Raw genomic sequence first — 71,916 nt, 5'->3', positions numbered from 1 at the left:
CTGCTCAGGGCTCTGGGGAACCAAAACAACCATGGCAATGAGCTCAGAGGCTGTAAATCAGCCCTGAGCAAAGGCACTGCCCACTGCTTTGATCTCCAGGGCTTTCATTTCATTCCCTCTGCAGAGATAGACACAAGGTCACACTAATGGCTGGGACATGAAAAACTTATGTGGCCTTTATTGATTCTGGAGTGATTAATGAGTCCAAGGGAAGGACAGTGATTCATGCACGTGAACGGTGCCTGGGAATGAGCAATGCTGGTCAGGGTGGCCTTTAATTCCATAATGGAGCCTGTGGCCAGCTGCTGTGGGGTGGCAGCATGGCTCTCCCAGACACTTTGCACTGGGCAAACACCTCTTTGCAGGCAGGGAACTCTTGTGCCTGTACCTCAGTTCTGTTTGCCTGTCTTTGCTCTGCCCCTTTTGAGAGGGGATCAAAACCAGCCAGACCTGAGCTCCCACTGTAGCTTTGTTGACAAAGCCTCTTGAGGCTTTCCTGCTGCTATCCCAGGTGGCCTGGGAGGAGAGGCCTGGGAAAGGTAAAGCACAGTGCCCTGCCCAGCCTGGCAGCAGGGCACCCACAGCAGGCATCCTCCAGCCTGTGAGCTCAGGGAAGGGGCTCCAGAGCTGCCTGCTGTGCTGAGCCCTGCACACAATGGGTTTGAGCTGCTTTTCCACCTCCTCAAGCATGTGCTGAGCTGTGCCAGGGTGGGTACCTGGCTCCTTCCACAGCCTCCACCCCACTGCACCCTGGGCATGGGCTCCACAGCCCCCCAGTTCACTCTGTGCCACACATTCAGCTGGAAACTCATGCAAGGGGAAGTCATCCTAATTTTGGAGAGGGACATCAGGCCCAGCTTGAAGGATCTGGGCAGTGGTTATGCAACTTTCCTTTTATTTGAAGAAACTTCCCCCTCCTGGTTGTCCCAGCTCTGTGGCCATGACTTCAGCCGTCACCCTGCTGCCAGAGCTCATTCTGCTGGGCTCACTGCCCTCACAGGGGCTGGCTTCCTGAGGGGTCAGAGACCTGCTGCACCTCTCAGGGACTTGCCACAGTGGGATTCATTTGTTGCTGGCACTGCTGACCATGGCACTGCAGGAGAGGGTGGGAGCACCACAGGAGGAGGCACAGAAAAACACTGTGTGCTCCCAAGTTAGCCACCAGGCCAGGTTGGTTTTCCTGTTTATTCCCTAAGTGGAAAATAGGAAGGGAGTAAAAAAACCTCATCCCCTTGGCTATATAAAGGTCCTGTTGTGTGGGCACAGAAATGTTACCTTCTTTTCATTTTTGCCTTGGTGTTTCCAGGTGTGTGGCGTGGGCTGTGGTGTCAGTAAAGCAAATAAAGGGGGATGCTGGGAATAGCAGCTCCTCTGCAGGAGATGTTTCCTCTCAGACTGAGGATTTGGTGGTCAGAGCACTTTGGTGAGCGGCTGTGTTGGGGTTCTGCAGAGCATGAGGGTCACAGAGGGTCAGGCAGGCCTTGTGCTGGTTGTGCTGGGCACACACAGAGCCCCAGGTACACCTGGCACTCCCAGCTCAAAAAAAGGGCAAAAGGTGAAGAAATCCCCCTGTCCCTACAGAAATTCATGGGTAGGCTGCCAGGGAAAGGTTGGCTGGCAGGCTTGGCCAGCAGGAGTGAGAGGTGGGAGCAGATAAGACATTGTCATACCAGGAAACTGAGTTTCCAGCATCAGGATGTGTTATGGGGATTGTAAACCCTGTGATCCCAGAGATGTTGCTAAACCTTGTTTGCCTTGGACTGTTTGTCCAAAAAGATACCGAGAGATGAACTCTTTCTTCCCTTGTAATTGCCCATAACCTTATCTGAAGCCTCCAGAGTGTCCTAGAGACTTCTCAAGGCGATAACATGGAGATAACTACCAGACAAAAAAGAAGTCAGGAGCAGCTATTTCTCGGGTCTGCTGGTAAATAGCACAGGTTTGTTGCCCAGCTTTTGTCACCCTTATTTGTCACAGAGAAGGAAAGGACACCCAGAGGTGTCCAAGTCTCTCTCAGGCAGTGATTGACCTTTCTTGCCTTCTTGCCCCTCTGGGATAGCTGAAGCTGTTTTGAGGAGTAAAGTCCCAACGCTGCCTTAGCTGATTACAGGGAAATATTGCTGCATGAGAATGCAGCCATAGCTCCGTGTGCAGCTGCCCAGGCCAGGGGGGTTTCACCAAAGGTGTTTTTGGTGTGTGTGTTGTGGGCCTGTGGATCCCCTCCAGGCAAGGGGCTTGCTGATAGCTCTGGTGGTGGTTTCCAGGCACCTTCTACTGCACAGGGTTTGTGGCTTCTCACTTGAGAGAGGAGCATCTCACCATAAACTTACAAAAGTATGTGCAATAGTAAAAAGGATCTTCCAAACATAGGACTTTTTTTTTTTTTTAATTCAGTTCTGTGTCTGTATCTGAACAGTTCAGTGTCTGTAGTCTTCCCATAGCATTTACTGCCTGTCCAGGTCTGGAGCCAGGACCTGGATTCTATGTTAATTATGGTTCCTTCATCCAGTTCATTGATTAAAAACGTGACATTTCAAAGAGAGAAGACAAAATTCTTGTCTGACAAAGTGTCTCACTGATGCTGGTTCATGGCTGAGATATGGTTTGCAGAGCTATGAGCTGGCCAGGTTTTGCCTCTGTTTTTATGTGCTGTGTGACCTTTGTGTCATTCTGGTTCTCAGTCAAAGTGCAATACCAAGTAAGAGCTGCACCAAATGTGAGCATCCTGTGTCAGCACCATAGCAAGTGACTGTGACCAGATCTGTTTTCTGCAAATCCTCCTTGATTAGCAAAATAAACTGTTTAAGGGAGTAGAGCTAAATCAATCAAGCCATGCCTTGGCTCTGGGTCATGGTGATTTGCCTCTAGCATTGTCCTGCTTACTCCTTCAAATACTGGCTTAGTTTTCCTTTGGGTGATTCCCTCAGCACTGGAGCTGGGCAGGACAGACATCCACTCTCCATGCCATTGGGGTGTCCTCAGTTAGTCCAGGTGCAAACATGTATTTTGGAAGTTATAAAAGGGAGGTGAAGGATATTTCAATGTCAGTTCTCCCAGGCAAAGCAAACTAATGGGGCAAATGAGCACTTCACTACCCCACTGCAGAGATTTCATTAACACAAACCAGTGCACAGTCACTGAGGACGTGCTGTCAAAGCAAATTGATTTTTTCTGCTGTTTTGCTCACTCACTGCAGGGCTTTTGGCACTGCCAGCAGGGCTGTCCCTGGCTCATGGCTGTGCCCTTTGCCTGCCAGCCCTCATCCCCATACACTCTGGGGTTCCCTGCTGGCCTGGCTGTGCCACAGCCACGCTCTGAGGGACTGGGGCACTCATGGTACAGCTCACCCCATGGCAGCACTGCTGATCCCAGCAACAGCTCCCAGGGGAGCCCAGCAGCTGCAGGAGTGGCCAGGGGCTGGTGTGGGTGGCTGGGGGCTGGTGTGGGTGGCAGGGTTCACCGTGGGCCCTGGGAGCACAGGGACAGGTGTGGGGCACTCACAGCCTGACTCTGCCCAGCTTCCCATTGCAGCTCTGTGTGCACAGGCTGCCCCAGCTCGCCCCGGGGTTATCACACATTTCTGTCATGCTTGCAAAATGCTGTTACCACAAATTGCAAAAACCAACCTCATCCTCATCTGATCAGAGTGAAACCAGCAGAGCTGTGCACGGCGTCTCCGGCATGTCTGGTGCTCCTGCAGGCACACAGCTCTGGTTCAGACACACAGCTCTGGCTCAGACACACAGCTCTGGTTCAGACACACAGCTCTGGTTCAGACACACAGCTCTGGCTCAGACACACAGCTCTGGTTCAGACACACAGCTCTGGTTCAGACACACAGCTCTGGCTCAGACACACAGCTCTGGCTCAGACACACAGCTCTGGTTCAGACACACAGCTCTGGCTCAGACACACAGCTCTGGTTCAGACACACAGCTCTGGCTCAGACACACAGCTCTGGTTCAGACACACAGCTCTGGCTCAGACACACAGCTCTGGTTCAGACACACAGCTCTGGCTCAGACACACAGCTCTGGTTCAGACACACAGCTCTGGTTCAGACACACAGCTCTGGCTCAGACACACAGCTCTGGTTCAGACACACAGCTCTGGCTCAGACACACAGCTCTGGCTCAGACACACAGCTCTGGTTCAGACACAGCTCTGGTTCAGACACACAGCTCTCCTTTGCTGCTTTTGGAGTTTTCTCCCACTGCAGACCCCATGGCCTGTGCAAATGGCTGTGATCACTGCAGCCAGGCTGCTTGCTGCCACAGTCACTGCCTTTTGCTGGGGGCTGAGGTGGCCTTTCCACGCACAGATGGCTGCAGTAAAGCTGGAGGTGTTGGGGAGTCTCTGCTGGGCTGCTCCTGAGCAGAACATGGGGGCTGCCACAGCATCCTGCAGACACAGGCCTGGCTGGGGCTGGCTGAGGAGCCCACCCCAGGCTCTTCACTCCCTGTCCCACAGGGTGGGCAGCACCCTGTCCTGGCAGGGCAAAGGGAGCAGGACACTGCCTGTGTCCCCACTGCCACCTGACAGCTCCTCTTGACCTCACCCTGGTCTCTGCAGTGGCACAGCCACGTGGATGGATGAGTGGCTGCAGCACGGCAGCACTCTGGGACACTCTGGGCATTCCCAGGAGCAGGTAAAAGTAGTATATTGAATAGTTGCCACAGGTCCTGGAGGCTCTTCATCCTGTTGGAGAGCAGCTCAGCAGCACCAGCTCCCATGACAGACCTGTCTGTGCTGCTGGGCTGTGCTGTGCCTGGTGCACATGCCACACGTTGGGGAGCACTCCCGATTTCTTTCCCTGGAGCTCACCAGGTGGGTCTGGCTGTGAGCCAGGCTGGAGCTCAGCCCCTCCAGAGCTGATGGCAATGCTGGGGGTGGCTGGGCAGTCTGGGGGGCTGGAAGGACTCAGGCAACAGGCACTAAAACTGGGGGCTGTGACAGGATGCTGCAATGAAGTTAGAGCTGTGCTCTGCCTTCACCCATGAACTGCAGCAGGGCCAGAATTGCCCCATCAGTGCCACTGACCCACAGTGACAGGGTGTCAGTGCAGGGCCATCAGCTGGGGACACTCAGCTCTGCCTTAGAGTGACATGTCATGTGCTGGGATCATAGGGTTCCTCTTGTGTCACTAATCAAGTGACTCAAAAACATCAGGGCATGGAAGTTCTTTGGCAATGCTAAAAACAAAACTTAAGGAAAAAATTCTCCTTCCCTTACTCCATAAAAGTTTAGCATTGTGCAGATGATCTAAAATTATTTTGAAGTGCTAAAGGCTGTCTGAATTTTAAGTGTTTTATACTGGGTGCAGGGATGTCCTGTGTCTAAAATAGATGAGACACTTCAGAGGGGAGCCTTTGGTCTTTCCAGACAAGAGACACAAGACACACAGCAGAACCCTGCTATTGTTGGAGGCTGGCTGTAGGAAAAGCAACTGCAAAAGGCCAGGTTTGGTCTTCTGCTGTGCTTTGTACTTAAAAGTATGTGTTTTATCATGACAGGCGAGAGAAGCTGGACTTTAAAGGCTTACCTTGCTCTAGCAGGAGGCCTGCAGGAGGTTGTCCAACCTGACTGCAGCCCAGGTCATTATGGTGGTCCCACCCCCTCCCAAATTCTTAGTTTCACACATTTTCCTGTTCTGCAGGCTTGAAGATATTAGCCACTCTCAGGAAGATAATTTCCCAAAGGCCCTTAGAGCCTTGCCTGTGTGTCTTTGGCCCTCTCCGGCAGGCATGGCAGGAGGATGTTCTTGCTTTGAGCCCACACAGGTTTGTAGGATGCAGCAGAAGCTTTCTGGGGTGCTGGGCTTGTCAGAGCCTGGCTTCACCCCCCTGCCTGAGCCGGGCTTTGCAGCAGCTTGGGTGATGCAGCCCCTGGGCTGGGGGTGAAGGGACACATCACACAGGGCAGGGACAAACCAGCCCTGCCCTGACACAATCAGCATTTCTAAATGAGCTCTGGGCTAATCATCACGGCTCGTATTTCCATCCCCACCTGTCACCTATGTCAGGTCATGGGGACACCAGAGGGCAGCTAAACGAGGAGAGCACTTTGGTATTACCGGGCAGCTGGAGCAGCAGCTGAGTGAGGGCATTGCAGGGCTCCAAACACCTCCACTCTTGGCAGAGCTGCCCTGCAGGGGTGGGACACATCCCCTGGCATCGGGGTCTCCAGCAGCACGGCTTCCATGGGCTCAGCACCGCCTGGCCATCCATCCATCCATCCATCCATCCATCCATCCATCCATCCATCCATCCATCCCTGATCCATCCATCCATCCATCCATCCATCCATCCATCCCTGATCCATCCATCCATCCATCCATCCATCCATCCATCCATCCATCCCTGATCCATCCATCCATCCATCCATCCATCCATCCATCCATCCATCCATCCCTGATCCATCCATCCATCCATCCATCCATCCATCCATCCATCCATCCCTGATCCATCCATCCATCCATCCATCCATCCATCCATCCATCCCTGATCCATCCCTGATCCATCCCTGATCCATCCATCCATCCATCCATCCATCCCTGATCCATCCATCCATCCATCCATCCATCCATCCATCCATCCATCCATCCATCTATCCATCCATCCCTGATCCATCCACCATCCATCCATCCATCCATCCATCCATCCATCCACCATCCATCCATCCATCCATCCATCCATCCATCCATCCATCCACCATCCATCCATCCATCCATCCATCCATCCATCCATCCATCCATCCATCCATCCATCCCTGATCCATCCACCATCCATCCATCCATCCATCCATCCATCCATCCATCCATCCATCCATCCATCCATCCATCCATCCATCCATCCACCATCCATCCATCCATCCATCCATCCATCCATCCATCCATCCATCCATCCATCCATCCATCCATCCATCCATCCATCCATCCATCCATCCATCCATCCATCCATCCAGCCTCCCGGGGCTGCTGCGGGGCTCCGGCTCCCCGCGGTGGCCGCGTCTGGCAGGTGCAGCTGCTGGGGCGGGCTGGCCGCTGCCTTTCCGGGGAGCCGGGGTAAATACACAGCGCCAGCTGCCAGGGAAGCGCTTTATGTGCACACACACCCGGAATGTATACAGAGAAACGCGGATCTCGGTGCGTGTATGTGCACACGTAACGATGCGTGTGTCTCTGTAAATTCGTGTAAGTGTGTATAAACGTGATGGGTGTATAAACGTGTACTGAGTTCCGACAAAAACGTCTACGGCTATAAAACATATAGATTCTATAGGTGTACGTATATGAGTATAGATATGTTCATACATGTGCAAATACACACACAGTACATGAAATATCCATGCTCCAGCATGTGCACCTGGACACATACACACACACACTCGTTATTCGTGTGCCTGTACACAGCGGCACCTCTCGGTGTCCCTGAGGCCCTCGGTGTCTCTGAGGCCCCCGAGTGTCCTCGAGCCCCTTGGTGTCCCGGTGTCCCTCGGATGTCCCCGCCGGTGTCCCGGTGTCCATCCCGCCTCTGGCCGGCGGGTGGCGCCGTTGCCCGCGCGATCCCCGCGCTGCCGGGCCCGTGCGGGCTCAGCGCGCCTCTGGAAAGTTTCAGCAATTAAAAATATCGCTCCATTAACCTGTGAGCACGTAACGGAGAGATGGGGGAAAATGCCTTCGGGAGAGCGGCACAGTTTCCAATGTATTTCGCTTAGGAATGAGTTTTCACGCCTCTCTGCTTGTGTTTTCACTGCAGGTAATGTCCAACTAGCTTGTACAGCTGAAGTCACTTGGGGAATGGGTGCTGTGCCTGGCAAAGTAACCCGAGGGACAGCAGGGTTGTCCTGGCTGGGCCTGGGACCCTCAGGCTGGCAGCAGGAGGTGGCCCTGGGCATGGACCTGCAGAGCCACCCCTGGCTCTGGGCTCACTGGGGCAGGGCAGCTCCAGCCGCACAAGGTTAACTTGGCTTGGGTCAGTGCCTGCAGGGTCACACAAGTAATGCTTTGGAGGAAAATTGTAATGAATGACTGCGTTTCATCTCGTTTGAACTGAAATTCAAACCCTCCAGCCCCACAGAGCAGAATGCAGCAGCCATGGGTTTATGCAGGCTGCAGATTCTGAACGTGGAGAGAGCAAAGGGGGAGAAGCTGCTGCAGGGGCTGCCTGGAGCAGGGAGGCTGTTGGGGTGAGCAGGGCCATGGCATCGCCCCTGTCAGCACAATCCCACCCAACACGAGCCCTCCCAGTGCCCCAGCTAACTCTCTCCTGAGAAAGGGCTAATCTTTACATGCCCCAGCCTTTCCCAACACATCCTGGTTCACAAGTTCAGCAGCTTCAAAGTTGGGTCTGATCATTAACCCTGAGTGACTGGAGATCACTGAAGCGTTTAAACTGCGTGTTTGAGAGGGCTGAAAGCACAAAGCTCAGGCACAAATCTGTACCCAAATTCCGAGACAATCTCCGTGAGGCAGATGGAGGGGTTTGATTCAGCTGTGTGATGCCAGCGCATTGTGTAGGTTTGTGCCTTCGTTTCTTTTTAAAGCTGCTTTTGAGCAGCTGATGTTTCAAAAATGGTCATGGGTTTAGGATGTGTCTGCCCATGTGGTCTGTGGTGAGTATGGCTAGGCTTACTGTTCCCATGGACTTCTGTAAGAGAGATGAGAGGGTCAGAGTTCTTCGCTTTTGACAAAGACTTAATGAAAATTTCTCTTTTCTTCTGCATTTTCTCTATCACTTTTTTGTTTAATATGACAGGTACAGAAGAAAAAGCTGTTTGTGACCATGTTACACACAAAACCAGCAGCAGCAGGCAGAAGCTCCATCTATGGTGGAGCTGGTTTTCAGTTTGTTATTTTCATGGGATGGTTTTGATGTCAGAAATGTAGGTTGGAAGGGGCCTCTTCAGGCCACCTGGCCCTCGCTGTTGCTCAGTGTGAGTCCAGCTCCATTGGGCCTCTCAGCAGCAGTGAGCCCTCAGCAGTGTGATCTGCAGCACCCTGATAGCAATTTTGGAAGGATCTGAATGAACACTGAGGAGCAAAATCATTGGTATTCTCCTTGATGGGATTTAATCTTAATGCAGCTCATTAGTCTTCAAGGGTTGAAGTCTTGAACCTGATGGTGCCAAAGGATTTATTTAAATTCCGGAGGTATAGCCTCAAAACGAGGGAGGTGAAGGTCACAGAGTGAGGGAAGCACATGAATACAGCCCTGTCTGTGACTCTGGGGCTCCTGTGAGCAGAGGTCGAGCCCCAGGTGCCCCCAGGGCAAGGCTGGCAAAGGGCTGAGCCTTGAGCCCTGCTGGTGCTGCTGTTCCTGAGGGTCAGCCAGGGATCTGCTCCAGGAAAAGCAGAGCCTCGTCTCATCCTTGAGGGGAAACTGCCAAAGCAGCCAGAATGGAGCACATGCTGAGGCTGGTGCTGGTTTTATTTTCACCTGTTTGTATTGCTGCTATTGGGATCAGAGGGTAAGGCTGGATCCTGCAGCGCAGACACCTGCTGGGGCAGGCTGGCACTGCTCAGGGAGGGCGAGCTGATGGCAGTGGGGCTGTTCGGGGGTGAGAGACCGTGTCCCCTGCACATCCACGCACATCCCACCTGCACATGGAGGTAAATCCCACCTGCACATCCAGGCACCTCCCACCTGCACATCGGGGCCCCATCCCCTGCAGTTTCTGCTCCCAGCCTGGGTGCCAGGGCTCGTCCCCAGCCTGGCCCATGCCTGGGTGCTGGCACTGGGCTGCCTGCCAGCCTGCAGGGCACAGCAGCGTGGTGGCCATGCCAGCTCCCACCCACCAGGCACAGAACCCCAGGGCGTGGCTCTGTTTCATCTTCTGCCTTTCATCTCCTGAAATTGTCCCACAGTGCCCAAGCAGGCTGGCACGTTTTCAGCACTGAAAACCAGATGTTGCCAACTTTCCAGTGGTTGTGCTTGGTGCTTTGTGCTGTTAGTTTAGCAGAAGTGTGCACGTCATGCCTCTTGCAAAAACAGATAGGATTTATTCCCTGAACAAGGGTCAGCTCTGTTTTCAGTGCCTTTGTCTCCCTAGCAATGTCTGTGTAGGTCAGAAATGTTGCTGCCAGCTTCCATGAGCACGGGTTCAGTAGCACCCTCCACTGCAAGACAGTCCTGCTCCCCCTTGCTTACCTGGGCACTAAGCAGCTGCTTGGTTCATGCCTGCAAAAGCACTTGCCTGAATATTTTTGCCAGTAAAATGAGTTATTTTTTTCCATCTGTATTTTTAGACATTAAACCCAGAGTTTAGTCATCACCTCTATGCTTCCTATCTGTGTGCAAGCACTGCAGAGGAGATAAATATAGATATAGATACATAAATATACATATGTATAGCTGTATGTATATATAATATACACATATAAGTGTATATATATGTGTATATATATATATATATATAACACACATATGTATGTATAGATATAATATGCACACACACATTCATGCTCTGTGAAAAACCTGTCCTAAAATAGGAAATCTGGTGCCTGGGGATATGGGCTTTCCCAAAAATGAACTTCAGAGGAGGAAGGAGGCCCCTGCCTTTGTGTGCATGCAGGGCTGTGATCCTGAGGGAGCAGCAGGGAGGAGGGCAGGCTCACACAGTGCCCAACAGGCTTCTGGCAGAGCCTCTGAGCTGTCCAGAGAAATGGTGCCAAGCCACATGGGCCAAGGCTTGCCAGTGGCTGCAGGAGCTGCTGTGTGAGCTGCCTCAAGTTTTGTTGAGGGAGGTTCATGGTCTTGCACCCATCTTCATGACAAATTCCCAATTCAAACCAGGAAAAATAAGGAAGGTTATTCCAGAAGTTTCATTAGCATTTTCTTTCATAGTTACTGGAAAAATAAAGTGGCACATTAGTCATCTCAGAAATACAGCAGAGCAGTGTGAGGGCAGGGGGTGGGATTTTAGTGACGCTGGTTTTTGTGGTTTTTGTGGACCAATTGCTGCAACTGAAATATGGCATCCTTAAAGAAATGGAGGCACAAATCTGAGCAGGGACAGAGCTTGCTACGTCACTTCAGGCTGCCTTCTGACCTTATTTTCAAATTCCCACAGGAAGGAGCACTGGCAACATGAGACCCTGGGGACACTGACAGGCCCACCTGCTCACAGACTGGCCCTGCCCTGCCCAAGGTGAGCCTCCCTTGGTGTCTCTGTGGGTGTGGAGAAGCTTGTGCACACGTATGTGCGTGAACACACGTGTAGACATAGGCATGGATGTCTGTATGCTCATACATACAATACATGTGCATACACACATCCCATGATACATGTGATACACTCATCCATACCATATGTGTGTATACATGTATTCTACACACATAAAAATACTCACACATACACAGACATGTTGTATATGTAAATATATGGACATGGATGCACATTATACATGTATATGTACATATATAGCATATCTATACTTCTGTTATACTTATATATTGTATATATACACATATATTCAATATATGTGTATATATACAGTATGTTTTAATATAAAAAACAATATATATATATGTTTTATATATTATATATATAAAACATAACTTCTGTTGTTGAGACCAAACTGTCCCTAAGGAGGCTCAGAGGCTGGGACTGGTTTGCAGCCCTCTCTACAGGGTTTTTATCCTGTCCTTCAGCTCCACCATGTTTGCAGAAGGGCTGCAGTGCCTCCCTGTGTGCCACACTGGGTGGGAGCTGGCAGAGCCCTTGGTCCAAGCACTGAACATTTAGACCAAGGCACAGCTGTTTGTTTTGGTTTGGTTTGGTGGTTGAATTTTTATCTGTAGATGACATAAGGGGCCATAAGCACTTGTACTCCATGCAAGTATTGATTTCCAAAGGGAAGTGGCTGATGAATCACTGCAGGTCCAGCTCTGAAAGATGCCCAAGTGCTGCTTGACCCAGCATTCTCCTTGGGCCTGCAGGGAGTGACTCTGCAGCAGTCGAGAGGGCAATGGAGACAAAGATGAATGGCTCATTTCCCCTGTAATGCAGCACAGAAACAGGCTTTCATGAAAAACAGAGCACAGGCAAGATGGAAAGGGCGGCAGCCGCTCGCGAAGGTCGCACATATCATTTCTTTTGGCAAGTTTGCCTCTGTGGCTGACAAAAGCAGGACAGATCAAGTGTCTTCCATCAGACCTGGATTAAAAATGAAGTCATGTTGCTTGGAGAACTGACAGTCCCACCAAAAATAATAGAGGCTGCTGACAGTTCTGGCTTTGCAATAAAAAGCCTCTTCCCACGTTGTCAAAAGAGCGTCTCTGGTATGGGCATAAATAAGGCATTATTTGAATGGAAATGTTAATGGCAAGGAGCTATAAATCATATTGGTTTGTTGCACTAACAGACTGTGGCTGAAAAATATGTTCTTGTTTGTCATGTATATGGAAATACATGTGTGTGTATATAAACAAAACTTGCACATCTATTCCTACCTCTATATACATTTATGTATCGTTCTGTGTATGTTCCATACACATAATGGTAGCTAAAATTACTTAGCAAACAGTCCTTCCCCTAAGAGCAAATGCTTGGTGTGATACACTGAGGGCTGTTGTGTAAGGTTTGACTGAGTATCTTTCCTGTACATAAAGGTTGTAACGTAGCAACCATTTTTTTTCTGCTCAGAAAACACTGCTTCCAAGCTAATTATTACTGCCCTTATCAGTGGCACTGTCAGGGCTCCTGATGCACTGCTGGGCTGGGCAAGAGGCTCAGCAGCTTCCAGCAGCCACAATCTGCATGAAGGTGCTCATGGAGAAGAGGAAGAGGCATGGTAAGTGAGGGCTCACTCATGGTGAGGGAGATGTTTGGAGCCTCAGGTGCTCTGATGGCCTTGCTGGGACAGGGAGATGCCCCTGGCTGCTCAGTGGGGCTGTGGCCACTGCTTGGGAAGAGCCCAGAGCCCAGGCCATGCTGCCAGCCCTGCCCTGTGCTGGGGGCAGCCAGGTCTTCCACTATGTCACATGTGTATATATAAATACATGCATATCCATATATCCATGTATATATATCCATATATATATATATATATATGGATATATGTATATATATATATCAATATATATATATATACACACACACGTACATATCTATATTTATATCTATATCTATATCTATATCTATATCTATATCTATATCTATATCTATATCTATATCTATATATATCTCCATATAAATATATATATGTTACATATATATACACACATATATCCATATATATACACACATATACACACACACATATATATACACATACGCATGTATATATATATATATATATATATATATATGTACATTTGAAAACTGTGCCACTCTCCTGAAGGCATTTTCCTCCATTTCTCTGTTACATACTTACAGATTAATATATATATACACAAATATATGTATGTTATATAAATACACACACACAGACACACAGACACACAGACACATTTCCCTGCATGGACATTGGGATATTGGGGTGAAGCAGAATTCCATCTCTCGACATCCACACCAGCTCTTTGCCTAGAGGACCGCAGCAGCTGGCCCTCAGTGTCTGCAGTGCCCAGATCATCCAGCTGCCCAGGCTGGAGGGTCAGTGCTGCCATGGCACTGCTGCTGCAACCAGGGCTGTCCCCACTGTCCCCACACCCCAGGACCAGTGGGAGCCCCACAGCAATGTCCTGGAATTGCTGCTGGGAGCAAACCCGGGCAGGGAGAAGGGAGGAGATTACACACAAGAAATTGCAAGCCAAGCGCATCTCCCCCAGCAGGCACTGTCCCTGCAGGGGCACTGCCTGGCGGGCTGGGGACAGCACAGGGCTCAGTCTGTGCTGCAGTCCTGGCCCTGGCCCAGCATGCTGGCACCAACTGGGCACTGCCAGCACCCTGCACTGTCCCCAGCACCGGGCTCTCAGTGATGGAGGTGTTGGGTGCAATGCCAACATGGGGTTATATAAATGTGAAAGCATTTTATATAAGCCTATTTTATCTGCAAATCATTTATATTTAGAACACCTATTTCTACTGGAAACACTAAAACCATGTTACATAAGAGCTTGTTTAAATCCTTTGGCTTAAGGCTCGGGCAGGGGGAGGGGTTGGTTCAGGCATGGTGCATTCAGGCTGCAGGTTATAATCACAGCCTCCACTGGCAGCCAAAACCCAGCCTTAAAACCCTTTTTGCTTTCATTCCACGCTGCCCTGACAATAGCAGAATACTTCCCTGAAGGGTAATTTTCCTCTTTCTCAGCGCTGCCTTTGTGTTTGGAAACTTTCATTTTTGATGCTGTGGGTGTGCTGCCAGCACAGGAGGGATGGCAGCAGGGCAGTGCCCGGGCAGTGTCCCTGTGCCCGGGCTGTGACAGGGGTGGGACACTGCTGACACCACCTGAGAGGCCGCCGAGCCATTCTCAGAAATTGAAAAAGGCACTAACTGGAAATGACCATTTAGCACTATAAAATGACTCTGTCATTCATGCAATGATGTTTTCTGATGAATGAGTTATTCCCCAGCCCTCCCACGAGGGGGAGGCAGGAATGGCCGTGAGGATGGCCATCAAATCCTGTCTAATGCAGCTGTGAGCACCCTTTGGATGCTCTCACTGCCCTGCTGCAGCCCTGAAAACATCTGTTCCCACCACGAGCCAGGACAGGCTGCTCCCCACAAGGCTGGGGTAAGCTGCACCATGCTGTTGGGCCATGTAGGGGGCTGTGCTACAGGCTGCCCACAGCAGCACAGCACAGCTCTGGGGACTGCAGCCCCTCCTCATGCAGCCAGAGGTGCTGTGGTGGCCACCACAACACTGCTGAGCCAAACAAGTCCTTGCACAGCATTTAGATGCTGCTCCCACCTTGCTTTCCTGGTGTGAGGGACTCCAAAGACGGAGAAGATCCCCCTCCCAGTGATGATGCTGTCTGTGAGACTCTCCATTGCCCCACATCATCAATGCTGTCATGGTGAACAGCTCACCTTCAGCAACAGCAGGTACCACTGACCTTCCCTCCTTTACAGCCAGTCCAGCCCAAACCTTCTGGTTTTTCCTGTCCCTCTTTGAAGGCAAGGTCAGGAATCACTCCCCTCACTTGCTTTCCAAGGCAGCATGGCCAGGGCACTGTCCCCAGGCTGGATGTGCCCTGTCCCTCTGCAAACACACTGGGCTGGGCTCTCCCACTGCTTTCTCATCTGGATGCTCCTTTAATCCCCATCACTGCTCCAGTTCTCCCTGTGAGTGCTCCACATTCAGGTGACACCGTTCATTGGTTTCTATAAATGCCCAGGACACTGCAGAGATTTCAGGGACAAAGAGCTAAAGCTGTAAATGACTTTCCTCCTTACCTTAATCTCCCAACTCCCTTAAGGTGACTCCAGCACTGGGAGTCACCTGGTTTGTCCCCCCCAGTCAGCACCTGCTCTTGCAGGATGAGCTTTAACCACTCCATCTTTCATTTTCCTGCTGTATAGTGGAGAAGACAACACACAGATTTCTTAGTGCTGTGGGAGGAAGGCAATTAACATCTGTGCATGCTGCAAAGCCCCTTGAGATTTGCTTCCCCTCTGCAGGAAGTGAAGGTGTCTTAAACTGTTTGAAAGCCACATCATTCCTGAATTTCTGAGCTTTGTGGGCAATGGGCTGGGGTGCTGTGTGGCAGAGAGATGGAACTGGAGTGCCCTGGTGCCCAGAGGCAGCATTCCCTGCTGGGAATTACCCCAGGACAGGAGCAGCACCATCTCCACCTTGGTTTCTGCAGCACTTCCTGAGTGTTTTAAGAAGGGGGAGGGACCAGGCTGGCAGGTTCCGGACCTGGTGGAGAGCAGGGTGTCTGTGCCGGGCATGGAGTTTTGCTGAGCCCTTTGCTCAGCCCCACCACCCCAGAGCTGGTGCAGGCTGCCCTCCCTGCTTCCCCAGCTCCCCACACATCCCATCCCCACCCAAATCACTTCAGCAAATTCTTCTCATACCTCACTCCAGCCAGACACTGTAAATTGGATTAAAGTCGTGCCTGGAGAGATTTCTCATGTCAAATATGTAAATCTAACTGAATCTGAACTGTTTCTGCTTTGCCACAGGGGTGCTGCTCCCCACACTCCCCTCCTGGCATGCAGGGAGCTCCCAGATCCAGCTCCTGGAGTTTGGAGCTGGCTCTCCTGTGCCACTGCCCACAGGAACCAAAGCTGATGTCAAAACCTGCCACAGTGAAGAGGTTCATCTTGAAAATGCATCTCCTTATTTAGTCTTGGACACAAATTGTGCATGGGCTGATTGTTAAAGGAGCTGGGCATCCCACTGCTCCAGAAAATGGCCTGAGCTCCAGGGGCAGCTGGGCCACTGACTCCTGTCAGTTCACTCTGGGCACTCCATCTCCTCCTGGTTTTTATCACTTATCATAAAAGCCAAGTGATGTAGTGACTATTTCATGGAGAACAAACCTGTCTCATTTTTTGAGCATGGAAGAAGAGAAACTGAAGTGATAGGAAACATTGGGATCCTCAGGACCCAAATAATCTGGGAACACTCGTGAGAAAAGCAAGCTGCAGACAGCCCAGCCCAATTCCCCTGCTGCAGGGGCTGTGTGTGCTGGGCACAGCACCCAAACCCCTTCACTCCCAAGCCCCTGCCAGCTGGGATGCCCAACTGGGGAATGTCAGGGAAGAACTGCTCCGTGTCACCTGGCTGATTGAAACTGGGGACAAGGTCCTCACCCAAGGGCTGCTCTGCATCCATCTGCACTGCACTGACAAACACTGGCAATGGCAATGTACACAGCAGATCCAATTTAGCCATGGAAAGTAAATAAGTGGAGAGCATGGACTCACGGACAATAGCAATTTTCATTTCACCTAAAGAACAACCCAATCAGAGATTTTAGTATGGATTTGCTAATGGCTCCGTGACCTCATAAATTCTGGGCACTGAGTTCATGCTTGCTTCTGAGCATGGTGCACACCTCATGGACCCTGGGAGCTGCAATGCAGAGCCCTCTCATGGCCCACCACGCTCTCCAGGCTGACAGCAGCGCCTGGCCCTGCAGCTGCCCTGCTCCCTAAATCTTTCTGAGGAGCAGCAACACCTCAGTGCTGGGTGTGCAAGGCACTGGAGAGGGTGGCTGGGCCCTGGCCACAGCCCCTGCCCAGCCTCTGACAGGTCACAAACTGGCTCTGGGGACGGCAGCAGCTCCCTCAGGCACCCCTGCCATAAATCCACAGCTCTGAGTGCTGCTGTCAGCCCCTGGGAGGAAGAGGCACTTTAGTGAGAGACAAACACTGCTGGGGGTTGATTTTGTCGTGGCTGGAAGGACGCCACGGATGGCAGCTCGGGGAGCAGGCTGTGCTCAGCTGGGACATCTCCAGCTCCCTGCTGGCAGCCAGGCCCTGGAACAGCTCCATCCCTCTGCCTGGCAGGTCCTAGCTGTTAAATAAATGTGCTGCCAGGCTGAGGTGGTGCAGGGAATGGCTTATGACCTTCATCCAACAAAAAAGAATTCAGGCAGGTGTGGAGAGAAGGTGAAGAGTTGGTGTAAATGGCCATAATCAGTCGTGTTTTGGGGACACACAAGATACCAGTTTGCTCCCTATGCCTTAAGGCTTTGGTGTTGGCCTGCAGCTGTGAGAAGTGGGTGTTTTGCCCCAAACAGCCTGTGTGAGAGCCTCCCTGCTCCCAGCAGCTTCTGCAGCCCCACTCTGTTACCAGCTTCCCAACATCCTGTTTTCACTGGGATTATTTTAATCTTCCTGTTTCCCATCATATTTTTCCTCCTGCCCATGCCAACAAAGACTGCAATTCCTGGCAGACAGGGTGGAAACCTCCTCCCTCCACCAGCCTTTTGGAGGATGAGCCGGGCTCTGCCCTGGTCACTCCTGGCTCCTCTCCACTGCTGTGCTGGTACCACTGTGACCCACCAGGGCACCCAGCTGCTCACAGCACGTCCTTTGGAGCCCACTGGCACAGGGAATTGCTCAAGCAGCTCTGTGCTCTTGTATTTTGCTCTGTGCTGTCATATTTTGCTCTGTGTTGGCTGAAGAACAAAAACCCCTGCCCCACTGCTGACATCACTGTGGTTTTATGAGGGCAGCAGCAAAGCTGCAAGGTGCTGATTAACTGAGCCCCACAGGTGTGGGCTGCCAAGTTCCAGCTGCACACCGTGAGCCAGAGCTCCACTCAGCTTCCAGGGTTTGCTTTGCTCCTGGATGATGAATCTCCTTGCCCTGTGCAGGTCCCTAAGCCAGTCCCAGGTTTTTCACCTTGCCCTGCTGGAAGTGGGTGCTGTACCTGAGTGATGCAGTTCCAAGGCCAATAGAAATACAGATCCAAATATTAGCAATCCCAAAGGACATTCCTGTCCTCTCTCCACTCCAACAGGCTGGCACCTTGCTGCTCCACAGGGCTAGGCATGCTGCAAAACTGACAGACCCAAACACCTGAGTGTCTCTCTGTATAAAAGCAAGTAAAAAGAGAATAAGGAATCATGGGAAACCAGTGAAATATCATGTGTAAGGGTCCAAAAGATAATTTAGTATCTAGAATTAATTTAATCTTTCAATATGTGTCAACATCAAATCTGCTAAGGCTCTAACAATAGCAGAAAATATCTGAGACAAATATGACACAAAACAAACCCCAAACCCATCTGCTTTATTAATCACAGGCTTTAAGAATGTTTCTGCTAGTTACCCAGCTATTTCAAGAGCTGTACTGTCTGAATCTATATCCAAACAAACACAGAAGTCACAGTAAATGTCATTCACTTATTGAGGTCCTTTAAATCCTCTAAATGATAAAATTCAAGACAGGTATCAAAAGGAAACATTGTTTCTCTACAGCCTCTAGCACTGAAGATTTAAACTCTAATCCAGTCTGAATGGCATCACCAAGAACAAGAATTAGAAAATGTCCTTTCATTGCCTGAGCCTGGCTTTGGAGCATCCACTGCTGCAGCCTGAGCTGCAAACTAAAAGATCAACCATTTGTAAAGTAGAAATTCTACCCTGGCTACACTTGCTTTTTGGGAAGATGCTGTGGAGATGGTGACAGAAAAATGATGAGGTTTATACTTACCTTGCACCAGCCTCAGTGGGATTAGTGTGGCAGTGAAGCTTCCACTCTACACAGCCCCAGAGCCCTGGGATACAGCTTGAGGACCATGGCAAAATTCAGATATAAAGGAAAGCCTGTATTTTATTGGGCCTCCCACCTATTCTGAGAATGGCCAGTGATCTTTAACCAAGCAGGCAGGGGATCACGACTTGCCTTGGACTGTATTCAACCATGAATGATTACTAGAAGAATATAATAAGCCTAACCCAAAAGTTACAAGAAATCTGGAGAAATGAAAAGGGTAAGCTAAGACACAAGTAATGCAGAACATTACCAAATTAGGACAAAATAAATCAGCCTTCTACCAATGTTAAAACTGAAGAAAACCCATCAAACCATCAGGCAGCAATTCAGTAATGACTCTGTGCTCCAGAAACACAGATTGGATGTAAGCATAGATTAACCCAAGTCCCCAGGGACAGATGGAAAAGCCTTTCCCCACTCCCCCTCCAGCCATGCTCTTTTCTCAGTGTGTGAGCTGCAGGAATCATCCCCCAGCACCTTTGTGCTGGGAGCAGGGGAGCCAAAGCTGGGACATGAAGGGCAATGGAGCTGCTGGCTCTGCTGCTGAGAGTCACAAGCTCCCTGTCCCAGCCCAGCTGCCAAACTCACACTTTGGTATTTCATACCATGCACAGCTACCCAGGCTGGGTGACATTCAGGTTAAAAGTAATTTTGGCAGCAGTAGCCCAGCACAGAGATTACAAAAGGTATTTTATTCTCAGAGCTCTCTATAGAAGGGCTGCTCAGCAGTCAGGGTGCAGCAGACAGATTCCTGAGGAAGGCAGATGACACGTGTGGCTGCTGCCAGCTATTTGCAGAGCGTGGCCATACCTGGCCATGGCCACGTCCCCAGGGGCTGCTGGGCACAGCTCCCCCTGCACATGGCCTGCTGCACACAGATCACCATTCCAGCCACGCTGCTCCCCGGCCAAAAGCAGCCACTGAACTTTTCAGCAGTCAGTATTTTAAGGAGCTCTCCAATAGCACTCAGAGTAAGCAGATAACCATTTTAAATATAGACAGAGGAATGGCACTGGGTGCCAGCAGTGATCTGGATTATTTGCTTGTTACTAAATACCCCTGGCAGGGCTGCCCAGGCCCTGCAGCTCGGGTCTGACGCAAACAGTGGCAGAACAGTAAACAAGAATTTACAGGGTTTTGTAAGAACTGAAATAATTCAAGGAGTAAGGAACAGATTGGTTCAGGGCTGCTGTTGCTCAGGGCTGTGTCTGTGGAAGAACAAAGACAGGTTACTGTTTAATTACCTGTAAAACCCAGCTGAAGGCTTGATAAGCACTTCCAGATCTCAGCAGCAGGAAAGCAACATGAGTATAAATAAAGAAAAGAAGACTTGTGGGAGCAGATTTAGCTCAAGGATGGTTTTCCTCTTGATATTCAGCAATAATTGCACCACAATGTGCCACTGAATTCCTTGGGGCCCTGCCTACACTTCTCTGGAGTTTGCAGTATGCATGTGTAGAATAGGGGATGAAAGTCCACATGTGGAAAACCTCCTACATCCCTGACTAACAGAGGTTAGAAGGGGGCACAAAAAACCAGCAACATTAGTTCCATATGGAAAAAAACCTCTCTGGTGGACTCCTGTATAAAAGGCATTAAAAACCTGTTCATAAACCAGTGCCTCTAGGCAATCAGCTGGACCAAAGTGTGAACTTTGGCTTTAAAAGTATGCAGCAGCATTGCTCCAAGAGCTTCTGCAACACAGAAAAGCAACAGCAAGGTGACAGGAAAACAAAGTACATCAAGGCACAGATTTTGCTGTAGGCAGCGAGCCCTTTGCTGCATGTACAGGTGCCCTGTGAGCACAGCAGGGCCTGCCCCAGAGCCCAGCTGATTCACAGAAGCCCACACCCAGCCCAGAGCCCCAGCTGACAGCTCTGCCCACAGCAGAGACCAGCCAAGCTGTGCTAGACTCACACGGCCATCACACCACTACCAGCACCACGGGCAAAGGCTTATAAAAATAGCAATTCTGATTTAATTAAAATTAAATACAACTCTGAGAAAGCTAACTGACCATGGCTGAGAACTCTTGATCAGAACAAACTGTTCAGCAATTATTAGACCTCATGTGATGACAGGATGTGCAAAAGGCTTTGTCCTGGTCTGTTGTAAACATCACCTCTTCTAGCTGAAGCTCTTGTTAAACATACTTTAAAATGCTGCCTTTTAACAAAAGGCCACTTGGAGAAGAAAGAGCACTTCTAAAAGCTGGTTAATTTTCTCATTCCTTATTTCCTTTTTTGTTAAATAAGGGTGTTCCATTGTACTTGGCAAGCACCTTGGCTGAAACAGTGGTCCCTTTATCTGGTTCATTATTGAAGCCTCTTCCATATTTTGTTTTTAAAGACAATGCTGTTGCTAGGTCACAGCCAAAGGGCTACACGTGTAGCTCACCTATTTTATCCTGCAGGGATGGGCAGGGCTGATGAGCACAGGGCAGGAACCGTCCTCCATCCAATGGGAACAACCTGTGACACGCTGCACTTTCTGCAGGCTGCTCTGCCCACACTCCTGCAGCTTGCCAAGGGAGAACCCAGCACCACACCCACAGTACCTTCACTTCTTAGCATTGTTTCACTTTGCAGGGTCCTTACAAAACACTTTTGTCTCCACAAAGGGAATTCCTTCTGCTTAATAAACCCGAGTGCCCAGCTGCACCCTGCAGTGGCCCATGGACACAGCCTGTTGTGAGAGCAGGGTTTGCACCAAAGCAGTCAGCACAGCCTGCACAGTGCTGCCTGTACTCAGCACAGGTAAAAGACAAAGGTAATAAAGCACCATGCTGGGTTTAGGCTCAACACTTGATTCTCTCCTTCCTTTTAGTGTAGAACATTCCCTTTGTACCCTTACAGGCTTCTTAAGTACTGTTAAGTTTCACATGTGCAAAAAAAAAAAAAAAAAGCAAAGAAGATACTTAATTTGTAGATGTGTTTCTATCGCACTCCCCACCCACTGCTCTCCTCCAATCTCAACAAAAGCTGTACAGCCCTTGGGAGGGCAGCTGGTCACCCCCTCCCTGCAGCCCACAGCCCACTGCTGAGGCTGCATGAACGCCCAGGGACCCTGCCAAGGACACAGTCCCTGTCCCCTGCCCAGGTGCCCACCCTGTGCCACACTGGAGGGCCAGAGATCCTTGCTTTAGGCCAGTTGCAAACGTGCTTCCTGCCACAGAGTAGCAGGGATGGAAGAATCTGGAGGAACTAAAGCACTGTGATAGGAAAAGCTGTAGGAGTTTGCCAGCAGCTTTTTGTACAGTTAATTAGCTCCCTCTGGAACAGCTCTGATGGCAGGAAGAGAAATACATTCTGTTCTAGGGCTTGCTGCAACAGAGACCTGACCTGCACATTTTGTAACATCCCACAGGAGTTACCTGGTCATGCTCCCAAAATCTGCTGGTGGAAGTGCTCCAGCTCCTCTTGGCTGAGGAAGCTGCAGGCTCACCTTCACTCCAGGCTGCTGGCAGTGCAAAGGGGCTCACACACACACTGCAGCTTTTCCTGGCTGAAACTTGGATAAAACACTAACTTGGGTCATTTATACTCCCAAAGTCGATTGTTTTTTTGAACAGAAAAGGTTATGGACAGTGCTGTATATTTGTTCAGTTTCATAGCCACCCCCCTACATGTGATTTTCCTGGGTGCAGGCTGCAGGACAGAAGGGAACTCTTGGGAGTCTCCTTGCAGGATGCTGCACCCCTTCCAGGAGAGCCTCTCATGCTTCCATGAGCACCCTGTGTTAGGCAGTGACCCTCACAACTGCCCCAGCTGCAGCACAGCAGCTGCTCCTCATCGGGCAGGGTGTGTACAAAGCATCACAAACAGCCATTTTTGCCGGCCATGTTTTTATTTGTTTTTAGTTTTAAACAGGGGAGCCAATGATACATCCAGTATTTCAAAAAATCAGAAGGTAAAACAAATTTTAAAAAGACCGAGATGCTACATGCTATATTTAACCTAATTTTATTCATGCTTGCTTTGGAGGGGGGCTGGGAGTGGGACAGGAATCATTCGTAAAAACATACAGTAAAAACAAAATGTCTCACCATATAGAACTTTAACCTACAGTAATGTTGTACCTTAATTATTTCCATGCACACAACTAACATTACAAAATTTTTAAAAAATGAACACAATTAAGACTTCTAGGAGCATTTGATAATAAAGCAATTCCTAATTTCTTTTGTAGAGATCAAGCACCTCCAATTACAAATTCCTATACACAGTGAGTGCTTTACTTGAAATGAAAACTAAAAAATAAAAATAAAAATGTATTGGATAGCCTCAGAATAAGCCGATGTTAATATATATCCAGCTATGTAGGCAATAAAACCATAGTGCTAAACAAAAACTTTTATCTGAAAAGTAACTCAAAAATTGACTTTCTATAATTACAGAAATATACTTATTTGCTAAAATAAATAAAAGTGCTGCATATTAACACTTCACTATAAAGAATGCATACCAGAACATTTATAAATATTGAATGATTTTCAATAGGAATAGCTACTACAATAATGCTGGCTAAATAGAAGTGCATAATGAGAAGCACTATGGGTGGTTAATGTTTTGCCACATACTGCTGTTACCTTGAGGTAGATAACACATGCGTACCAAATTCTGCATTCATTTCAGTTGCTGCTGGTATCATGTGTCTAAGAAATGTGTAGAGTATGAAAAAACTCTAAAATACGCATGAATGAAAAAAATGTTTTGGGAAAAATAGATATTCTCATGCAATTATGTACAGTCTCACTGTGTAAATTTCAAGGCAAGGTTCTTTTTCTGCAAAACATGGACACTGTTTTACTGAGAGAATGGTTTTTTTTACTTGGTTTAGTGCATTTTTTTGTTACCTCCTGCATTTTGCATTATTTTGCTCTATTCTTTAATTTTGTGTGCAAACGACATGCCAGTTTAAAAACAAAACTAACTCATGTATAGAAAGTAATTCTGGATTGTAAAAACAATGGTAAACAGAAAACTAACGAAATCCATACTAAAATTACACCATCTGATTCAAGTAAAAAAATTACTTACACTAGTAATAAAAAAAGACAAACACATCTCATGAATATAAAAGAAATGTCTGCTGAGTGTTTTAGTTTAGATGTTTCAGAATGCTGCTGTAGGTTTTGTGGGGAATCTGGGGAGATGATTTCATAGCAGAAGGCGTTAGCGTGGCCTGGATGGACTTGAGAGGCGAGCCAACAGGGCTGTGAAACTGAGGAATACCTATAGCCTCCAGCTGCTTGTTGAAGAGGAGCTCCCCACTGTTACTGAGAAAGCCCTCTTCTCTTTCCTTCTCCCCAAGCTTCCCCTCTTCTACTGGCTCAGGTTCTAGCATTTCAGCATCTTCTTTCTTACTAAAAAATTTGTCCAAATAACTGGTGTAAGTATTTTCTTTTTCAACTTGTTCATCTTTCCTTACCTCGCAACAGAACTGGTCTATGAGGAAGCACCCCTCCCCACCACTGACAAACTGACTGTCCCAAGAAGTTTGGTACAGAGCTTCTAACTGGGCCAAATTGGCCATTCCTTTCTCCTGCTTCTCTCTGCTCACCGACTTCGATATTATTCCTTTCAACTCTATCTGAGACACTGAACTATTCAAGTCATTTAATTTATCAACATCAGTAGACTCATGTTGTAAACTAAGCTGGATGGTTTCTGCTATAAAAGAATCAAAGTCAAACCCCTGATTCTTCTCCCTTTCTTTTTCAACAAGTTGCTGTGATGCTTCCTCAAGTGCTATCTGAGCTTTCACCAACCCATTCTTTTCACATTTAGACTTGCCTTTCTTGTCAGACTTATCTTTGCTTTGTTCCTTCCAGTTTGAAAGATCTATAATAAGCTTGGGCTCATAGTAATGGTTAACTTCACTGTCTCGCCAAACTAAATTATCTAGGTATGAAGAGGACCTCATTTTGTAATTACAAGTGTGACTACATTCCAGATCACAATACTTGTTTTCATGGTGATCTGAGTACTGCCAGCAAGGCTCAGTAGAGAAGTGGGTGTCAAAGGCAGGATCCTCCAGGTACTTTTCACGATCTCCATCCAAATATTTGCGAGGATCCACTTGCACTTCTTCTTCATCAGTAACGTCAGAAAGAGCCCTTGGATCACGCTGAACTTCATCAGCTTCATAGTTATTATGAATAGGCCAGTCATGGTCTGAAAACTGACTGTCATGGTATCTGTAAAACAATTTCCTGTGTTAGCAGCTAAAAACAGTCCTCTGGCTCCCAAACAGAGACAGTCAAGTTTAGAAATGCCCTTACAAAATAATGACAACTCAACACAAAGCTCTTTCTTAATCCAACTGGGTACCTCTTCCAAGTTTTTAATTTAATCTAGCAAAAAGAAACAGAATTATGTACAACAGCTCGCTCCATGTACAGAACTTTTTCTAAAGTGTGTTTAATTGACTTAAAATGACTACTGTGAAATCTCTTTACTACAATGTGCATTAAGCATTAGACAAAACAATCATAATTAAAACTCTCTCTCCTTAAACAAAATTTATTTTTAGAGAAGTATTTTGGGGAAGAAAAAAATAATGGAAATATTAACTTTAGATTCTAGACTCCTGAGTGCAACTCAAGAATCCATCAGCATATCCAAGTCACATCTAATGGATTATAAATCCAATGATATTGCTGTAAGAAAATAAGAAAATTTTATTCTCAGGTCAACTCAAAAGGAAGAAACATAGAAAAAGAAATAATGCCCATGAAGCAATGTCACTTCAAGCACAAACCCATCCAGTTACATTACCACAGTAAGTGATAAATTTACCTTTCCCAATTATAAATATGGCTGTGACTTTCATCCATTAGCAGAATATCATCAACCTCATCTTCAATGTGAAAAGGATGACTTGAAATAGGCTCATCCGTTGGAAAGGAATAAATGCTCATATAAGGATGGGACAAAGCTTCTTCTGCTGTCAATCGATCCATGGGACTAAATGTCAAAATTTGCTCCAGAAAGTCCAGTGCTGTAGAATATAAGCTATCATTAAATGGGAAATTTCTGACATTTAGAACCTAATATTAAGGTGCAGTGCTTTGCTCTAGAGCCCTCTAGTTGTTTCTAAGTAGCTGCCTGTGAAGTATCAGCTACTGACAGTACAGTGCCAAATACGCATCCTGCAGCCATCAGAAAGAGAAAGAAGTCAAATCTAAGATCAGCCATAATTTAATGCATAAAAAACCAGCAAGAGACAGAAAGCTTCAAGCTGAATCAGTATCCACCAATGGCTACCAGGAAACACTGCTGCTACTTTGGCTGGGAGACTCTTTTTTAAAAATCTGAAAGACAGTCCTTCTATAGTGACTCCATTCCAATGTTCCCTTGTATTTAAAAGGCCAGCGTCTCAAAAGAGCAATTCCAATGCAAATAGGTTCATCAAAGATTGACAATTCTACTCTAAAGATAACCAAGCAGCCATCATGGAGGTAAATTTTTGTTATTAGGGCAGAAGACAATCCTTCTTCTGAGAACACAGATTCTTCTAACTGAAACTTGCTTTTTACAATCACACGGCCTGCACCTCAAAGCTGCACACTTCTTGATGATTTTTGAAACATCAAAACATTGAATCAATGAGTTTTTATTACTTACCTTCAGGACTGATGCCTGGAAGCAACTGAGTTAAAGGTTTGTGTGGCTCAGTCATATCATTTCTAATGTAAACTGGAATTACATTGAGAAGCTCCTGACGGTCCTCCTCATGTACGACAGGAATTGATTCTAGAATCAACTGCATCTGTTCAAGTTCATGTGCACCTGAGCACCAAAACAAAACACAAGCTGCCATTTCAACTTTAAACATTTCTAATCCCTGTATATGAAAGGCATGTCAAAATTTTGTGCTCTGAGTAACTATTTCCAGTAAAAGATTATAATCTCCTGCAACAGAGGAAAGGCTGAAGTTCTGAATTTAAATGATAATAAATCTGAAGAGCTCTCAGGAAATGCTGTGGCATATGAAGAATTACAGAGCTGCTACTCACAGATAAAGAGATCTAACATTAAGCTTTTGTAAGGGTGTTTTCACCATGGATGAGGTTCTCTACAGCAATACCCTTTTTATTATACACTCTATACTGCTATCCTCCCCTTTCAACTGATCTACCTCATTAATACAGTATGTGACCTCACTTGGAATTGTATGTCCCTCACTAATAAAAACAGCAGTAGTTTAGCTGAAAGACATTTTGCAGGCCACAACCATTTGTATTAATATTCTACTCTGAAATCCTGCATTAACTGTCAAGTACAAGACAAAAATCACCTGTTGGTTACATAGAGTGATGCTCTTTTTGAAAATAGTACTCTATTATGATTGAAATTACAGTACTCTTTCAGCACTGCCTGAAGTTTCCCTGGGTAAGAACAATAAGGGCCTACACAGCAGGTCAGTTTTGAATAATGAATAGCATCTATTTTCAGTACTGGAGTACCCAGAAATACAACCTGCCAACTTCAGCTCGTTGTTCAGCTCCAAGGAGGATGTAGGATCCTAGAGACTCAACTAGCAGATAAAATTATATAGGATTATTTGCATGCCGACGTTTCCTTCCTTCACCAAGCTGCTCTGGGCAATCACAAACAATACTGATGTATGTGACAACACATATAAAAATACATGGGGCCAAACAAGAGACTCTACCATCTCCAAACTTCTCAGTTCACTTCAGCGCCTGCACAGCACAGCAGTCTGCACTGCACATCCTATCACACACCTGACAGGCAAAGTCACTGCAGAAAATCTGACAAAGCTCCCCAAATGAATCAGTACTGCTTTGTGTTAATGTCTTTACTGGACTGAAAGAGCTGTTTTGTTCTACTTCAGAATACAACAAATTACTTAATATGATCTATCAGATGTTATATTGCTTGTAATTTGCTGGAAAATAGATTCTATTGGGTAATGAGTACCATCCTAAAATTTAATCAGCTTTCTGTCCACCATCAGGGAAATAACCATTGTAAAATATTCATTTAGAACAAAGAGGTAGAGAAGTTGTTTGGAAAAGCTACTGAATTCCACTGTCTCAACTTCCTTTCCCTCACTTGTTCCAGGTACTCTGCAATATTAATCTGTATTCTTCCTTCCCATTCTCATCAGCTTTCTGAACAGCAGGATTCCTAAGGGATGGTTCAGAAGGAGACAGGATGTTGCAATTAACCAAATCAAATCCTCCAAACAACTCTGCAGAAGAACTATTCAGAGTCTCAGGGCAGAATAACTATCATATCTCCAACCATCTTCCCTTTCCAAATGATGTCAAGAAATCCATGTTTCTTTAGATTAGAAAACCATGGCAATGCTAAATTTTCAGAGGGACACATCTACGTCTAAAATATTTTTAAAGTATCTACTCAATGCAATTAGTGCATACAAACAAGCCTAGAAATTTAGGATTTTGGTGACTAAGACCAAGTTTTTTAACAGAATTCTAACTCTCTGCACAGCAATTGGGCCAATAAAAATTGTGACAAATACCAATGATACTCAAAAGAAAAAAAACCCAAAATGCTGGCAGTTGTGATCAGTCTATGCTGAATGATGGAATCTGCAGACTTTCTCCCAGCCCAATAAATCTTGTATCAGCCAAGCATTTTATACTCTGGGGACATTACTCCAGTAGTTAGTAACTCAAAGAGTGAAAACCTCACTGCATGTTAAGAGAAGCCTCTGCATGTATTAATCACTGATTTATACTGAATAATGCTTTCAATTGACAGTTCTTAATGGGAAGAAGCTCTTAATTCCATTGCCTTTTCATGCAAAGCTAAGAATGACTGCAGAGGTGTGCTTTCAGTCCACAGCCCTTGCGTCTAAAGGAATGTGAACTTTGAAATGCAAGCTTAGCTCTCAGAAGTTTTATCTGTATTACTCCTATAATTCAGGCCAACAGGAGCAAATCCAAGAGTGATCCTGAATGAGACAGCTGCTGCTGAGGCCCCAGGGTGCACAAAAATAAGCATTTCAGAGGTATTTCTGCAGTTTGCTCATCTGCTCCCATGCACTGAGTGCTTGTCAGCAGGTGGTGATCGCCTATAGTGCAAATAACAGTTTCACCTTACCTAAAATGCTCTAGTTTGTGCTCTGAGCTAGGTCAGCAACATGGTACAGGATGGCCACCAGGAGATGGGCTCCAGAAATTTCCTCCTGATCCTAACCAAAGCTCTAATGTCAATGCACCATGAGACCAGAGCATTGCTTCCTATCTTGCCTGAAACAGTTGAAAGTTGCACATTTCCTTGCTGTACTGCACTAAATTTTACACCTTTAAATCTATGCCCTTGGGGCTTAATAATTTAAAATATAGAGAAGCAAGAAGTGATTAGGTTGACTACATTAAAAAAAATAAATTTTATGCATATTATACTCAGGGTATTCATAAACTTCAAATACTCCCTGGATACACCAATTCACACACGTATCAGAACACTTCTTAAGCAACCAATAAATTTAGCTTAACACAATTACAGTAATATTTACCATGTATGACTCCTACAATAAATTGTGATATTTATCTAAATACACACCAATACAAGTAAGGAAACTGAAATGTCTTCTTCTTTACAGATACATCAATTTATAGTTTATATAAGTGCACAATAATATAGCATATCCTGATAGTCCATGACTACTGATGTTAGCCACAATAATCAATCTTTCCTGAGGAAGATAATTAAGTAGTGCCACTCCTTTCATGAATATACCACTGATTTTATTCTACCCACCTGCAAAGAGGGTTTTCCCAGTCAGCATTTCAGCAAAGATGCAACCTGCAGCCCACATGTCAATGGCTTTAGTGTAGTTGTTAGGAGAAAGCAAAAGCCGGGGCGATCTGTACCATTTAGTAACCAATCCTTCAGAAAGATGGCCCTAATGAAATTAATTAAAAAATTTTATTAGATTTTGAAGACTTATGTTTTTAATTTATTTTTTAATGCACTCCTAACAGGATTTTTTTAGTCTCAAAGTCCCAGCAATTATATTGTGTGCATTCTACTAAACCTTCTTTCTACCTTTAAAAATATCTTTGTAAGTGAACAGCAACCATATACAAATATGACACTATTTATTAGTCAAATGAGGTACTGCAGCAAAACTTTCTCATTCCCAGATGCCAAAAAATGCAGAGATGATACTGAACCCTTTTGAAACACCTAGACCAGGAGGACAGTATCTCTAAACCAATCCCCCAAAACAGCCACACTTGCACTATGAATGCACTGCTAATAATCTTATCTAAGGCTTCTATAATTAAATATAACTAAATGTTGCTCTTAATCTCAGGTTCTGTCTTCACTGTTAAAACCTTTGCTTTTCTGAACCCATTTAGTAAAAAAAAAAAAAGTAAAATTTATGCTTGCAGTAGTTCTATCACCATGCTAAGGACACCCTCCACAGCCTATCTACCTGTGCAGAAGGGAGAAATGCTATTTTAAGAGGGAACAGTTGTCAAAGCATTTCTTAGATATTCCCACTCTCTGCATACCTTGTGGGAATAATGAGGATCCATGATTCGTGCAAGGCCAAAGTCACCAATCTTCAGCACCAAGTCTTCAGTATTAATGAAAAGATTAGCTGGTTTGAGATCTCTATGCAGAACATTTGCAGAGTGAATATACTTGAGCCCACGTAGCAGCTGGTACATGAAAAGTCTGGCATGATCTTCCAGTAAAGGGCCTTGCTCTAGCAAATTAGCCAGATCTGTCTCCATGTATTCCTGGACAATGTAAACACAGTTCAATTCTGTCAGGGAGCCCACATCATCTGTTAACTGGCTTCCACTGGGACCAAGAATTTCAAATACTTTGACAATGTTGTCGTGGTCAAGTCTTCTAATAATTTTGATCTCACGTAGAGCATGTTTAACACTCTGGGGATCTGTAAGGACAATTTTCTTGACAGCTACTCTTTTGTCACAGTCATTATCGACAGCAGAAAAAACTAAGCCGTTTCCACCACAGCCCAGTGGTTTTAAGTCCATATACCGAGAGCCCAGATCAAAACCATGAATGTTCATGAGACTTTCAAATTTTTCTGCCATTTTAAAATTCTTTACTTTTTTCCTCAAACTACTAAGCTTCTGTAAACACACGGAGACACTTCCACTGGTATCTGAAGGAAAGGTCTTAGAGAAAGGGAGAAGAAACACTTGGCTTTGACTGCAAGATGGTTTCTTGACACTCTCATTTCATTATGAGCCAGCCAGGCCTGTTGTGTCCCCTTGAATTTAGAGCCTGTAAGCTCTAGAACTCAAACCGAGCATAAGATCGAAAGATTGCAGCATTCATAGTTCAAGAAAGGTGCAGCATTTCTGCAGACATTAAAGAAAATACTCACAAGAAACTCAAACGGAATGAAATGACATACTATGCACTCAGCTCTACTGTGCTAATCTGGTTAACATTTAACAAAAATGTGAATAAATATGCACATAATAGGCTTCTATTAGCATCCTCCTCCTCACAGTGCAGATACATTCAGTGTTGGACTGGTCCTGAGCAGCGTCATTCTATGGTGCTGGTAAGCACTAGTTTTTTTCCTTCTTCCTCCTTTTCTCTTCTTTGTTTACAGTCTAGTTAAATGGGAAACTGGCAGCTCTTGATTTACAAAAGATGCCTTCTGTTAATGATCAGGTGGCTCCAGCTCACCACAATCACAATCAAAGCTACCATCCATTTTACTCCGTGGCAACCTGAAAAGCAGAGAAAAATACATCAGTACCTCAGCACATACAAAAATCTTCCTCCTCCCCCAGCTCATTGATTTATCCTAAATATAACTTACTGTCCAGTTACAAAAAAAAAAAATCATCAATAAAGCTAAACTAATTAGAAATTATATGTACCTTTCACACTCGTGGAGGAAAGCAATAATGACCAACCACCATTTTTTAAACATATATCGTGAACATTTTTGATGTCACCTACTGAATTTATGGTACAAAACAAGAAATCCTCCCTAGTCTTAATTTAGAGACTAACAAAGCAAACTTGCTTTGTTAAGAGCTGTTAAGAGACAAGCCAGAAGCAACAGTGTCCATAGCATCTGTCAGCAAATTCTGAAATAATTCTTTTCACTAAACTTTTACTTGAAGACAAAATCAGGTTTAACTATTTCACCATAATAAGAGGTAACTAGGTACTGGTCACACAAAAAGGGTGGCTTGTACACTCCCAACATTTACTGAATATACAATATACATCTACTGCCACTTATAAAGCTTTAATCCTTGTGATTTTGGATAAAGCTTACCAATATCTCAAATAATAACTTTGCCTCTATAGACTCATTGCTACAGGAATCATAGGGGTAATTCTTACATATCTGATAAATATTATTGCTTTATCAATTTTTTCTATACTTATCCAACCTAGATTACAAAGAAAAACTAGCAGCAAGTACATTTTACAGAGTCACTGATATGTTCTACAACCATTTCCCCTAACATATGGGCTCTTTCAGACATCATTTATTTTTTAATAGTGTAATGAATTCACCTACTATTATGAAAAACCAAACTGGCAATTTTCTCAATAAGTCCCCGTCAGCAAGAGCAGAATGTAGTCATAATGACCACATGGTGCATTTTTGTACAGCTTCTTCTAAAAGCTCAAAAATGCCACAACGGGAAGAGTCAGGGGTGTATGTTACACAGTGTGGTAAGCTTTGGGCAATTCCACTGCGAGTCACTTAAATGTTCTTCCCCAACATGTAGAGGTCACATCAAACCACTAAGTGTCTCCTGTTCAATCTCAGATTAACACATTTCAGCTCTTCCCTAAATGTAAAGGTCACCACACAATCCCAACACTTCAGAATTAATTCTATGAATGTTTTCCTTTAAAACAGTGCTAGCCTTTCAGTGGGACGATTGGGAGGAAGCAAAACAAGTCTCCTTGCTCCTAACACCAGCAAGAGCAGCTGACAGGTTATTAACATATTTTAAATAATGGCCTCAATTCACTAAAGCAATCAGAATAGTACAGAGAAAAAGAAAAAAAAATAAGAAAGAAAGGCACACTGGCAATGAGAAACAAGACTTTCAACACATTTAAATATTACCCTTCCTTTGGCTCAAGCCTGACTGTCATCAAGACACAGCCCCAATGCCCAGCCTTGCTCCCCCTGCCACACGCCACCTGCCCCCAGGTATGTGGGCAGAACACAGGGAAGAAGGAAACACATGCTGTCCTCTGCTCAGTTTCTTTTTAAATAGAGATCACCAAATGAAGTATTTCTGAACTGAAAAGCATTGAGCTGCCCTCTACTGATGTTGCATACCTTGCCACAAGGGTGATCTTCAGAGCTTTCTCTACTCAGCACACAGAACTTAAGATTGCCTTAAGATTCCTTACTTTGCGCTTTGGCAAGAGTCCTAATCTTAAACAGTGCTTTACAAAAGTTACTATAGGGTCACTACAAACACAATATTATAGTCTCACAACAACCACTACTACTTTTCCCCAAACCATCTTGAATTTTTAGCAATACCAAGACACTACAGTGAGGACCCCTTTTAAAATATCTATGAATTTATTTAAAGAACAATAGTAAAACTTATCCTAAAGAAGACAGCATCAGTGACTATCCAACTCTGCTCACAACTGTAAAACCCAGATATCTAGCCTCTTGATTTTTAACATTTTTAAACCTGAAAGTATTTTCTCAGTCACATGTACCTCTTTCAGGTTCACCCATCCTGAGCTGCTGCCAGCACACCAGTTCACATCACCCCATTCACCTTTCACTCCAACATCCCACCACCTGTTACAGAAATTAAAATTTGTACCAATACTTCAAATATCACAATAACTTGAGGTCCAAGGCCTCTGTTCAATTACCCTGCATTAAGGTGTATTTTACATCCTTGGGACCATCTACAACCAGTTGTATTCTGCCTCATAATTAGGCTTTTGTTTCACTACTGATGTCTTCAACATGCAGCAATATCGAAACTGTTTGCACCAGCTGCGTGACACATCTGGAAACTCTCTTTTAGCTATTCCCATTAAACAGCCCAGGAACAGATTCAAAACTATGCCCATCAGCAGCCAAGATTAAGATCTACCATCTCTTTACCACAACTCAGATCTTACCCCCTGCTGCCATGAGTGAATGCAGCAACAAAATGCTTCAGGGAGAAAGGGAACTATGGCCAACTCCTGAAGTAGGAGCCCGGCAATTTTCACTCTGTATCTCTGAAATGATGCATTTTTAATCATCAGTTTACACTTATCCTTCCACCAGGTGTCCACTAATTACAGTGTTTTCAGAGAGCCTGCAATGATCTTCACCACCAGACTGATTTAGCTAAGAAAACAAATGCTAACAACATAAGCAACCAACCTGGTGCAGCCTTCATTTGACCTGATCCTGCTCCAAGCTTCCTATCTGCGAACAAATTGCTTAATCTCATGTTCTAACCACTTTAAACATATAATGGACTACTGTATAAAAAAGGGGGGGTTTATCATCCCAGTTTGTGCTGAACAGGCTACTGACGCAGGCACTGACATTTTCAGCTAGGCTGCCACCTTGCCACGATGTCCAGGTTTTTTAGAAGTGGTACTTTCACTCCTCCTTCACACAAAGTTTAAAGAGTGAAACACAAAGATACCACTTTCTTAAGTGGTTTATAACTATGGTTTTAAAAGGGGTCAGTTCCTGGGAGAGGGTAACAGAAGTGACCCACAGAAGGGCTTTGAAATCATCCCCAGTGATGATCACCACACTCGACTGGCCTCAGGCATTGCGCAAGCAGCCCCTTCAAACCACGCTCAACTCCCGCAGTGGATTTATCACAGCTTTCAGGAAACAGGATGTGCACTGAAATAGTCAGGTATGAGATGTTTACTTTGTCAGAAATACAAATAAGACCGAAAGATACCAGTTAATTTGATTATGCTGACCAAATAATGATCAAATTATTACTCACAGGAGAAAGACCGAGAATGACTAACGATATATTATACAATCTGCTAAGTACTATCCCTTTGACTAAAAAATACGGGGTACAGAACTTTTTTTTTAGATCAGCCACGTTGCAGTCAGTAGGCAGAGTGAGTCATCGTCCAACTCACGAAACTGCTGCTTTCTAAAGCCTCCTACTTGCTCCCCACACTGTTTAGGGAACTCGGTGCTGGCAGTAAGCAAATGTTACTATTAGTTTATAAATCTTCTGAAGGATCTGTAAAAACACACAAGAACCCAGTGTACTTTTTTGTATTGTGTTTAAAAATGGTTTGGCTCTCCCTTTAGATAATAATAATGAAAACTCCCCAGAAGAAGCCCAGCATCAGCTAATCACAGCCTTCTGCACCTCTGCAGACCTGCTACCATCTGCTGTTCCACTACACAGGTAACCAGTCAAGAGTGAATTCGAGATAACAACCACACAAGCAAAAACTGAGCTTGAGCAAAGGGCTGAAATGAAAGTTCCCATTTTAGCTTTAGAGCACACAATCTTCTGAACGCAACTGCCAAAGCAAAATGCACCTCTATTTTAAGCCACCGCTTTCCGGAATTTGTAACTGGTTTATTAACACATAATACTGTGACGGCGTTGTTTTTATACACACACACATATCTATATAAAACGCGTGCTGGCAACAGCACCGGCCATACGACAACACTGCGACCGCCGTTTCTTTTTCCGCAACACAATTAACAGCCATTGTCAGGCAGACCCCAAACGGCACTGAATTAGCCAGAAAAAGAGACACATCCTACAGACGCCAAGCGAGAGCATCCTGCCTGCCTAGGCGAGGGTACCTGTTCCCCGCATCCCAAAACTCGGCCAGTCTCTCTTCAAGCCATTTCCGTCGGATGTTTCAAGCTACTTATTACGAGCATTAAGTCACTTTTCCCACAAAAGGTTCCCGGAGCCTGGGGGCAGCAGGAGCGAGCGGTACCTGTGCCCTATGTGGTTCGGCTCGCAGAACCGCGCCGAACGCAGCAGCCAAACTTCCGCGGGCAGGGGATGGCCGGGCCCCCCCGGCCAAGGACATCCTTCCTCCCGCCGCCCCGGGCCGAGCAGCCGATCCCGCCCGCGCCGCTGCCCCGGGCCGAGGGAGCCGCTCCCGCCGTGCCGCGAGGCCAGCCCGGCCCCGGCCCCCGCCGAGCAGCCCTACCTTCAAACGCCCTTCAGGCCGCGCCCGCCACCCCCGGCACAGGCGGCCCCGGGCCCGGCGCCGCACCGCCGGCAGCGCCCCCCGCGCGGCCGCCCCCTCCCGCCCGGTCAGCGCCCGCTCGCCCCGCTCGGCCCCGCGGCCGCCGCACTGCGGAGGGGCCGGGCCGAGCCCGGGCGGAGGGAGCGGAGCGGGCCGGGGGCGCCGCTGCTGCCGCCGCCGCCGCCGGGCGGGACGGAGGGAACAAAGCGCCTTTGTGCGGCGAGGCCGGGCCCGCGCGTGCGGCGGCCGAGACCCCCGCGCCCCCCGCCCCTCGCACTCACGGGCCTTCCCAGGCTCATCGGGGGTGCGCTGCTCACACGGCCGAGCCCCGCGGCCCCACCACCGGCCCTCGCCCGGCGCCCGCCCTCCTCGCCGCAGTTGCCGCTGCCGCAGCCGCCGCCATGTAACCCGGCGCGGAGGGCAGGGAGGGGCGGCGCGGCGGAGGCTCCGCCCGCCAGGGGCGGCTCCGGGCGGCCCTCGGGGACGGGGGCGGGACAGGGACGGGAGCGGAGCCGCGGCCGGGTGTCGGTGCGGGGTACACTCAACCGTGCAGCCGACCCTATCCCCGGTGGGCGGCCGCGCGACATGCGCTCGCTCACCTCACCGCCTCTCCTGTGAGCCCGAGGCACGGCGCTGCCGCCGTGCCCCGCTGGCCCGAGGGGTTCAGCAGTCTCGAAGCACAGTTGGGTCACACGCAGCCCGCAAAGGCGGCCGGTGGAGCGCTGTGCACCGAAGGGAGCTCTGCCCGACCCGGTGGCCTCTGCGGCAGCCAGAGCAGCGGGACCGGAGGCCCAGCGGGGCCCCGCCGAAGGAGCGCTGTCCCCGGTTGCTGTCGGTGTGCGAGGCTCCAGCAGCGACGGGCGGGGAAGCGCCCGGGTGCGCCCCGTTCAACTGGCCCGGCACGAAACGTCCCTCACGGCAGGGAAACAAACAGTTGGAGGCAACAGGCGGGCGCGGCGGAGGCAGTTCCTCTCTCCGAGGTGCCGCTTCGGCTCACATGCTCTGCACTCCTAATGCCAGGGCCGATCTGGGTCTTCTCCCCACGAGCATCTACAAATCTTTGCCACCGCTGTCACCTCTAGATACCACAGAGGATTTCTGTCTTGTTATAGCATCTCCCTTAACAGAGGCACTACGAGTGCTTTTCCCCAAAACCACAACTAATACAGTAAAATAAAGAAAAATAATGAAAACTTTACATTTTCCCCGTGAGACTCATAATACAGCACTTTTAGTAAGGAGAGAGAGGCATGAGCACACCAAGCCTCTAAGTATCAGAAGAGCCTTCTGCTTCTGCTAACCCAGTTTCGGTACAACTATCAAGGCAGGGTGAAGTTTTCCTTGTGTAGTCCCTCATATGCCTTTCCAGTGCAGGATGGCTCAAAAAGTGATAAAACAATCAATATTCACTTTTGCAGGTTAAACACAGGATATTTATAGCTAGTACTAGGACAGAAGTTACATGCAATAGGGCTCTATTGCTCTGCTGCCATTTGGACAGAAGCATCCAATTGACCCTTGCACTATTAGATCATGTAACTTTATTTTTTTAAATAAACAAGTCATATATCAGCATCCAAGGATCTCTCCACTCAGCTTTTCTAAAGTTTTTAAAAAAGTAACTTTTAAACTCTTTTCAATTATGCAGCAAACATCCTCTGTTTCAATTAGCCAGATGCACTGCTAGCTCTGATATTGACCCCTCTGCCAGGAGAGGTGACCTGGGCATTTGGCAGTGCAGCACTGTGCTCACAGCACTCACACAGAAGTCAGTAACCAAACTGACACTTTATATTCCAATGCTTGCTAATTGATAGGCAGCTCACCATGCTGCCAGCAGCACAGAAAAGTCAGAAACAAAGCTGCAGTTCTTCTGCCCACCCAGCAAAACAGAGCTGGAAGATTGCTGCACTGCTGCTCTAGAAGGACTGTATTTAAATACACTCCATAAAGAAAAATCTGCAGAAGTGCACATTTGGAAGAGGTGATGTTAGGACGGCAACCAGAGCCAAGCCACAGAGGAGTTTTTACTTGAATTAAAGGAAGAGATTTGGGGCTTAAAAAAAAAAGGCAGGAGCAGCAGTGGTTGCATGTCTAAATCCAGAGCTATTTAGTTAATTTAAGAACCCCTCCATCCACACAAAGTATTTTCATTACGAGAATCAAAAGAGCAAGCAGATCCTCAGATTCTAGAGTGCTGAAGTAAGAAAAATTTATATTACATCCTTGAAATAGCACCTGGAGGGCCCATAATCTGTGTCCATTGGGACTGTTTGCCAATATCCTCAGTGTCAGTTCAGCCAGGTAGAGAAGTTGCACATCCATGGAGTTTGCTCTGCAGCAGCCCAGACTGTTTGAAAAGTAGTTTAACAAGCACAGAGGAGGTTTGCAGTAAGCAGGAAGCTTCCTCACTTGGGTAGCACACGCTCACTTATTAATCTCCCATAGCCCAGAAGTGCCACCAGTTTCTGGGCTCTTAATTCATAAGTCATGAACTGCATTCTTTTTTTTTCCCCTCCAAAATCTTTTCTCCCATTCCAGGAATGTAGTTTGTGGTAGGATTTAGTGAATGAGATCCTTCAATCTAGAGGAAAATCTTGCAAAAGGAAGAGCATGGTGCAAGAATATTACTTGTCTTCAGCCTCACTATTTATAGAATTACAATACACATGAGAGTTGCTCAGAATTGTGTGTCTCATGGCAATTTATAGCTGTCTAATCCAGCAAATTGCTAATCTGTTTTCAGATTTTTAATATCTTATTGATTAGGCTGTAAATTACTGTGACGAGTTCTTTGCACATTTCCCACAAGAATGCAATTTCATAGCATGTAGATTAAATTCTAGATTATATCAACTCATTCTAAAACAATGGCAGATATTAACTGTCAGTGAAATGCAGAACAAGAAGAGAACTGGATTTCAAAGGTCATAAAGACCAGCAATTAAAAAATAATTAGAACTGCAGCAATGATTCATTTATTATATCCAAGTTCAAAAAGATCAAACAGTGAATTCCAGTGTAATATTTCAGTCCTGTGTGTGAATTGTTACTTGTGGCATAAAAGGGAACAAAATATTTTTAAGTGTCCACACCCATTATGATTGGCAAGGGAAGAAAGATTTGGAGACGGTTTGAAAAGGTTGCCCAAGGTAACTTGGCAGCTCCAGGCTTTTGTCTCAGTTTCACTGCTTGACTTACATGTTCTCCCAGAAGAAGGGAAATGTGTCCTAGGATACATTTTAAGGACTGGCCATATTTCTTACCAAAGTTTAAGAGGAATTTTGCATGTGAATAGGGATGAGTTTAAAGGAAAAAAAATATAATCTATTTATTAAAAGGGGATAGGGAGAGGTTCAAGAAACACTGTTTCTCTGGCCTCCTTGACTTATTCCTGCTTATCCATGCTCTGAGCCCTAAAATACAACTTAGTTGTCCTGGCACAGATCCCAAGAGCTTTTAATTGTTTGAGTTTCCTTTACTGCAGCCTCTTCCCATCAGCCTCTCTGGAGGTGTTAAGCAAAATCTTCACAAATCAATTGCTCTTCCAGCTTAGTTTCATAGTGCTGATGTTCAGCACAAAGAGCCCAGATAAATTTGAGTTTCACTGGCAACCCAATAGCTCAGGTGGCTTAATTTCCTGGGCACCTTCATTTCCTGCAAGTGTCAGACACTACCTTGCCATAATGGACACAGGGGTTTTTTAATTTGTTCTTTTTACACAAATGGATATTTCTAACAAGCACTGACTCTCTAGATTAATAAATCTTAAAATATAATTCCAATCAGCATTATTGTCAGATAACCACATAGAAGTTGCCATCTCAGAAACTTTTAACAAATGTTTGTGTCAAGGTTCCTTTTTAGTTAAAGTTTACTTGGTGGTAGGCAGAGCTCCCTGGGCACAGACAACACACTGTCACCTCATTTGGGCTCACCTGGATGGATCTGACTTTGCCAGAGCAAGATTTGTACCATGTACATTCTGATCAGCAAAGAAAACTATGAAAAAGACTTGGAATAAAGGAAAAAAACCATACCCCAAGATCTGCATTTCTGTGTGAAACAACAGACAGACTGGAAAAGAACAGACCCTTAACAGAGACCAATTCCAACCAGAGGCAACAAAGGGCAAATGGAGGTGGAAGAAGGAAATCACAGAAGATGTGCAACTTTGAGGCTAGAAATAAATGGGTTATGTGACATACTTTGGAAATTCTGTAGGACAAAAAGTCATTAAACACTTAGAACAAGTAATTCTTCCCCCCTGGTAGATCATCAGGGATCTAGGACACTTTTCAGCAGGCTCCCTGCTTAAAATCACACAGTTTTATTAAGTCAGGCAATTCCATTGCCTCCTTTTTCTATGTTTTAAACAACACTCAGCACAGGGCAGAGCACCTGCCTAAAGCAGGAGTTGGCAAAGCCCTGTCAATAAAGAGAGAAGAGGAAAGCTTAGAAAAGTTGCTTTGTAGCTGGGTCATCACTTGAAGCATTAGCCCTCTGTGTGTAAGGCTGGAGCTCTCCCAGGTTCTCAGCCTTTCATCATTTCCTCATTAGTTTATCTTGCTCAGAGAGAGCTTGCACAGAATAGCAAACATGCAGAAAAATTTACTGAGGTAGGCAGTTAAGGCTGTATGTGTGTTAGTTTAATTTTTTAAAGGCTGACAGGTACCAACATTTTCATCCTTGGGTGCTCCAAGTGACCCAAGCTCCTTCTAACTTCCCAGCATGGACATTGGGCTGTGCTGGAGTCAGGCTGTAGATCCAGTTAGTGGATGAATCTACAGCTGAAAAATATGCTACAGGAGGACAAAGCAAAGCATGGGATGAAGTGGAAACAAGAAGCACCAAATGTTTTTGTCCCAGCACTTCAGGTGCGAGAAAAATCAGCGTGCAATGGTTCTTCCCCATTCAGACCTTCAGCAAGGCACCATGGTCATCCTCACCTCCAAAACCCCAAGTGAAGTGGTTAGGAGAGCACATCTGCCAACTGAAGTGGCACCAGAACACAATTGTCTGAGGCCTCTGTGCTGGTTATTGCATTAGCTGAAGTGCTGCTAAAGTTGAAAGGCAGCAGATATTATTTAAATATCTGCAATACCTTGAATATTCCAAGGTAGAGAAAATCCCTGGAAACAGGACTGGGTGCTCTCAGCAAAAAATACATTGGATTTTGGATCCCTACTGGAAAATATGTCAGCTCTTGGGCAAGATATGAATGCCTCATGATGGCTTTATATAGAACAATTCTGTGTTTTTGTAGAACTATTACATTCAATTGCAGAAATATATATATTGCCGTGCAGAACTGTTCTTGTTCATTCTTATAGCACTGTACGCCTTCAAACACACAGCATTTTGATTCCTATTGCATTTCAGAGATAAAGCCTCTGGTGTGATTGTAAATACAGCTGGTGCTGCAGAGTTTGTCATTTACAGAAAAGAAAAAATTGGACTAACATTCACTAACATTTTCATCCACACCAGAATCCTCTGAAATACATTTAGAGGGGGCAAAGCTCAACACAAATACATGGGTATTGTGAAAAGAGGATGAAACCAAGTACCTTGGGAGGCACTTTAAGAAGCTGTGCCTTCGTGGCTGCTCAGGCAGAGGCCATCCTGGGGTTGCACTGGCTCCTGGCACAGCCATCACCAGCTCAGGGATGCAGCTGTTTCTCAGCAAGCAGCACATTGGATGGCAAAGATAAAGGGCTAGGCGGTGCCTGCAGGGTCGGGGCAGGCCTGCGGGAGGCCGATAGCAGCTCTGCTGCCCGGGGTGTGTTTTGGCTGGGGCCAACACCCTTCTTCAGGAGTCCCAAAATAGCACTTATCAAAAGCAGCAGGTTGACTGGAAGCACACTGCTTCAAGTAATGATTGCAACTGTCCCTGCCAGACTCCTACCCCAGTCAGTCTCTGAAGCTAAAGAGATTGAAAATCTAAGAAATATCAAGAAGCAGGGACTTTTTATAGAACATCTACCATCAAATTATATGGCAAATACTCAGCATTGCAAAAGCTACCTTGAATTACTTCTGTTGTATTGTCAGACAGCAAAACCCAAAGTTTTCATTTCACTGACAAATATATTTTGGAAACGCCTCCTCTCCCTTAAAACTCTGTAACTTTTTCTCAGCACATCTTGCCCTATCTATTTCTAAAGATTTCCACTAAAGACTATTCAATTGCCCACGTTTCCCAACACCATTTATGTCTTAGCCTTCATTAAGATTTTCAAGGTTGTTTCAGGTTTTCTCAGCAGTTTTGAGACACTTGCTGGAAGGGATTACATTTCCAAAGTATTTGTTTTCTCATGAAAACTGGATTTTGCTTATGTGCCAGAATCAGCAGACGTGTTATAAATAGCTTTGGATTGATGACAGGAAATGATGCAAGATCTCAGGCCACTCTACAGAAGACAACTGTTTGATGTGCTGAGGAAAGGACTTGCACCACTGACTACTGCACAGGAGGAAAGAATTAATGCACAGAAGCATCATTTACTACAAAGGGTATTAGGCTTATGAAACACAAGACCTCTTATTACAACTCAAGCAAAAAGTATTTGCTTGCAATTGCACTACAATGAGAAACAAGAAAATTAATTTTTCCTTTGAAGAGGAAAAACTGACCAGAATTGTCTGAACTCGCTTTGTCTTTTACTCTCGGGGAGAAAAGACACTCTCCTTACATGTTACTAATGCCAATACACACATTGGAAATGCTCCAGGCTCTGAGTGGTGCCAAACACTGGGATCATCTTCCTACCCTGGCATTTCCCATTAGCTTCAGCTAAGTCTCTTCCAACTCAAAGTTTAAATGGGCTCCAATAACAGATGCCTAGAGGTTAAGCTGTGTCTATTCATCTCATCTGCAGAACTCCCTGTTACTCTTTGCAGTAGTAATACAGGATGGAACATTAACTCCTGGTCTCATTCTGTTTCTATCAGCTCCCATGAAGATAAAGCACAATAATTTAACCCCCAATAAATGCTTTATTTGGAATAGGGGCAAACTCTCAGCATTCTTAAGTTTACGACAAAACTTTGAACAGATGTAACCTGAACACAGTGACTCCAACCTTCACCTCCAGTACCAAGCTGGCTCCATTTCCCAGCTGCAGGAAGCACCTCTCAGCCACACATGGGCACTGTGGATGACTGGACAACACATGAAGAACTACTAAATTAGTGAGAAACACACAGTGCACCTCCCCAGCAGGTTGTTTTCCAGTCAGTCACTCAGACAGGGATGCCTTCAGGCCCTCACATTCCCACAGCACAGTTCAGCACTGTGTGGGCCTCCAAGCAGGTGTGGAGCAGCCTCCTCCCTCCTGCCCTGGGCACAGGAGGAGCATCAGCACCAGGCACACAGCTCAGCTCATGCCACCACAACACCCCCAGTGCTTTCTCTCCTAGAGACAGCATCAGCAGGCACTTCTGCTGAGCTTTTCCTTCAAGAGACAATGGCATGTTTGATCCTCTCACAACTGTAGCTCAGAGGCATCCTCCTTTCAGGAGGGGATGGTTTCTACCCAGGATTTTTGAGTTATCTGTTCTTCTGACAGACAGAAGAGCCTAGAAGCACTCCTACCTAGGAAAGGAATAAATAATACATTACACATTTTTTGCACTAACTCATTTTACTCATGATCTACCCTTCTGTAAGTTTGAAGAACAAATTATTTTTTTCCCAGTAAAGACGTGAAATCTGACTGAATCTTTGTTATTTTGGAAATGTAAGATTTATTACCTCTCTTAGAGGTACAACAGTGCTGAACCTGGGTTATGCCAAACTTTTTCAGTTAAGGGCTAGACAAATGAAATACATCCATCCATGTACACACTGCAGGACAGAAAAACAAATCCATTTCTTAGTGGATACTAACACATACACATACAGTGTGTCCAGGAGAGCAGAGTAGGAGACAAGGTGGGCAAGGCTGGTCAGCCTTTGCAGAACTTAATGAGAGCTCCAGTGCCAGCTGGTGCAACTGACCTTTATAACCTTGATTATTGTCAGAAATTCTCCTTGTCAGGAGAATTTTCTTTCAAATTTTGTTGTCCGAAATACCTCCGTTGGACACCCCAGTGCTGAGGAAGCACTGAGAAGCAGTCCTCCACCCAGAAAGTAATCTCATAAAGGTAAATATTTCATTGAAGGGTTATACCTAGAGGTTCTTTCATTATATAAATAGCAAGACTTACCCTGCAAGTGATCTGGAACTAAGAAAGATAAAGAGGTAGAGAAATCTCCTGCTTATAAATGCATCAGCATTCTCTTATCTCCAGCATATCTTTAAACAGTTTTGAACTGCAAATTTCAACAGTCAAAAACTGTTTAATCAAAACTTAAGAGATACCCCATGCCAGTAAAATTATATTTTTTGAAAAGAGAAATATATTCCTCCCTCGTTCTTTGTGTTTTGTGAAACACCAGAGACCTATTTAAGCCTCAATTAAAATAAAAGCAATTCCTGCTAAACCTATTTTAGTAAACACCAAAAGCTGCTAACCATTACCTCATATTTCTTCTTATTGTTTAATCAGGACACTCCCAACAAAAGCAATAAGGATGACTCAAAGAAGATGAGTTCCAACCTTTGGATCAGCTCTGATTGCAATACTCGGTTCTCATGATTGCTGCAACTCAGCAGCAATCAGCTCCAGCACGATAATGGTGCTCACATGTGCTCCATGACCCGCTCCAGCACGGCCCTGGGTGACAGCAGGAGCTGCTGCAGGGTTCCTGTGTGTCACCTGATGTCCCCAGCTGACAGACAGACCTTCCTGTGGCCCTGGCACCCGTGGTCACAGAGGGCAGGTGCACACACCCTCTCACTCGTGTTCAGCAGTGGGAGTGACAAGGTTGGCTGCACTGGGGCAGTTCTCACCTGGCCACCCAAAGCAATCAAGAACCAGCTCAGCCACCAGACAAGACTGAGCAAACTCTTCCTGTGTCTTGAAATGGTGGCCCAGAGGGGTAAGACTGCAGCTTACAAACCTCTCCCCTTTTTCTTGCTGTTAACTTTTGCAGGACAGGCTGTCTGTCCTTGATTTCTGTGTTGGAAAAAGTATATCCCAGAAATCAAGGACAGACGGAAGACTCAGCCCTTGCCTTCAGAGTTAAACCATAGTGCCAGGGCTGGACTAGGAATCTTACTCCCACTGCCCAAGCCATCCTGCTCAAAGGGCAGCTCCAAGGAGGACTTAACACTCCCAAGCCTGTCTGTCAGAGATGCTTTACAAAGACTTCACAAAACAGCACAGTATTCATCAAAACCAAGGTGGTGATTTCCCCTCAGCCCAACAAAGGTTTCGAGATGTCAGCTGTTTAATTTCTCCTGACAGACTACCCAAGCTGGTATTTCCACAATTTCATGGACTGTCTAGATACTTCCTCGAAGTACAGAGTAAAGTGAGACTGTTATGGTTTGTGATAATATCCCTGTTTGTGATAATGTCCCTATTAAGGCAGCTCATTTGCTTGTAGTAAAATTGCTTCAAGGACTGCACGTACAATTTGCGATCAAAGTACTGCCCTGTACCCCGTGTTTATCATGCCAGGTCCAAAGAGGTTTGTTAGTAAACAATAGCAGTGTAATCATTGCTAGGCAGCAGGGAGTCAAAGGCAGGGCTTGAACAGGATGCTGTCAACTAGGAAACATCAACAAAGAGCCTGCGGGGACTGCTGAAATCAAGGGAAGCAGCAGGGCAGTAATAGAAACTTTTGAACCTTTTCACACAGAGGAACAAGAAGATTGGTCTTTTTGATTGCTGAAATGTTTCAGGAGAACATGGGAATATGGGCCTCCATGACAGCTAGTAAACTTCTCTGACCTTGGAAGGCAGCTCCATGTGGGCATGACAGTCACAGTAATCAGAACAAGCTCTATCTGCTCTGATACAGCTTTACGGCAGGAGCAGATATTCCCTTTTGTCCTCACAAGTGCTCAGTGCTCTCCTTCATTCATTGCATAAGAAAGTGTTCACCTGATTACCAGCAACTGGATACTGACAAAAACCAAAATCAGTGTACTGGCCTATGTTCTGTTCATCACATATTGTCCCAGTCTGAGCACAGAACCACCACGGTTTAAGGGCTCTGCAAATCACCATTAAATTAACTTATACAATTTGAAAGAATGTCAGAATATTATCATTCCCACTGTTCTGAACTGAGTCACAAAATAACAAGGTCAATGTAGCCCTTAATAGCAGATTTAAGATTACTAGGACTAAAATTTGCAAGAGTTTTGTACTTTATTTCACTGTTCAAATTTTCAGTTCAGTTTTGGTCCTGGCACCAAGTACAGATCCCCAAAGTTCTGAATTCTGAATTTACAAGTTATTGTAGGCTTTGTCCAGGCAGTTCTGATTTTGCCCAGCACTAGAAGCCCTCAAGTAGCTGAGCTTGTACACCCTGAGTTTGCTCACCCTTTGTGCCAGTCTCTCCACTCCTCTCTGAGCCCATCTGATTTCTCCAAGTCTCTTCCTATTTCCTGGTTTCTATTTTCTTTTCTCCTGTTCAATTAAAATCTCATTTTTACAAGCTTTCTCTCCCAACCTATTTCTGAAAAGTTCCCTACCTATTTGGTCCTTGTTTCTTCCACATGAGTCAGGCAGCTGCTGGAGCCAAAAGGAGCCACCAAAAGCAATACATGGGAGGAACAGTCCACTTAAATTCAATTCAGGTGCCCAATCCCAACACAGCCTGTAGAAGCCTGTGGATGCAGTCACAGGAAAATTTCTGTTTAGGAGTTGTGTGGGTTGGAGCACACCCAGGACTCACAGCAGGGGAATTAATCTGCTCACAGATCTCTCAGGCTGCAAAACCTGAGGTCTCCAGTTTGTGAACACCAAGAAAGATAAAACATGCATTTTTGATTCTGGATTTCAAGAGTGCCCTCCTCTTCTGAAAAAGGCAAAAGTCTTTTAAAAATGGGGGGTTTTGTTGTTTGCTTTTTTTAAAGTAGGGCAAAATCAATGGTCGCTTCTGCCCCAGTTATTGTAAAATAAGTGGGACATTACAGCAAAGTTCAGATTTGGAAATCTACCTGGCACAGAAATGTTTCCATCTGAAGAATCAGCCATCAGCAAAGTCCTAGTGTATCAAAGGAACCTTGCCCAAGGCACGGAGAGGAGGCTGCCAGTGCCCAGTGCAGTGACAACACTGTGACACTGTGACACTGCTCTGCCAGCACTCACAGTGTCCCCCAGCAGGAGCACAGAGAGCCCAGCTCCCATGGCTCCCTCACCTCTCTGGTGCCTTCTCCTCACACTGCTGCCCAGGAAAGCCTCCAGCTCTCGAGGAAGGTGCTCTGAAAGAGCCTGGCTGCACAGGCAGGTGGTAAGGAGGAAGAGAAGCAGCCCAGAGAGTTTCTGAGGAAGAAATGTCCCCGTCAGTGCCCTCCCCATGGGTGGGTGCCAGGCTGCTGGGGGAGCACAGGTGTGCAGGGACTGAGGATGCAGAGGGCCCTGCTCAAGCTTCTCTTCCCCTTCACAAACCTATTTTGGGAAAAGACCCTCAGCAGTGCAATGCAAGAGGCTGTAAGAAAATACCCCACTCTCCAGGACAAAGATTTTTCCTATTCTTTTGCTCCAACACGTGGCCACACAGCCTCTCTTCCCAGCCAGAGCCTGCTGCTTGCCTGGTGTGCTGAGGCAGCTGCTGCAGGCGGTGGGACAGCCAGTGCCAGGGCAGGCAGGGCACACAGAGTAACGGGGAGACCTTTAGAGGAATGCAGGAGAGGAGAGGCTGAAATAACCTCCATCATCAGCTTCTCTGTAATCTCAGATTTTGGCTGTGGAGAGATGGACAGAAACTCCATGTGACTGTACACAGGGAATGAGAGAATGTCAACACTAGCCCAGCTTTCTGATGGTTACAGAGGCTGTAATTTCATTTTCTTCCCATTGTATCCTATGTGAAAAGCATTCCAAGTTGTGCCTCACTCCCTAAATCCTATTAAGAAAAACCAGACCTTGTAAAGCTGTTTTCCAGTGTGTTGAATTCAGGTTTTGTGGCTCTGTTTGACACTTTTCCATTAAGTCCCAACTGAGCAGAGGCACTGAGCAGCAGGAGAACAGCACTCCTTGCCCAGCTGCCTTGCCTGGGTTGGATGTGCCTCTCTGAGCCCCCGTGCCCAGCCCCAGCAGAGGCTGTCCCCCCTCTGTCACTCAGCAGCAGGCAGGTGTGAGCAGACACCTCGAGGGGAGCCAGCCCATGCCACCCTTGTGCTCTTTAAAACAAGCTTTTATCTATGCTGCTGGTGGTGAGATATAGCTGAGAATCTATATGAAATATACAGAAAATAACCTGAGCCTCCAGTCTACCTTCAGCTGTGTTTTTCTCAAAGTTCTGAGGCTCCTCTCCTTCTGCAGAGAAAACAGAGCACTTGCAGGAATAAAGCTGCACTTATGTAAGTTTCTGAGAATGCCAAGTTGAAAGTCTGACAGAAGAAAAACTTCTGGTAAAAACCTATTTTTTTGTATTTTCAAGAGATCTAATCTATCTTCTGTGCATTCCTGACCTTCGGAAAGCATTTTCATCTCACACGTTAAGTATAACAATCCTCTTAACAGGGAACATTTTGTTAGAGCTTTAAATTGGGTTACGTAAATTATTTGTAGTTCTGACAGCAGGTTTCTCTTCCGTCCACGAGGACACTTGTTATGAGCCTGCCACAAGGTTCATTTGCAATCACTGCAGATAATCATCTCAGGGGACTGTTTCAAAGGAGATTTTTATCTGGGGCACATGCTACAAGTTTTTCAAGGCTTTGTATAAAAGCAGCATTTTGGCCAAATAATTTGCAGTACAGTAACATGCATGAGAATTAAGGCATCCCTGATGGGGATGGTAAACTGAGTGAACAAAACTTTTTCTAACTTTAACAAACTTTTGGAGGAACAGAACACAAAGGGAAAAAAAAACCCCTGCAATAGATATGTATATAGGTGGTACTGAGCATGTCTCAATTAATGGTTTTACTTTTCTTTACTGCAGTAGGAATTGTAAACAGTCAGGATGGGGCTCTTTGTTCACACTAGGTACTTGTTCAGAAAAAAAACAGTAGAAAAAGTATTCAGAAGTTACAGCACTACTTTTGGGATTGTATTAGAGCAGCCAGTGACTCAGAAACACAGTTTGCAGTACTCTCTTTTCATTCTTTCTTCTCCCCAGCCCCTAGACAGGCACAGGCTTAGACACTGCCTTTGAATGGGAAGAGTTCTCTGGCAGCAGAGCCCTCCTGCCTCCCTTTCTCTTGTCCCTGGTGGGGGGGGGAAAGAAAGGCATAATTTATACTTTTGGATTGATATTTAGGTTTCCCATTATATTTATGAGCTCTTAGCACCCCCCTTCCCCAGTAAAGCAATAGAACAATATTTTATTAAAATTTAAAGTATTTTGTTTGGCTTTAAGAACAATTTACTAAAACAAAATTTTAAAATTAAAACTTTCAAAGGAAAATACAGGCATTTAATTTTTAAGTCTTTTTAAGTGAAGTTGAGACTTTTATTCCTAAGCAACAAGAGCAAAGAGTTTCATCTCGTGCTAAATACGAGCCAGTCCACTAAACCTGATTTCTACACTCCTGCTGGCATTACATTCTCCACAACAGTGGTGCAGAAACGAACAAACCCTTCTGCAACATCAGAGTACCCCAAGGAGCCACATTTTCAAGGAGGAGAAAACCTGTGAGTCTGTAAACCACACACACATGCACAAACACAAAACCCATGCAAAAGGGGCTCAGCAGAGAGGACCTTTACCCACAAAACTTAACATTTACTGACATTTCCAAATCTGCCCAGGAATGCTTCACCTTGCTATTTCCAATTGTATTGAGCTAACTGGTGGTGTTTTTTCTTTCCCTCTCCTTCTTTATTCAGTGCCAAACATTTATTTTCAGCAGTCTATAGAGTTGTCTCATGATTTTATTAGCAGTATTTCTTAAAATACTTTATCTACAGAGAATGCAATGCATTAGGGCTTCTAGGGACAATGTTAGTACTTCTAGGGACAATGTTAGCTATTCCTGTGAATTATCTCGGGACACTAGCTGCTCAATATGAAATTATTTTATTTCTATAAAAGACAAAATATTATTATTTTGGCAATTCTCAAAGAGAAAGAGATGTTTCTAAGCGTTAGTTAAAAAGATTCACCTTTACACTTCTTTCTCTCTAAACAAACAGATCTCATGGGAGAATACACACAGACATTTAACTTACCATTACTGCAGCTATCTTTTGAATTCCTCAGTATCATTAATATTTAAGCAGAAAGAACAGAACAAGCAATTATTGTAATGATACCACACCAGAACTAACAAAGTAATTTAAAAAAAGTCTTCCAGAAGAAGCGAGAAGGTCAAGCAGAAACCACGAGTCAGGAATAGCTGTGCTCCAATGAGGAGGGGAAGGTTATGTTGCTGTGATATGAGTAGTGCACAGCTGTCACTCTAGTAATAATTCATCATATTAATATTTAAATGAGAGGAGGAGGAGGAAGAGGGCACGAGATTGTGTGTGACTCAATGGTCCCTCCCTGTCCTCAAGCAGAAAATAGGCCACCACTACAGAAAGAGCATTAGCAGCTGCAGAGTGGGAAGGTTTGTTTTCACTGCCTCATGAATAAAAGTGGACAAACTGGTCCCTGAAGAAGTCTAGAAATTATCCTGCTTTTACTACAGCAAGTGAAATTCTGTTTCTAGTTTCAGAAGCAGCCATTGCCTAATGAACAAATTGATCCAGCAGCCAGTGCCCTAGGTCTGCACGTGGTGTTTCTTGCATTTCAGTCTATTTCCAGCAAGCCTCTACACCTCCTCCCAGAGCTGCCTGCAGGAGTCTGGCCTGGCAGTCCCTCTCAGAGAATTGCTGAATTGCTGCTGCACTTTGCCCGTTATCCAAAGACACATTTATAAAAACATTTCTATATGGGGGCTAACTTACCTCCAGGCTCGCTGCATTGCCTGGGCCCATCTGGGTGGGCAGGTCAGGGAGCTCAGGAGGAGCAGGAGGGGCTGAGAGCAGCAGAACCTCAGCCTTGGGGAGCTGCTGGAGGTAGAGCAGCAACACCCAGCAACAGCAGGATCATCGAGGTGCAGGGCTGCAGCAAACAGCTGATGTAGGCACAACCCAGACAGATGTGGGTGGCATCCCTGGCAGGAGAGGCTGCCTGACTACCCTTGGTTGCATGTAGGGTTGCACAACTTTATCCAGTGATTCAATATAAAAACACCTCTCACATGCTGGGTTTTGGGAGGCTGGGATTTTCTTTTGAATTCTGTGCAGCTCCCTCCTCTTTGTTAGCAGAGCTGTTACTGTGATAGCCCTGGCTGAGCATTGCCCTGTTGGCTGTGTAACTCTAAAAAGGTAATAAGCAATAATTTAACCAGACATGGACTACAGACATGGCCATGAGGCTAAATAAAAATTAGTTTGTAACAGAACAAATCCACAGAAAAGCATTTGGTTTAGTGCTTGGCATGAAAATACAAGGTACACAAAGTACAACATTAGGAGATGCCAAATTCATGCTGTAACATCAGTTCTCAGCACACTAAGGTAAATTCTTCCCTCAGAAATTTTCTATTTTTTCCTGTTCAAGCAAAGATTTTCCTTCCTCCTTTCATTTTGTTAGCCTAATCCTTTATGAACAAGTTTGCAAACAACCTGACTTAACATTGATATTTTTAGCTGACTGTTAGGAAGGTTTTATTTACTGTATCCTGTACAAAATATTTTGTTATTAATACACTGCAGAAAACACCACTAGTCAGATCTTCTCCGTATCCATTGTCAGTATCCCAGCAAAGTAACTTTTAAAAGTGGTCCTCATGACTTGCTGCAAAGGTTTGTACATAAAGCTGAATCAGGCCCCTGGATATGTGGGAGGAATGGAGAATATGGATTTAGGCTGCTTTTAGAGAGTAGATGACAAGGGTCTGCAGGAAGATACCTCTTCTCTGCTTTAGCAATTACACTTGCAGGGATTAGGTTCTTCCTTCCTGGAGGAAGAGACCACCCACACTGGTTTAATCCCAGGCAGAGCCCTCCCTCCAGCTCCACCACTGCTCCTGCCTCATGGGTAGGACAGATCCATGAGGCTGGAATTAACACCTAATGCACCTATGCTGTTGGATCAATTTAATCTGAAGAAAAAACTGTGGACAAAGGCTGAAAAGTTCTTTGCAACCACTGAATAAATAGCTAATTGAAGGCAAATGTGTCATGGAAGATAAACATTTTCAGGTACAGACTGGGCCAGCTGACAGATTTAATAGCTCCTATAAAACACCAGATTGCAACAGCTTTTACAGCTGTCTTTATAGGCAACCATCAATTTCCATCTGGACTTGGTGGCTACCAGATCAATGTGCTGTGTTTGAGGAGGTGCAGAAGCCCAGGCTCAGATTTGCTCTTCTTTCAGTGACAGAAGTTGCCAGTTTAATCCAAATCAATGGCTTTGATTCAGAAGAGGCTACAGCCTCTGTTGATGAGTACATTTGAGGTTACAGTTTTTTCAGGCTTTGTCTAATGCCTGCTCAAATGCCACACCATTCCAGACCATGCTCTTAGTTAAAAAGGAAAAAGAACAAAGGCAAATTCATGCTTGCCCTGGGCACACAGGGTCAGTGTGAAGAGCCATGCTGGCACCACAGTTCCCAAACCCTTATCATATGTAAATTGGAACTGAATTAGCATGTGTTAAAGGTGCAAGAACAGGATGCAAATGGCTGGGTGCAGCCCTAGCACGGCCAAACACAGCCTACACTTGTGCCAAATTTTTCTTTTACCAAGCCTCCATGGCTTGGTTTTCCTAGTTGAAACCGGGCTGTTGAGCTTTTCCAAGGCCACACAAGGGGACAAACTCCCCTCTGGCTCTGCCAAGGCCACGTGGTCCACTTCAGATATTAACAAACGCTCTCAGAAGTGCTGTGAGTAATTTAGATTCCAAGTAACAGCAGCAAAGCTTACATAGTTATTTAACAGTCAAAAGAGAGGGGTAGGCTTTTTATAGTCTAAACTTTATGAAGTGATAAAGATCTATTAATCATCTAACATGCAGTTTATCTACAGACAAATAGGATTAAAAATAGAGCAGGTAGTTTCGGCTCCTTGGGTTTTTTTCCCCCTCTTAATTGGCATGAGAACAGCAAGCTGGAAGATGAGGAAAAAGAAAGTTGCTGAAGATGCTGAGCACAAGGCTATGGCTGAGCTGCAACCAGATCTCTCTCAATTATTTTCTCTCCCTGATGAGAGGCCAGATCTTAGGTACCCTTGAGTGGCCCTTTTCTGTAATGAGCATCTCAGTATCTGGCCTATTCATATTTTTAATTTCATTTCTCTGCACTTGGTCCAGGAAATCACGAGGCTTGTCTTGGCATTTTACCACAGGAATCAATGCAAAGAATTCCTCCTTTTAAGTGCTTGGCTCTGCCTCAGAGTTTTTTAATCTTTTCTTTCCTAAATGTAACTGATTGACAGGGAGCGCCCATCCCTGGGTCAGTTTTCAACTCATGTTCCTAATAGCTTAACTTGAAAAAAAAATACAGTTTCACAAAGAATTTTCCTTGGGACAGTCTGGAAACCCTTCTTGTCAATAAATAATTCCTACCAAGTGAAACACTGACAGAGCTGTGCTGCTCAGCTAAGTATACTGTGAAACATTAACCTCCTTCCCTGTCCCGTGGTGGCACAGACTGTGTTTTGCTGCTTTGTGACCCATGACTGACCTCACCATGAACTCCCATATTTTCAGCACACCTCCTTGAGGTTTGGGATTGAGTTGGCACCTATATTTAAAGAAGCAGATGGGAAACAGCAACTTTCAATTCTTCCTTGTCTCTACTGAGCATTACATACAGTGGGAGTGGGGCAGATAGTGCCAGGACCACTGTTCCTCGTCCAGGACACAAATTTGTTCCTGCTGCTGCTCGACAGGATTTGTGACACTGGAGACACCAGGGATGTCAACCCATGGAGCTCCAGGACCTTGTGACAAATTCTTGAGGGTGTCAGAGGGTGAGAAGCTCTGGGAGACCCCTCTGCACTCCAACAACCCCACCAAGAGAGGGTGAGGTGACACCAGAGCAGCACGTGGACAGGAGCCACCTCCCCAGTGTCCTGAGTGACACCTGTGCCTCTGGCTCTTCCCTGTGTGACCTCACCCTGCCCTGAGTAAGCTCTGTACACCCACACTCCTCCACACCCACAGCTCTCTCTCCTTCACCTGCCAGAATGTGCACCCTGGCTCTGCTGGCAGCCCCAAACTGCTGTTAGCAGGCCCAGAAAGGGAAGCCTTGCTCAGGCACCCTTTCTTGGGGTGCAGAGAGCACAGATCTCCCTTCCAGCCACCTCTCCAGAGGACCTTTCCTCACTGTGGCATTGCCCTGCACAGGGATCCATCTCAGGAGGCCTGCATGACTTTGCCAAGCCTGCTCCAGCAGCTCAGAGCTATTGCATAATTAGGATGCTTCACTAAACAAGACAAGTTGTTAAGAGACGTGTACAGAAGAATGTTCTGTGGAAAGGCTGGGTTGAGAAGCATAAGGCAGTTTAATGTCCTCACAAGGAAAGCTCATCCAGGAAAGGATTTTTCTTTTCATTAAAAGCCAAACCGAGCCCCACTTTTCCCTCAGTGTCAGCAGAGCACCCAGCCTCCTGCAGAAAGGCTGCTACAGCTCACCAGCCCAGGCCTGACAGCGCTGCCCTGAAAGAAAGAAGAAAGCCAAACCAAACAACCAAAAAATCCACTCTTACTCAGAAGTCAGTCCTGCAAGCTGTACCCAGCAGCCAGGGCAGAGGCAGGAGAGCTGAGGAGAGCTCAGGGCAATGTGTGGAACAAGCTCACACAGCACAGGGGCCACGGCTCCCAGCAGGGCCGGCCGCCTCCGGCACGGGCAGCAGCCTCCCTCTGCCTTGTGCCCGAGCTTCTCTGTGGAGCCTGTGCTCCCAGGGGCCCTGCACAGATCCAAGGGACACAGGGGACAAAGTGCATGCCACGTTGTGGCCAGGCTTTGCCATGCTAAAGGTAACAAAGGACACTAAGCTGCTCCACGCTGCTGGACGTGAGGCCCAGGCTTCAGGCTGCCCATGTGCGGCTCAGTGAGAGGTGAGCAGGCCCAACCTGCATGGCTCAGCAGGAGGAAACCAGAGGAAAAAGCCACGTGGCACTCGGTTCCTGCATGTACTTGTCCTTATGAGAGTTGCTCCTGCCAGGCCAGGTGCCTGTGCCTGCCACAGAGGCTGGTGACACTGGAGATTTGTCACCAGGGCCTTGGTGCTGCCGCCTGCAGCAGCTGCTCTGGCCACCCAGCATGTCCTGGCCTTCTGCTGGCTCAGCATGAAGGGTTGGCAGTGGAGCTGTCTCTGAGACACTCTCTTGTCTGGCATCTCCCTCCAGAGCTTGTGGTCAAACTCTTGTTATTTTGCTTTCAGCAGCAGCAACTCTCGTACTTCAACAGAGATGCTCAAGCAGGATTGAGAAACCCAGAACTCTGCTCTACCTGCTTTACCTGCTCAGCCTCCTTTACAGCCCTCCCTCGGCCAAGCTAAAGTAATTTCAGCAACTTGGATGGTAAAACATTCTAGCCTTTAGGTCATAGCTGGGAGGAAGTTGTAATGGCAGCATGGACACAGCCATCCTTATGCAGTCCTACAAATTCACAGAACTGTAGAATCACAGAATGGTCTGGGTTGGAAGGGACCTTAAAGATCATCTAGTTCCAACTCCCTGCCATGGGCAGGGACACCTTCCACTAGACCAGGTTACTGAAAGCCCCAGCCAACCTGACCTTGAACACTTCCAGAGATGTGGAATCCACACCTTCTCTGGGCAGCCTGTTCCAGTGCCTCACCAGCTTCATAGTAAAGAATTTATTCCTCATCTAAATCTACCCTTTTTTTTGTTTAAAGCCATTCTCCCTTGTCCCATCACTACATGACATTGTCAAAAGTACTTCTCCAGCTTTGTTGCAGCCCCCTTAGGTAGTGAGGGGCAAATCCATGAGGAGTGTTCACTCTGCTGCCTACTGACCTGACCCAAGAGATTTGAATGTGCATATTCAGAGATTAGAAGTGTGACATTCACAACAAATACACCACAGCAAACATGGAAATATTTCTGCCACATCCTCACTGTAGCTGGCTCAGTCTTGACCCTGTAAATGAACAAAGCCTAATGCTGGCAAAGGTAGAAAAGCCTCTGTTAGGGGCTCAAACTGTGGAACAAACAAAAGTGTTATAGGGAGGGAGAATGGAGAAAGAAGAAAGGGAAAGAAGGAAGGAAGAAAAATTCAACAGAGATTATATTGTGCAGGAGGATCAAGCAGCTTAAAGTGCCATAAAATCCTTTATACAAATATTCTGCAGGAAAATTAAACAGCAGCTCTTCTTGGGAAAACTGCAGCTACCCTCAGTGATTATAGCAACAGCCTGAATGATGCCATATTTTTTCCTTTTTGAACCAATTCCTCTCACTAGTGGTATGTACCCGTATCCCTACAACGTACTTCAGAGCAGCATATCAAGTTCAAGTGGAAAGTGTTTAATACATTTATACACTCAGGCTGGATAGGGCTTTGTTCCATAACTATGTCTCATGGTGAGATAACAGACAGAACTGCATGAGTCACTGACTGTCCATCAAAGCACACAGGCTTATTCATGACTGTCCTTACCCCTGGGAACAGATAAACAGTTTAGATATCCCTCAATTAAGTCTCTCCAGGACCACCTAGTCACAAATTTGGTTTTGATTTCCTACTTTTAAAAGCTTTTGTCCCTATCTACTGAGTTCACTACAGGCAAAATTAGTGCAGTATTACTCTTTTTTATTTCAATCCTGCTTTTGCCAGAAGGGTAGTCAACATCTTGAGTCCTACCCCACTTGCCCAGACAAAAATCTCACACGCTGCAAATATGAATGGGGCTCATTTCCTCATTTTGTCCTATGGGACAAGAAACAAACTTTATAATGCTCCAGGTTACATATGGCTCAGATATACTGCCAGGGCCTTCCAGCCTGTTCCAGGGCAGATTTCCTGTATCCCAGACAGCTTCCCATTTAAACAGGCACAGACTTCCTTCCCACCATGCAGGTGGGACCATAAGTACCCATGACCCTGCATTATCAAGCCCATATCTGCTGAGCAGGTCACAAGGGCATAGTGGGAGCAAAGAGTAGTGTTTAAGCACCAAACAGTTATTCTTTCATCAGAGCAGCAATGAGACCAGCTCTGCACAGATCCAGAGAGGAAGCTCTGCCATAATAAGCTTAGATCAGAGTGCAGAGTAGTGGAAACAGGGCAGTTAATGACTTCCAGCTCCTGCATGGAGGGCACAGTGGAGGAGGACAAATGGAGCAGTGTCTGTCCATAGCTTGAGAAGCCACAGAGCTCCTTTCTTCTAGATGCTCCATTTGTGTATTTGGAGTGGGGGTGGCTTTAGGGATGAATACACACAATGACACATAGAAACATGCTATGCATTTGGATCTCAAATCAGACAGGCTTCCACAACATTCTGTAGTATTAATAGTTGGACTTTCATGTAACTCATTACAGGACAGAGCTATTTCATGAATTCAGACATCACACTGAGTCCTAAGAGCAGTAATTCTCCCTTGGGGCTGGGAAGGCAGGAAAGAGAGGAAGGTCTGGAAGCCTACCACTTGCACTTGGGTCCCTTCTTTCCTTACTCACAAATTTCAAACCAGGCACTTCCAAAAATACACTGAACTTGTCATGGAACAAAGGGCACAGCCATTACCTCATCTTTCACACAACAGGGAGGAATCCTCCAGCTTGCAGCCAAGGCATCCAGCTGGGGCTACAGGACAAGGGAGGGGAAAGAAAACTCCATCTGTGACCTGCCAGTGGAGTAGCACTGACATAAAGATTGAGCTCCATGAGACACAGCCCTCTCAAAATCTGGGCTTGATAAAGTCCAGGCTCTACCCACACAGCAGAACCGGTCACTGCCTGGGAACCAGCAACAGGCCCTGGCCAGAGAGAAGCAAGTCAAAAGTCTCTAAGGCTCAACCACTTTATTCAATACACACAACCAAAAGGGCCACAACCTCTGCAGAAATGTACAGACAAGCAGCAGCACTGCCTCAGGCCCTGCTGCCCCTCTGTGTCATCATCCCACTAGAGATGGTTGGCTGCTCCTGTGTTTCTCACGTCTGCTCTACTAGTCACAGCTCTCCCAGTCAGAGGGAAGTTTGGCACTGAAATTCCAGACTCCTACCCTTTTAGCACTAAAACACCCAACCATGCCATTCCCCTGGTCTGCAGCAGGCCTCAGATGTGATTTCCCCCAGAGAGATCACCTCCATCCTGTCCTGCCCCTCTCCCACCTCTCCAGAGGCTGACAAGCAGGTCCCACCTCTTTTATCCCTTCATCCTGAGAAAGTTGATGGCCAAGGCATTCCCAGACAGGCAAGGAGCCTGTGCTGCAGTCTCAGTGCCAGGTTCAGCAGGCAGAGTTGGGATGCCCTTGCTGTGAGAATGACCCAGTCAGTCACCAGCTAGTGGTCCCTCAGACAAAGCCTCCTGAGGGGGAGAAGGGTGAGAAGCAGAAAGACTCACACTGACTCCACTGTTGCTGAGAGGCACCTTTACATTTCAGCACCTTGAGAACTGAAAAAAAAAGGGTGTTCTGGGGCTGAACAAATCTGAAACATTAACTTTCAGAAGTATGAGCAAACACTCCTGCCTGGTTCTTTTGCAGCACGTGAACCTCACATTGAGCGCAGGTTTCCATCCAAAACTCAAAGCAAAACTGCTGGAACCACATACTTTTACAGAAACTCTGCTCAAAATAACTACCTCAGCTCAGGTTTACTAAAAATTCAAATCTCTCCTGTGGGCAGGGGACAGGGTTTCAGGCTGGTGAGAAGAGCAGCAGCTGGGAGTTCCAGGGGAAGGAGTAAGGCAGAGAGAGGACAGGAAAGCCAGGAGCCCAGCAGCTCTGCACACCTAGCCTTGAACCACCAGAACTGTTAGCATTTCTGAGCTCAGTCCCTGTACATGACAATGAGGTTCTTTGCCTTAATGACCACATCCGTTTGCTGCCCATTGGGAATAAGGACTGTAAACTTCTCCAACACTTGCACGGGTGCTTTTTGAGCTTTCTGCTCCCCCTGCCTTGTGGCCACTCTGCCCATGTTCCAGCCGTGACCTTGTGCCTTCCCTCTCTGTTGTATTCCAAGCTGGAAGCCTGCTCCACTTACTCATTTTGGCAGCTATTCTCCTTATCAGCAATGCAAAGAACATAGGGCACAACAGCACTTGGATGGGACACCTGATGCCAGGAATAGCTTCCCATCCTCCTTGGGCTGGACTGCAGCTTGACAAACCTTGCTTGACAAACACCACTGCAAGCCTTGGAGAATGTGGGAACAGCTCTTCCCTCCTGTGAGTTGGATCTGTTGCTCTTCACCCTGGATAAAAGGCTGCTCAGCACTCAGGGCTGCCAGGACTGCCAGAAGCTGCTCTTTCCTTGTTTTTATTTTCCCCTAATAAGCCACAGACAGAAGAAAACCACAGAAGGAAGAGAAGCCTTTAATCAGCATTGGAGATTTGGCTACTACACTTCAATTCTCTCTTTTATTTTTCAAACAGGCAGATCTATAGCAGAGATAAGCATATGCCTAAGCAGTTTGCTGAATCAGAATCAAAAGAGTAGTCAGATTCTGCACTCAAAAGTTGCTTTGATACCTCAGTTATGCATTTCACTTAAACAGTACATGTAAATGAAATACATTTTTTTCCCTCCCGTGCTTTTGATGTTGATATTTCTGTAGGAAAAACTGCATATCCCATCTCTAACAGAATTCACTCTCCTTTGGCAAGGCTGGCACTGCTGGGGAGTACAAAAAGGCAGTCACCTTGTCCAAAGTGACACTGACAGGCAACGGGCTTTGGTTCCCAGGAGCCAGACTGCTAAAGGCAGTAATAACTGCTATTCAAAATACTCTTAAATCTCTGCTCTGAAGACACAATGTAGACTAAAAAAGAGCCATAACGTAACAGCCCTGTCTCTAACACAAAATTTTCTCAATGCAATAAAAATGACAAACTTTCCTACCAGAGGTGTTTTTGCTGGCAGAGCAATTCCCAGTTCAGTGAGTTAAATAACCTAAACAGGAAAAAGATCACATTGATTTAATTATCCACCTACAATGATGGTATTTTAATGATACCAAAAAAAAGGCTTTTTTTTTTTTCTTCAACAAGCATTTCATTATCATAAGTTTCTAATGTGGCCCTGGCCTTAAAGACCTGGGGGACAAATTTAAACCATAAGACACTTTATTCTGGAAAAATCTATGACCATTATCCTTTGCAGATATGGAAGCCAGTGCACTCTGCTACACAAAGCAAAGGCACTTGCTTTGGTGTTTTTTAGAGAGGAGACTTTCCATTTAATTTTAGTTTTCCCCCTTACAATAGAGAACAACCCTAAAGAGTTTTGCAGACAGCTTTTCAAAATAAACACACAACGTCACTGTGCTGCTGTGGGGAGGAGGGAGAGGACAGCTCTGCTCTTGGGGGCAGGAAATGAGTGCAGGGGGAGCAGGAAGCCTCACAGCAGGGATGGCAGCTCCTTGGAGCACCCGAGGCAGGTCTGGCTGCCCCCAGCCCTACACCAGCTCCACCGTGTCCCACCAGACCAGCAGCCTCAGAGCCAGCCCTTGTGGGCATTTCTGAACAGCTTTTATTGAGGAATAAATCCCAGACCAAACCAACCCCAAACAAACCAAAGCAAAGCTGGGATTTGAAGTTGCTGCCACATGGCTTTATGTTTTAAAAATCATCACGGGATTGATAGTACTGTGAGATCTGACCCCCTCAGTTACACACATGTTGCAGGGGTCTGTAATCCAACAGGGTGCTGTATGTCTGGTTTTTATAGATGTATGAGCTGAAAGTCCACATTAATTTCTATAGTTAATGACCAAGAGGTCGGTGAAGGGCAGCCAAAGCAGCTTCCATTCAGATAAATGCTGGTCTGAGTTTCAGCAGGGATCAAATGGGAGGTTTGCAGACCAGGCCTGGAAGAGCAATCAGAAGAGGTTGGCCTCTTGTGTTAAAGTGTTAAAATATCTTTCCTTGCATTTTCTCCATGAAGGGCAGATGGTTGTATGCAATCAAGTTAGGGCAGTTAAAAATATTATCATTCCACTGGCTGAAAAGTCCCACCTGATGAATTTAAGCCCCCTGTAGCAGGTCCAGGAGGGTCCTGTCTGTCTGCACTGGGGGCACCAAGAGCTCCAGCTGAGGGAGCCAGCACTGCCCCAGCTCCCTCCTGTCTGCCTGCACCTCAGGCCCTTCCAGGGACCTTGGGAGCCTAAGATAAGGGACTTCCAAAGCCAGACAGGGCACAGGCTTACTGCTCCAGCAGCAGGCAGTCTGGCAGCAGGGCCAAAGCTGTGCTCACAGAGGTGGATTTTGGGCCAGTTAAGGGCAGTCCCCATTCCTAGTCACACGCCAGGGGAGCAGCTTGGGCCTGTTTTTTGGGAAGGCACCCCATGCACCGGGCAGAGCCCTTCCCAGGGTCCTGAGGGTCCTGCTGGGAAGTGGGGACATTTCTCTGTCACACAGACTGCCACAGCTGTAGCAGAACAGTGAGCACCTCACTGCTGCTCACTCGGCCCCAAAGTAAACAAATATCATCCTGCCCTGCTCTTGTTTGTTTTGCTTCAGCCTCCTGCTCTTCCCCCTTGTTCTGACAAGGAACAGCCAGGGCAAAGAGAGGGAAAACATGTTCTCAGCCTTCTGAGCAACCGAGGATTCTGCAATACACTGATCTGTGAGGCAGCAAATACCAGGAAAGGCCATAGCAGCGTGAAACCCCTTTGGCCTCCTCAAGCTGACAAGAACTTTACCATTGACTCTATTAGTGCTGTATGGGGAAAGCTCAGGCACTGTTTATGCAACGTGGATATTTTATGTCCAAACAAGAGGTTCAATAAATGTTGATCATACCAGCCATAGCAAAGATACCATATTTTTTCTGTTTAATCAACACAAACCTCCACCCATTCTGGAATTATTAATTCTATCAGAATAAACACCTGTTTGGAGTCTACACTTAGTTTAGAAACAGGGAGGAAGCCATTTCCCTTGACATTTCCTTTACATAACCATAACACAACATAATAAACAATTCAGTTATGCTGCCATTGTTACTAAATCTGGCATTAAGGTGCTGCTTTTCTAAGAGGAAGAAATCGAGGCATAAATTTTCAAGATATGTTATTGCTCCACAGCTTTCCTACAACACCACCAAGCCCTTTCCTAGACAGAAAGGCTGAGTTCCTTCAGAGAAAGACATCTGTTTCAGCTCATTTCCACAGAAATAGAAATAGAAGTAGAAATAGAAATGTTGGTGGCAAGACCAAGTGGGTAAGAATGGCTCCAGGATGCAAAATCCTGAGTAATACTGTGTGATGCTGAGCTGCTCTGGGTAGGGGCTAAGGACACACAGTCCTGGACAGAAAGGCTTTAGCATCCTGCAGAATCAAGCTGTTACTACTGAATTCCTCTCTTTTGCAATCTGTCATAGAACAGCTGTGCCAAAGTGGAAAAAATCCCGGAAAGTTATTGAAACATCCTTACTATTAAAGACATCATGTTTCCACTGCAAATGGATGAAACTCCCAGTGGGATTTCTGGTGTCTGTTAAGGTCAGTATTTGTGGCATTACAAAATATCAGACGTTCTGTGATGCTGTACTCACAGATTCTGGGAATATTTTTAAATAAGACTGGAAAAAGTTGCCTCTTGCTTGTTGTGCTTTACACCAGTGCTTGCCTGTGAGCACACATAACACTGAGGTACTGCCAGTGCTCAGGGTGACTCAAGCTCCTTCCCTTGTGCACATCCCTTCTGACTTTGCCCCACTTGGCTCCAGTGATTGGGACTACTTAAGAAAATCTTCAGTTGGCTGCATTTGAAATCCCCAATGAAGGGAGGGCAGTGACTTTCAGACTGTGCAGCAGCTATAGGCCAGATAACCCATTCCTGTTGGTCAGACTGGCAATCACAAAACTAAACGTTTAAAGAGGGTGATCACAACAACCACTGTCATTTTCCTTCATCTCCACCAGTGTCTCTGCCAAGACTGCAGACAGCAGAACCAGCTGTGTTGTCTCTCTCTCAACTGCATTGCTTCATTTTTTCCAGAATCACTAGTATATAATATTCCTCCTGGGAAACCAAACCTTTCCCATACAGAACTGAGGGTCACTTCAAACTGAAAGGATTTTTCCCCTTTTTCATCCCTCCAGAAATGTGCTCTGGATAGACAGATTTTAATATCTCATTGTGGTGAGGAGAGATCAGACACTAAATGGCATTCCATGCAAGTGAGAACTTATTACTGTGAAGCTGTTGTTTCTTGCCCAGCCAGTTATGACTGAAGCCTATAAAATTTCCATTGTTCAAACCTGGAATGTCTCACAGCCTATGCCTGGACAAGGTAAATCCCAAACCTTACATGGGTTGACATGCACAGGATGGAAAAGTAATCCAAGACTGTGCCATTTGAGCAGGTTCTGTCCAGGGATCTCCAGTGGAGGTTTTAGTTCCATCTGTGGAAGTACAGACACTGAGGAGTGAAGTTACTTGCCTTGAGGTGTGCAACAATTTAATTGCAGAGCTGGAAATAAAAACTGAGGAATAAGAACATGCTGGACCATGCTATAATCAGCAGATGCTATTGCTTCCAAGTTCTAATTAAAGAGCTGTCATTACACAAAAAGAATTTGTAGTTTGCAGTAAAACTGATAAAGCTCAATAGTCTGAAATATTGGAGAGAAAACATATGTTTTTTTAAATCTCCCAAAAATGACAATGTACTCTTTTTTTCAGTCTTCCACAGTTTCTGTAGCTAACTGATCCCAGCTATGAGGTCTCTTTCTGCTCTAACAAACCTGTGATCTTTCCAGTCCAAATTAAGTAATGCTTAAAATACACAGGCTACACTGCAATTTCCTACCTGAGACTGTGTGAGAGAAATAGCACTTTAGCACTCTCACAGAACAGATAGAACAACCAGTGGGAAAATAACAAATCTGGGAGAGAACAGAAGTGGTTGATGTGCTGCAGCCACCATTAGCACAGCTGGCAATCTTTAAATGCATGAAAATATAAATGAACCAATTTGGTGTCTTGGGCATGCAAATGCAAGCACAGACACACATGGATACACACATTTCTGTGCAAAGGGAGCTCCTGCTCCTGGTGTCCCTGTCCCCAGCAGGCCCTTGGCACTGGGTCCAGCCCAGGAGCAGCTGCTGGGTGTCCGTGGGCAGGTCTGAGAGGCAGGCAGGGCTCAGCACTGTGGGTTCTCCTGACAGCAGGGCTGGGGACACCGAGGGGCTGAGGACACCACAGGGCTGGTGGCACACGGGCAGTGGCTGGGCTCTGCCATGGCCAGGTGCTGACACGGGCCCTGGCATTGTGCTGGGGTTGGGGTGAAGGTGTGCCCAGGGTTACTCAATGCCAGTGCCTGCAGCTAAGTGAGGAGCAGCAGGAATTGAATCTCTTGTCCAGCCCTGCTCCTTCAGGCTGAGCTCAGGCCATTGGGAAAGGAGAGAGGACAGGGAAGTGCACGTCTCCATGTTTCCCACGGCAGCACCAGGCCCATTCCCAAGGAGGCACAAAAAGCCCCAGGTTTCTGTGCTGAGCTCCTGGGGATTTCTCCCAGCCTCTGGCAGCAGCTGGATAAGGGTGAACAGACCAGGCCTTCACAGTGTGGAGAGGAGAACTGGGAATCCTCCTGCCACCTTTGCAAACTGAGCCACCTCCACAGAGGCATTGCTTATCTTAACAGCATAAAAGTGAACACAGCAAACATGGAGCAGCAGTGCCCCATTCTGTGGCACTGGTGAGCAGGGCTGCCAAACTCCCCCTCTGCAGTGCCAGTCTGAATCTGGCAATGTCTGTGCTGCAGAGAAGCCAGTCCTTGTCCTCTACATCTATTTATCACAGAATATGCTAAGATGGGACCCACAGGGGTCATCAAGCACAACTCCTGGTCCTGCACAGGACCATCCCCAAGAGTCACTCTGTGAGAGTTTGTCCAAACACTTCTGGAACTCTGTCAGGCTTGGTGCTGTGACTGCTGTCCTGGGCAGCTGTTCCAGTGCCCAGCCACCCTCTGGGGGAAGAACCTTTTTCTAATACTCAGCCTAAACCCCTGTGACAAACTTCAGGCCATTCCCTCAGGTCCTGTCACTGTCACCAGGGATCAGAGATCAGTGCCTGCCCCTCCTCTTCGCCTCACTGTACCTGCAGTGGCCTCTGCCCTCAGTCTCCTCCAGGCTGAACAGACCCAGGGCCCTCAGCTGCTCCTCACAGGGCTTCACCTCCAGACCCCTCACCACCTTCACCTCCAGACCCTTCACCACCTTCACCTCCAGACCCTTCACCACCTTCACCTCCAGACCCCTCACCACCTTACTGCCCTCCTTTGATCAAGTTTGACACAGGCTGTGCCAGCAGCAGCTTTCAGTGGTGACTCAGGTGCACATCAGCCCTACAGAGGTGCAGCACAGGCATGTAGGCACTGGGACAGCAGTCAGGTCAGAACCAGCCAGCTCTGCATCACTGAAAGTGCAGTTACTCACAGCACATTCCTTCTGCCTCCATTTTAATTGAGATTTTTTAATGGGCACTCTGAAGCCAATAAAAGAACATCTTTAGAAGCTTTTCTCTAAAAGCAAAGTCTAATACTGGGCTAGAAGTTCAGGCAACATTTCAGTGGAGCTCTACCAACATTTACCACAAAAAGAGAGAAAGAGGAAATGCCTTAAAACAACACAACCAGAATGATTTGTAAGGTGCTCTGTGATCAAGGTGGTGCACTAAGAAAAAGGGGCCAGGTGCATCAAAGTCTTTAGGAGATAAAAGGGAGAAAAAAATACCAACAACCCCCATTCCTGAGGTGCAGTTGAGGTCTTTGGCAGAATATAGGCAATGAGAGAAAGACTTGTGTAATTGCTCTTTAGACAGCAAACCAGGGCAGGTTTCAGGAGCTCCAAAGGAAAAGGCAATTGTGCTGCAGTGCGTGAGAGACAAGGCCCAGGGTCACTGGCCTCTGGGGCAGCTGGCTCAGTGACTTTTCTGGGTTCACTGCAGCTGGAGCAGCCAGCTGGCAGGGCAGGGTATTCCCTGAGAGCAGCAGGACTGCTGCCACGGCCCCTCCAGTGCCCATCCCATCAGTCCGTCAGTGGGAGCAGCAGAGTGAGAGTTACACAAGATCCTGCTCCTGTCAGACCCAGCACAGGGCCCATTCCAGCTAGGCTGGGTCAGAAATCATCTTTGAACTGCCACTTGTAGGGATTTTTTAAATCCAAACCTGTGTATGGTTGGGTAGCAGTCACTGGATTTCTCCCAGGCTCCTGCAGAGCTCTCAGCTGTGTCGGTGCTGCAGCACCTGGAAGGGGGCACAAGGTGGAACTTCCATTGCACACAAGAGCAGCATTTTCCTTACCTACCTATGGGCAAGTGGAGGCTGCCCACAGGGAAGGTCGTGCTTGGCAAAGAGAATTATGAATTTGATTCTAGCTGCACTACGGAGCCTGTTTGCCTTATCAGATCAAGGGGTCACCCAAGTTACCAGAGAATCCAGAAAGAGAAATTCCTGGCCTATATCAGGAAATCTTCAGGGTGTGTTGTTGAGATGTGTTTCAGTCCTGGCAGGATGAACAGCAGGTACAGAGTTCAGGCTGGAATGCCATGTGCCCTGGCTGGGAGCACAGACAGATCCTGTCCTCCTGCTCCTGCCTTCCCAGCTCGGGACACTCGGGGCAGGACCTCGCACACCTCGCACAGCTTCTGCACAGACAAGAGCAGAACATTACATGGGCTGCCCTCCAAGAAGGCACTCAAAAAATAAAGGATTTTTTCCTCTGCCCACTCAGAAATGAAGAGATTAAGTGAGACACCCTGACTCAAGGAAAATGAGCAGGACTTTGTCACTGATTTCAACAGGCCCAGCTTTTCACCCCGAGAGCCTGCTCTGTTGTGGAGTAAGGAGATAAGCTGCCAACAGCAATAGTCTGGCCTCAGAAATCTGGAGGGGTTTGTTGGCTGATTGCAGAAGCAGCAAATGCACAGCTCACCCACAGTGCAGATGTAATTTGCCTGCCTTCCACTTTCAGGAAAGCTGAGGGTTCTCTGTTGTTTATTGTGCAATAGGAAGACATTAATAATCATGCCTGATGATGTTTAAAAATGGAGATAAAATTCTCTATTATCATGGATTATCAGTTTGTCAAAGGGTATGCTGGCAGACAGAAGCTTTACTGGGATGAGGTTTGCATTTCAATGAGCAATCTGCATGGAGAGCTCTCAGCTCCTCTGCCATCAGATCCAGGCAGAAGCAGATCTGAGCTCAGCATCCTTCTAAGATGCCCTGCAGTGCTTAGAGAGGTCTGATTCCAACCAGGTCATGGTCAAGGCTGCCAAGGCTAAAAATTAGAGACAACCTTAGCTGTAGAAGATGCTGTGCTGCAGGCTCAGTAGTCAGGGGTTTAGAACAGCAAAGACCATATTTCCTGCTATTTATAAAATGCTGCAGAAATACAAACTGGAAGCACTGGTGCAATGATTAAACCTCAGTGCTCCCTCAGACCTGAAGTGCTCAGATCCTTTCCTGAAGGGAACAGTAGAAACTTCCATCTGCCTTGAAAAGACTTCAGGAGCTTTGCTGGGAGTCAGAGGCAATTGTGGCAGTTTGAAACTTTGCTCAGATCTGAATTTAAAACCAAGGCTCAGCACAACTAAGAGTTTATCACCCCTTTGCATTTTGAGATCTCCTTCTGCAGGCACAGGAGCTGGAGACATCCCTCATTTCCTCATCTCCCTTTACAAAAAATACTTCATTTTCTGTAAAACATTGTGCATCAAAGAGCTGTGTCTTTGCGAAGCTACCAAATATCTCAAGAGTCACAACAGAGCCTCAAGAGCTGATAAAACTGTGCATGTGGCTGAGGAAGCTCTGGGAGATGAAAGGAAAGCCACATCTCTGCTTTGGGCCTTATTTCTACAATCCACAAGATTCACACAAGGCACAATGTTGGCTCCAGAAATTCTCATGGCCCCGAGGAGCTCCGTGCAGGAGCAAAAGCAAATTCCTCTTGTGTACAGCACCAACCCTCTGCCACATTTTGAGGCAGACCTGAGATAGCAGCAGCCACAGTGACAGAGTCACAAGACACAACACCGGCTGCTCTGGGTTTGCTGAAGGCAGCAGGCAGCAGCTTGTGTGGCTGTGTGTGCAGGGAGCATCTGCTGTGTGCTGGGGGTGCCATCAGCTCAGGCACACACACACAGGCACCAGCTACAGCCTCACACCATAAACACAGCCTGCTGCTCAAGTGTAGCGCTTGCCTGGGCTCCCTGCCACCTCCAAGGCACTGGAATGGCTCAGAAACAAGTGGATGGCTGGGATAAAGTAACCAGCCATGATTTCTGATCCCCATTTCTTGGGTAAAGGAAGGCAGTGTGTTGCACAGCCTGTGAAGATCAGATTCCTTGAAGCAGAGAGGCAGCAGTACAGCCCTGCCTCCGCCTGCCTTGTGCCAGCCCTTCTTGCTGCAGTTTTAGCCCCTTTCTTAATGTGATCCCCCACAGACCCTGACTTCAAACTTGAAGCCTGTTGTCTGCTTCTTTAGCCCTTTGTTGTTTAAGCTGGACAACCCCTATTTCAGTTGTTCCATGCAGAATATGGTGTGGGAGGAGTGCTGCTATTACTTTTGCATGGTTTGCCATTGTTATTCCTGCTGCTCTTCTGCAGTGTGGTCCACCACTTTCCTCAATTACTGCACACAAAGCTCAGATCCAGAATTTCAGTTGTAGCTGCCTCTCTGCTAAACATGGTCAGAGAACTGTTTGTCTGGGTGTTACTGCTGTCTGAGCCTGTGTGACAGTGGCCTTGCACAGTCCCCTGCTGGGTGAGGAATTTACAGTTTCACTGTAAAGTCAGGAGCTCAGGAAAGCAAGTGCAAGGAGCCCTCCCTGACTGCAGCCCCACTGATCTCTGTGTTTCTACATGGCAGGGGAAGAGGAGGATTGAAAAGCATTTCCCTTTGTAAGTCACAGTGACCTGAGAGTGCCTCAGCAGAGCTGCCTGCCCCAGCCAAAGAGCAGCAATGGCAGCACACAGTGATTGGAGGCAGCAGAGCCCACATGGCTCTGGCAGACAAAGCCCTGATGGACCGAGCACTCAGCGTGGGCTGGCACAGCTGCCACCTCTCGCTGTCCCCTGCCCTCCACAGAAGGGCACATTTGTGTTTGCTGTGAGGGAGAGATGTGCTGGTGCCCGGGCTCTACCTCTCCTCCTTCACTCGCAGGGCTGAGCTTTACCCTGCCCCTCTCCAGCTCCCCTCGCTGCCCGGGGCAAGGGCTGCTCTCCCCAGTCACCACTCCTGCTTCAGCCCCACAGATGGCCAGGGAGCAGGGTTTGCAATGCAAGGAACAGTTGGAACAACAAAAACCCTGCCGAGGCTGATTCAGCTCGTGAGCCTGCATCCCATTAAGGCAGTAATTTTTTCCAGTTGTTCAGCACAGGAACCACATGGCCGGGCAAGGCTTCCCAGGCAGTGGCTGGCCACGCTGAATCAGCTCTCCCAGCCAGGCTGCTGGCAGCCAGCTTACTCCAAACTGGACCAAAGTTGCTCCTTCTACTCTAGGATTCAAGTCCTTGTGCAAACAAGCCCTTATGACAAGGACTTCTGGCCAAGTGAATACTGAGGTCACCCTGGCAGTCCAGTCCCCCCCAGCAGCCCTCTCCAGAGCAGGCTGCTGCCTTTCCATGCTGATGGAGACCTCCCAGTGCCAAAAGGAGTGAACTTCTTACTGTGCCCAGCTGGCAGGCTCCAAACATGGTCTGGAAAACAACAGGGGAGGCTGTGGGGCTCGCTGGGGTCCAAGGGGCAGCTCCTGAGGAGGGTGAAGGAGGCAGCCAGGTCCTGCACACCGTCATCCTTCATAACTCAGCTTCTCCCCCCTCTGTATCATCTCTTGGACTTTCATTGCCTCACAGACAAGTTCACACAAATCTTTTCCTTCTGAGACACACTAAGTCATAGTACTAAAACATTTTCACATGCTTGTAAAACCTACAGCTGCTGGAACAGCTCTGAAACTTTTTCTCCTGGACTGCTGAGCTTTTTGCTGTCCATGAAGTGATGCAGTCTCCAGCCAGGATGTGGTTTGTGCCATTCTGCATCTGTGTGACCCAGAGGAGATGCTAGACAGAAAGTCATCAGCTGGGAGATTTCAAGCAGGACTTTTTAAGAAAAGAATATATATTTTAAAGGGGGGGGGGGTGTTACATGTCCCTAGGAATTCAAAGACCTAATTCAAAGTAAATTAGGAATTAAATTCCCATCCAAAAGGATAGGTGATAGGACCTACATGGAACTGCACCTTTGATGGACTGGCTGCCTTTGAAAATGTGTCCTTTAGTCATGCAGCTCAAGGCACAGTTGCTTTTCATTTAGCTTGGGAGGCTCAGACTGGCAATTACCACTGACGCATATACTGCTCTCTGAACTGGGCACACTGAATTGGGAGTTTTGGTAACAATAGGATAAACATTAACTGGGTAACCATTTTGCAATTGTTAAGCAAAGTCTAGAGATATGGGAGTTTGCTTAATGAAACTGCTCAGAGGATTTTGCCATAGCCCTGGACACACTTTTACTTAAAAGTCATTATCAGATTGCACTGGAGTCACATGAAGATGATGACGGTAGAATTACCAAACTGTTTGAGGATTTGACCTCTGAAGCAGACTGATGAATGGTTCTGGATTGAAAAGGAAGGCTTTTCTGGCCTGTGCAAACACCTACTTGCTGGAAACATGAGGAGTGGTGTAGCTGATAATGCCAAATCTGATAGGGAGTGCAGAGCTGATCCAGACACAGACACACGCAGGGTCCTTTCTGTGCTCTGACACAGCTTCAGATGTTAACCATGAAGCTCTGGATGACCCTTGGGTGTAGGGCCAACTACAAACCTTTAGAGCAGCCCAAAATGTCCCTCTCACTTTCATGGGACTCAGCCTCCATACCTACAGATTTCTGCTGCTGCTTTTTTTTCTGTTTTATTTCACATTTGAGAGCTACCAAAAGCAGCCATGTGACAAATGCTACAGGTATTCTTGTACTGCTAACAGAGTTCCCTGAAAGCACCAGCCCTGGTCTGATGCTGCACTTCTGCTCATGGGCTCAGGTGTTATTGCCTTCCCTGGCACCTGTGCAGCACCCATGCCAGAGCAGAAAATTAAACACCGTGTTTGGGTGCATTTTGGTTTTGCCAGATTATGATGTTTTGAATGTGGATAGCATCGCATTACAGAACAGTGTCTGATCTAGATAATCTGAAGCCAGAGCAGTGCTAATCTTGCACTGATCCATGTCAACATGCTTATTCATGTCTGCTGGGTTAAGGAATGAGGCACTTTCCCTTCAGCCTGAGGCTGCACCAAAAATACCAAAGGAGTGCAGGCAGAAACTGCAATTATAAATGAAGGCATCACAAAAGCAGCCCTGCATA

The 71,916-nt window shown here is 46.4% G+C and overlaps 1 protein-coding gene across 3 annotated transcripts; it reads right to left on the bottom strand.

Moving 5' to 3' along the window:
- Nucleotides 1–22,945: 22,945 nt before the first annotated feature.
- MAPK6 (mitogen-activated protein kinase 6) lies at nt 22,946–50,736 on the bottom strand. Of its 3 annotated transcripts, none has more exons than XM_059481809.1 (6): nt 50,567–50,736; nt 30,643–31,848; nt 29,882–30,026; nt 26,747–26,911; nt 25,919–26,120; nt 22,946–25,317 (listed from the first exon to the last, which is right to left on the bottom strand). In XM_059481809.1, the coding sequence occupies exons 2-6, from the start codon at nt 31,195–31,197 to the stop codon at nt 24,219–24,221; spliced, it is 2,166 nt and encodes a 721-aa protein (XP_059337792.1). In that variant the 5' UTR covers nt 31,198–31,848; nt 50,567–50,736; the 3' UTR covers nt 22,946–24,218. The 3 variants fall into 3 exon arrangements, with proteins under 3 accessions (XP_059337792.1, XP_059337793.1, XP_059337795.1); XM_059481810.1 differs by lacking the exon at nt 50,567–50,736 and adding an exon at nt 36,607–36,750; XM_059481812.1 differs by lacking the exon at nt 50,567–50,736 and adding an exon at nt 36,287–36,305.
- Nucleotides 50,737–71,916: the final 21,180 nt, after the last annotated feature.

This window comes from Ammospiza nelsoni, chromosome 14, assembly GCF_027579445.1.
Source record: "Ammospiza nelsoni isolate bAmmNel1 chromosome 14, bAmmNel1.pri, whole genome shotgun sequence".
NCBI classification, from domain to species: Eukaryota; Metazoa; Chordata; class Aves; order Passeriformes; family Passerellidae; genus Ammospiza; species Ammospiza nelsoni.
The sequence above is the reverse complement of the archived record's forward strand: the minus strand, read 5'-3'. Positions and strand labels throughout refer to the sequence as shown.

Bases quoted from the DNA above. Each gene is read 5' to 3' on its own strand.
- MAPK6 (XM_059481809.1), bottom strand. From the start codon at position 31,197: ATGGCAGAAAAATTTGAAAGTCTCATGAACATTCATGGTTTTGATCTG. The intron at 26,912-29,881 runs GTGGGTAGAATA...TTTGGTGCTCAG, and splicing joins TGGGAAAACCCTCTTTGCAG to GTGCACATGAACTTGAACAG. The intron at 26,121-26,746 runs GTAAGTAATAAA...TATATTCTACAG, and splicing joins TCCAGGCATCAGTCCTGAAG to CACTGGACTTTCTGGAGCAA.